The sequence below is a fragment of the Onychostruthus taczanowskii genome, unplaced genomic scaffold (assembly GCF_017590055.1).
Source record: "Onychostruthus taczanowskii isolate IOZ18803 unplaced genomic scaffold, ASM1759005v1 scaffold154, whole genome shotgun sequence".
Lineage (NCBI taxonomy): Eukaryota > Metazoa > Chordata > Aves > Passeriformes > Passeridae > Onychostruthus > Onychostruthus taczanowskii.
The window spans coordinates 1-56,222 of NW_024498730.1; the positions used below are offsets into that span (position 1 = coordinate 1).

Sequence of the window (56,222 nt, forward strand, 5' to 3'; positions counted from 1 at the left end):
TAACTGAGCAAGAATGCACCCCAACATATGTGTATCTCACTTTTGGAAATACTTCTGCTTATTAAAGTGAAAAAAAAAAATCTTTACTGCTGTAATAGTCTGTATGGTTCCACTTCCCAGATTCTTCTGAAAAGAAACCCTCCACACTGGCAGAAGATCAGCAGGCAACATACACATTGTTAGAGAACATCAAGCTAAGTATTCAACACAATGATGTTATGAAGCCAATCAACCTCCTCCTACAGAAAGTTAAACCAGATGTGAAACGACAGAGGTAAAGACATAATCTCTTCTTAGTTTCCCTCCACCAGAAGTTAAATAAGATCAGACTGTGTACATTTCATAGCGATAATTTCATAAAGACCTCTGGGGAAGATTCCATTTCATTTGTGTCCACCAAAAACCATGTGTACCTTTTTACACCTGTGTTTACAAACTGATGCACTCTATATTCAGATGCATAGTTCAACCAGATCAAATGGATGAATGTGATTCTTTAATAAAAATGGACATTTTACAATGAGCAAGAAAAATGCAGGTATTAATTACACAGATTTTGATGTTGCTCCAGATCTAGCCAATTGATAAATACAAGTGTCCTGTTGCAGTGTGTGGAATATTCTTGCAAGTTATATCTTCTGAAATTCTAGCAATCTGGAATACTGGCTATGAAAAGTGGTTGCAGTGTGAGTCACAAAGAGAGGGAGACTTGTAAATAGTTCTTGTATTTTGTAATCTGCACTGCAGTTCAAGGAAGGCTTTGTACAAGAGCACAGACTCTGAAGTAAACTACAGCAGATACAAGATGTATTTAAGTTTCTTATGCTAAGTCATCTTTGTTTCTGTGTTTTGTAGTTACTAAAAAGAAACAGAAACTGCTCTGCTTAGAGAAGCATCTTTGTTTTCCACAAGGGGAAAAAAATAATATCTGATTATTTAATGATGCCTATTTCTGAGATTGCCCATGACATTCTGAAACAAAAAACAAAAGTATGGATGATCTGAAGGAGCCCATACTCACACATTGCTTCATGGTCAGGCAGGAATGAATTAATAATAAATAAAAAAGTGGTGGTTATTTTAATATTTCTTGTTTATTAGGCATTTCTATGGCAGAGGAATTTTTCATAGAAAATGTAATTACTAGGATTTGGGAGTGGTGTGGCTTTCTGTCAAGTAAAAGTATTCAGGCATTAAAAAACCTTAAGCTAGTAGTCATGTATTTAGATTGGCCACTTTTTTCACAAGCAAGGTTAACAGAACTGTTGTTGAAACTACATAATGGAAGTCTTCAATATTGACTTTGAAAACAGGATAGTTGATGCTTTCATTAACTCACCCTTCAAAATATTCCCCTAGGAGTTTTTATAGGGAAATTCTTTTCCTGTCTCTGGTGTCTCTTGGAAGAGAAAACATTGACATTGGTAAGTAAAAAAATACTGTGAAATGCATAGTTCTTTTCGATATTTTTCATGAAAGCTAGTGTATAAAATCTGTTTCTAAGATTCAGTTGTGTTTTAGTGAAAATTACTGCACTGTCAGTCTTTAGATGTTGCTTTTATGTAAATATAATTCAGATGAAACCATTAATTTTGACTTTGTTTGAAACCAGTAATGAGTTACTTTAAACAAAGAGTATTTGAAGAGCTTGAAGTTTTAATTCTCCATGTCTGAAAGCTTGTTTCCAGTCTTGTCCATCTTTCTCTGACCCACATATCAGACCTGTGTTATCCAAACATCTGATTTCCCACCCTCTACTGATCTCTTCTATCCTGCCTTCTATTTGGTTCTACACAATTGAAGTGACTCCCTCATGGAATGTGATAGGGGAGCTACACTGGGAACAGGCAAATAAATGGAGCTGTGAAAGAAGCAATGGGCATCCACTGCTACACCATCTTATGGGGATCCTTTTCAGGTCCTCTGAGAAGATGCATTTTGAAGAAAAAAAAATCAGCATCTAGTTAATGAAGATGATTTTGTTACTATATAAAAATCACCAAAAGCATTTTATAGGAACAGTAGTATGCATTGTACAGTTTTTCTTAAATAACTTCAACTCTGCTTTTTCTGTTTCAGAGGTCTTTGATAGTGAGTACAGACTTGCACTTAAAACACTACCAAAGGAAGTTCTTGAAAAGATGCAGAGAATAGACGTTCCACCAAGCAGCAGGGTTGAGTGTTGCAGGAAGTGGTTTGGAGCACCTTTAATATAAAAACAAGGAAGACACACACCATACTTCGGAGAGACAAAAGCAGAGCTGAACAAACCCAAGAGCATGGTGACACACACTTTTGAGCCTCAAAAGGTGTTAATCGAGCAATTTGTCAAACCAGTTTCATTGAACTGCAACATGTATTCTTCTCACTCATGTCATGGGCACATTGTAAAATTTGTCAAAATGTTTTAAAATGATGAGTTTGTTTCAGTGGCTGATCTGCTTTTCCCCTATATATATATATTCTTTAATTTCCTCAAAATTTTCCTCCACAATATCAAATTATTCAAAAAGCTGATGATGAAACAGTAGTCTATAGCTGGTGACTTTCTTAAGGGCCACCAGTACTGGTGTATTTTAATGAAGTACTTTTCCAGTACTCAGGTTCTTCAATGCTTCTTTAAAATGATCTTTACCTAGAGGGGCGTCCTTTTATTAGTGTGTGGTATGGTTGTATGAATGTAAATATTTGTAACCTTGGATTGGAAGCTGCAATGCAGTTGCTTTCATCAGACAGTATATTAAATTGCTACCCTTCTCCTGACTCTTGTCCCCGTCAGTATTCTGAACTACCTTTGCTAACCTTTTCAAAATGTTTATCTACAGCTGTGAGAAAACAGAGACTTACACTCAACTTTCCTATATTCTCTATCTGATAAACTGTAACATTCTGTAAACGTACTGGCTGCTTTCTCCAAAGAAAGATAAGCTTCTACACAAAGCAGCTGAGAAATGGATGGCTTTCTAAAAATTATGTAGGAAGCTCAAATGGTATTAGAATACACACAAGAATTGTGTGTAATACACACAGATACTGCCTGAAAAAAAAAAAAATACGCTTTATACTATTTGCATGTGTGTTTAAGAGGTGTCCTTCTCTAATTCTTTTATCACCCTCTCCCTTGGTTTTATACTATGGGTTAATTATTTTGCACTGATAGTCCAGATTCAATATTTCAATTAAAATGTATTTATAAATGTGGTCTTCAAGGTGTATATTAGCAGAAATGAAGTGCTTATGTGTATGATCTGAAAAGATGTATCCATCTTTTGTATTGCTTCTAGTAGATAAGACACTTCCTCACCTCACATATTTAATTGACTACAGTAGTCATAGTCTTGGCAAGGAGAGCCTGGATACTGGTCAACAGTGTAAGTGTTTCTGTTACTTGAAGAATATTATAAGATTTATTCCAGGTTTTTGCTGAAAGTTAGTAATATGGCTTTTACAATGGAATAATTCATAGAGAAAAAATATATTTGTAGCATGTAAAAGGAGCATATAGCTTAAAGTATTAATTGCATCTGGATATGAATGTATTTACTTGATACTACTTTAAAAACTTTTCGTTCTTCAACATTATGAGGGATGAAGATCTGTCTGGAACTATTTTTTACATGAAACAATAAAACCATTTTTTTTTTCATGAGATGAAAACAAGGGAGTTGCACTACATATGACAAAATATATTTACATCATAGACTGATGCCTTGTATTTTGTCTAAAAGTGCTGATCCTAAGTTAATATGGGGATATTACCTGGACAGATTCTCTCCTGATAAAACTGTTGTGCTTTCTCAACAACTAAAAACAAGAAAGCACACAATTTTTTTTTTTTTTTTTTAATTCTTTATTCTTTGGGTTTATGCACGGTTGCTTGCTGATACCTGACCTACATCACAATTAAAGAATAGTCCTTGATTCTTCATCTTTTCCTCTCTTCTTTAGTTACATAATTACATGGTTCCATCCTTCTAAAATTGAAGTCTATCTAAAGATATCTAAAGCAAACAAATTAATATTTTTACAAATCAGCAGCAAATTTTTCTGTGTAACTATATGCATTATTTTTCAACAGACAGCTACGCAAAGACCATTATTTTTGAGTATTAAATGGACAAACCATGTGATTATGTGATGCAACTTGCAAGAAATCAAGTTTTAGTTACACTTAAATTCTCCCAACTCATTAAATGGCAAGGAAAATCTGTCTAGTGAGTGCTGGTTTAGATATGTGACATCCAGTTTTAAAGCATAGTAACTAATATTATTATGAACTAGTTTTCCTAAACACATCATCTTCATTTCCAAACAACTTTCTCATCTGTTGGTGAAAATATAGATTAATAAGGGAGTAGTGTTGTAAATACAGCAAAGCAGATTGTGTCACAACACCTAGTGTTAATTGTTAAACCTTTCCCAGCTATATACACTAAACAAACAAACAAACAAAAAAAAACCAACAGAAGTAAAGCCAGAGGAGAAAAGGACAGCTGCAGAATTGGACTTGCTTTGATTTTCTCTTGCATATTGGCATTTTTGTACACTACAAATTAACTGCTATTCCTGGTATAGGCACCTGGCTTTCAGGGTGGTAGAAGTCCTGCATGTAGCTACTTGAAATCTTGAATCTGCATATTTTAATTGATTCTTTACTACAGAATAAAAAAGGAAGACCTTCTCTTTTTTGTAGGGAGTTCTTAATGCTTAGGTTTTAGAGTAGCTAACTAATCAGTTGTTTTTTTTAATGTAATCCATAGCTCAGATGAAAAGGGAGATCTTTGAAAACAGTTTGTTTTCATCTCAGATTTTTCTGGGAGAAAAGTAAGTTTCACAAAATCTGGCCAAAAATAACCAGGGAAAAGTTTCGAAAGCTTGTTGTAAGTGCATTGCAAACATTTTTGTTCTTCTGAAAATTAGGCACTAAAGGCACCCTTCTGCAATTTAATTGACAGGATGAACTTCTTGGGCTACATGGGGATGACTTAGTAATGTACAAATGCTTCTAAATTGTTTGACATCCAGCTCCTATGAATCCAAATTTATCTGAGTCCATTATACATTATTGATCTGAGGAAAGTGTTGGGAAGGAGGGATGAGGATAAGCTAGATTTTGGTTCTGTTTTTTGTCAATATAAACAGAAGAAGTAGCATTTTGCTCACTTGCGAAACTCTTGCCTCCACATACTCTTTCTAGTACCTCAACAGCCAGTGTTCAGGAGTTTATTCTTCTGTGGATATTTTGTGATTCCCACGTACAACCTGAGGAAAACATTTGCAGATCAGCACTAACTTCAAAACATGTGATTTGTGCACAAAATGAGGATGTAGAGCAACCTGATAACAGAAGTGGATGCAAACAATGAATTTCAGGTACACCAAAGAACTTAGAAAGTTTATATTGAAAGAAAAATTATCAAAGAGAAACTTCCTTAAATTGTTTCCATAAGGATGTTGAACTGCAGCCAGTTGTGCTAAGATACTACCTTGCACCTTTCACCCAGCTATAAATCAGTCACATATACAGCTTGTGTGCTCACATGCGAAGAGCTGGGTTTTTTGTGGAATTGAAACAACAAATGAGGTCTTAAATGTTTAAAATCAGAATTCTTAAGTTAAAAAGCTTTTCCTTATTAATTATATTCTGGCACATCACCAAATCCTGACAACTTTGAAAACCTTTTAGGCCTAGGAGACTGGTGTGGTTGAAGTGTTGGCGCAGTCATTTGTTCCAGCTTTTACATGTTACCAGAAGCATCTGTATGTTACTTATAATCATAGCCTGTCTTCAAATTTCATGTAACTCAAGTTTAGACAATACAATTGTAATGGAAAGTATTTTATTTACTATATGTGTTTCAAACTAAATCAATTTTGCAAGTAACTTAGTCTTGTTCCTTGTGGAATTTCACATTGGTTAAGCTCAAGCTACATTGCACTTGTGAATAAGTAATATTCTATTTTAACTGTGAATTAATGGCTGTTTGTATTGCTGCAGCTAAAAGAATATACCTTTCATTGAGTTTACTGCTTTCCTTGAATAACTGCAAAATAGGGGATATTTTCAAAATGTATATTAAATTAGATAATAGAAGTTATATTTTTAAAACAAATTGTTAAAATGTAAGGAGCTGAAGAATCCACTCAGTAGTTTTTTCTTTCTAAAACTTTTAATTCAACAATTATTGCAATGCAGATAACTCCTATTTTATTTACAGTAAGCAGGTAATCTTATTCACATAATTGTATCATTTTCAACAAAAGGGTTCTTTTTTTCTTTCAACTAATAAAAATCTTAAAATGCAGTCTGTATATCCACTTTTCACTATGTATCTTTTTAAAAACAAACACCCTTTTGACTTGTAAGAGTTGAAACTGAATGGTTGGATTGGATTCTAGTTCTGTAGTCTCCTGTGCTGTATATTGTGATGCATACATGAGAGGATCGGATGGCGTTTTTATTTGTTCTTTCAGTCTGCATCAACCAATGGTGCAAATAAAAGGGATTGTTTGCTGTTGTTCAGAAGCACATTAAACTCCTATGAGGAGCTCAAAATAAACTATATAGTTACAAGGATGAAATGATGTAGTGTGAATAAATTATTAATCTATTAAGTGAGCTGGGAAGCTTAATGCAATAAAATTTGCACTGGTTTAGAGACTGTATTGAACTGTTGAAAAATGGCATCCATTTACTGTGCTTTGATTAACAATTGTTTCTCTGTAATATTTTCTGTACATTTGACAAAAATTTGAGTTTAAAAGGGCACTCTATATCCTGAATTCTGTATAGATATTCTAGACTAAGAAACAATTTTTAATGTTGTTCCAAAAATGAAATATATATGCATCCTGTGTAAAAATATGCCATTGTTTTTTCGCCACTGGAATTTAAATGATTGACAGAATTTAATCTTAAGTGTAAATTCAGCCTATAGTTCAGCAAAAGACTTTTGGCTGTCTTTTTGCATAATTATTTCACAGTACCTCAGTGGCTTTTGAATGATGGGAAAGAGCAGAGGCAGGGGGAGAGGGAAATAAAAAATGGGACTCACTTGTGGAGATGTGGCTTCTAGAGAGTATGGATGGCTCTGTGGCACCTTCAGCAAGCACTGGGCATCAGTAGAGGTAAGAAGAGGTGAAGAACAGGCTCAGTGTGACAGAATCTGTAAATCTCTTGTTTGTAGGAAGAGCATAGCCCCTGGCTTGGATAGCTGTTGCTCTCTGCAGCATCTTTGTGGCTTTACTTGGGGGAGCACTTCCCAGGAATTCTGGTTTCTCAGTGGCTTTGTAATGGGATCACAGAGTGATGCTTTCACCTGATGCGTCCTAGCGTGTCAAAACATTGGTGGACCTCATAACATACTTGTGGGTTACATGTAATTTCCAGGTTGTTTTTTTTTTTTTTTTTTTTTTGGGGGGGGGGGGGGGTTTTTTTTTTTTGTTTTTTTTTTTTTTGTTTGTTTGTTTGTTTGGTTTTTTTTTTGTTTGTTTGGTTTTTGTTTGTTTTTAGTTTGTTTTGTTCTGTTTTTTTATGGGGCAGGGATTGGAGTGAGGCTGAGATGAAATTTAAGTAGTAGAAATTGCCAGTGCCTCAGGCCTTCTTCATCTTCACAAGTGAGTATCTTTCAAACCTCCCTCATGTATGGCAGTCAGTTCATTAATGTGACAGTGATCAATAAGAGTACAAGACCCTAAAGACCTTTCTTGGCTAATGAGACTGATGTGCATATCACAGATTGATATCTTGTGGAGAAGATTTGTAATAAACCCATATTTCCAGACCTAGTTTTATATAGAGAGCTGTCAGGAACAGTTAGTCTTCTGGACTTGTGTATCTTGCAAGCATCACACTGACTTTCCTTGTTTTCCTCTGACTGCTGACTTTGTCACTGCTGACTTTTCAATAATGATGCTTGCTAAGAATATTACCCTGCCTTAGCATTTCCTACCCTTCATGTGGCCTGTTGAGGGACGAGACAGAAGAGAGGGAGAATGCTGAGCAGGAACAAATACTTCCATTTGACGAATCCCCAAAGAAGCATGAACACAGGGTTTGGGTTGGAAGCTGTAGAGAGGAGGGAACTGCTACTTCCTGTGTTAGAATCTGGCGGGAAATTTGAGGGAATGTGATAGCAAAATAGCAGAAGGTGCTTGCTTAAGGAAGCTCTGATGTTTCATGTGTTCAGAATCACCTTGAGTGGGAGTTCCTTGCTCATAGTAATAGTTACTTCCATTTATGTAAAGACAAACTTCTACTGTCTACAAAGAAAAGGAAGAGCCAACTAACTTGCTAGGCTGGAAAACTGATGGGGTCCACAAGTAATCTGAAAGGTCTTGCCTCTGTGTAGGAATAATTGCATGTGCCAGAGCAGCTGAGCAGGAAAGGCCTTGTGTTGCTGGTGGGCATCAACCTGCCCCTGAGACTGCCCTAAAAAATGCTCAGACTTGACCAGCCACTGCCCTGCTTCAGCAGGTGTTTGCACATTACTGTTTTCCAGAGTTGCCTGGAAGAGTCTCGGTGGTTCCATGGAGTTGGGTGGTAGACAGGAACTGCTGGGAAGACCAAGGGCTCACTTCACCTGGTTACGAGAGTAGTTCAGAGGGATGTTCCAGTATTTTGTTCAGGTTTCTTCAAGATGCTTTCCTTTGGCATTTTTTCCTCATTTGTTGTCTGTGTCACGCTGCCTAAATTCAGACCTCGCTGGTTAAAAGTGATGATGTATGTCAGTGTTATGTGTATTCTGTTTCCTTTGGTTGCAGAGATGAAATGGCAACCAGTCAGCTTCTGACCAGGGTGCGTTACTTGCCCTGAAGCTTAAGGTGTCTGAGTATGCAGCCAAGCTTCAGACTTGCAGAAAATCTGCCATTAAAGAGCAGAAATCCTGTCAAATCTGCTGAGACATGCAAGGAAAAGTTGCAGTTCCCAGACAGCACTTTGCATTTAGTATCACAGGTTTTAAACTGCTGTTAAGCTGGTAAGGGACTATTGCAGCTACTGGCCTTGTGGTTTTATTGCCGTTCCTATTGCACACGGGCAGAGCAAACATGGTGTTTCTTCATTAGCCTCTTTCAGATTGGCCACTTGAGTCATCCGTGACCTAAAGCCATGGTCAAAGTAGGTGACTGGGAAAACTCAGTCTGAGTTTATCAAAGGCAAATCATGCCAGGCTAAATTGGTAAGTGCTACAGAAAAATAGCATGTCAAGACAGAGCAGTATTGTTCAGCTGGACCTTGGCAAAGCATTTGACACCGTTTCCCACAGCTTCCTCCTGGACAAATGTCAAATATAGACTGGATGGCGGTGATCTGTGAAATGGGCAGGAATCACCTCATAGGTGATCAGTGTGTTTTACTGAGGCTGGCAGCCTGTCCCAAGTGGGGCCCCCCAGGGATCAGTACTGGGCTCCATGTTGTAACATCTCCATGAATGATCTGGATGGGACCAAAAGCACCCTCACCACGTTTGCTGCGTCACTAAACTGATGTTAGGTGAGGGGGACACGGGGACAAAGAGAACCACCTTTCACAGACCTGAATGGGCCAAACTAGATGATCTTTTAAAGTCCCCTCAAGCCAGGACAGTTATTTGAGTCTACAAGGCATGATATGCTGATTTGCACTTGAAAGCCTAAGACTGCAGAAGGAAGCAGCAGATGATGTACTAAGGCAGCTCCAGGAAACAAGAGAGGGAGAAGACTGCAGAAAGGATTTTTTTTGTTTAGTGATAAGGCCACGTATTTTCTGGCTCTGACAAGGCCCCACATCCTCAAAGCTTGATAAAAATAACCAGGACTCTACTGACTTTTTCACACAATCATACAACTGGGTATTAGTTGTACTATTTCAGAGAAAGAAGCAATCACAGCTTTATAGCAGAACAGGTCATACAGAATAGCCTATAACACTCTGCTTAGTAGCATCCTGTTGAGAACATTCTTGTTCTTTTCCAGGACACACCTCAGTGCTTGTACACACCGACCAGAGTACCTCTTAATTGTGTGCAAGAGATTTTACTAGGATTAAGAATCTAGACAGTGTTATTTCTCTTCTGCAGATTGTAAAATTCTTAGCATTGTGAACTTAGTGAATGTTACTCCCTTATCTACATTTTCTCCAATTAAATTTTGCAGCTGAGACACTAATGTGGAGTAAAAAGGGACCTTTTTATTCAGTGAAGCTCAGGTTTAACAGGCCCGATGGGTCTGCACTATTAAACTGCAGGCAATGAACGTGGTCTCCGTAAAAAAAGTACATTGTAAAATGGTACCTTTAAAATCTTGACCTAGCCAGCATTATTTAACTCATGTACAGCCACAATTAACAGCCCTCCCTTTTCTGATTAGTTGTCCTTCAAGACCAGTCTCAGTTAAGTTATGAATGATGGCTTAAAGCTTGGCAACTGCTTTAGCCACGTCTCTTGGTCCATGGCTCCACTGCACTTAAGTGCTTCATGGCAAATACTGTCCTAATACAAACCTTAAGTTCAAGGAACGCAGGTTTGATCCTGCCATGCCCCTTGTGTACGGGCAGCAGATCTTGTCTCCTTCAACTTTTTAAGTCCAGATTTTTCATCTGATACGCTAAAATATGCTTCTAGCCAGGAGAGGCCCTAACTCAGAGAGCCTTGCCACACAGACAGGAATAAAAACCTTCCCAACTTCTTATGTTGTAGTGAAGCTCTATTTACTAGAAAGAGAAGCACCTATCTCAACAAAATAGAAGTGGATCCAAATTACTATTTTAAGAACTAAGAGAATTTATTTAGCTGCAGACCATTTTAACATCCAACACATGTATTTTTGAGTCAAATTCCCATTATCCTCACCCAGTATATACTGAATGCATTAAGGCTACCGAAGTTTCTAATCCCCAAGTCAAATTTTCAAGTCAAACCTTACAAGTTAAAAGGTGCTTTCTCATGCTCAGTACCAATTTCAAGAGCAGAATGCTGCAATACCTACAGAATCGCCAGCATCTCACATGTGCAGTAACCCAAAAGGATCATCTGAGAGGAACACCAGGGCTCCTCAAAGGACTACCCACCGCCAAAGTTTTTGACTAAGAGCATCATCCAGACATTCCCAGAACTCTGGCAGGTTTGTGGCCACTTTCCTGGGGAAGCAGTGCCAGTGAGCATCTGAACTGCACTTAATTCTGCCAAGAATAAGCTGAAGGTTTAAAGTTTTACCCATGTTACACTCAGTACAAAAGTGACATGATCTTTTCCTAAGAGAACTGCATCAAGATCATGGTTTTTGGTTCTAGTTTGGTGTGCATGATGCAGTAGTCTGAACTCCTATTTAAGAAATTGCCAGTAACAACATGCACTACAAAGTCTCATACTGGAAGTTTGCCACCAAAGGCGTTTATTGGTTATCAAATGCAAGTCTTTTGAGTATCATGCACAACATCTTTACTTCTGACTTGATTCAGACTTGGATGTAGAAGCTCTCAAAGAAGAAAGCCGGCGCCTCTTGGCAATCTGCTCCTGGCGTTTCTCCTTGGCTTCCTGAAAGGCATGAAGAAATACGGAGATGTTACATATTCATTGAGCACTTTTAAAACATATACTAAGGAACAAACTAGGGGAAATGCAGCTCGAAGGAATGAATTCTGAAACTCAGAAAAAATTTTGTGCTATTTGTGAAATAGCACAGAATAATTTCCCTTCTACAGCTCAGAAGAATCCTGCCAGTATTCAAACCAGCACAGACCTGTGTCTTTGCACAGTATGCAAACACCCAAAACTATGTTACACTGCACACCAAAACGTTACTATGCACACCTGAAACTTTAGTTAAGAAAGTGATGTAGAGTTTTCAACACACCAAAGGTGCAGCTCTCTGTTTCTATCTGGAAGTAGTGAAATTCAGGAAGCACTGTGCCAAATAATTCAACTGTACTGCTTCCAGTACTGCTTCAGCAGTCACTGCAGTTTTAGGAGCAAGGGCAAACACATGCTAACAAACACCTTCTTGCCAACTTACCCTTCATCAATATCAGTGGCTAAATCTCAATTCTCCACACAATCACTCAAATGCTAGGGCATCTTGAACTTAAACCAGAATTCATTTGAACTAAAACAGCTATAGAAAAAAAGTATCTTTGCAGGCCTTAACTTATTTAGTTCCTTCAAAACAGGCTCTCAGTTTAGTGGGTTTGGTTAATTTCTATTCTCTATGACTGAAACATAAGAAACATTCAAAAATCCCGAAATGACCAGCTGTGCTCATACTTGGGCACTTATATTCAAAATGAGCAGGTACAGAGCAGTGGAAGGCATACAGCTAGTTTGCTGTATAGTCCAGTTTACCAAATCCCTTGATTCTGGAGCTATATTCCATACAGCTGAGCTAAAATGGCAAACGTACCTTCATCCTCTTGGCCAACAGCTTCGCATACTCTGCAGCTTCCTCCTTGTTCTTCTGAGTACGCTGCTTTTTCAGGGCAATACGCCTGCGCTTATGCTGCAGCACTCTAGGAGTCACCAGTCGCTGGATCTTGGGAGCCTTCGTTCTGGGCTTCTTGCCTAAAAATCATTACAGATCAGCAGAAGTGGCAGAGTACCTTCCCAAGAGACCACAGGCCTCATCCAGCCAACTTCAGAGTAAGTTTGACTTACTATTACAGTAACATTATTTAGCGTACTATGTATTACAACTATAGAGTTCAACACCTTCAGAGATTTTACAGGGAAAGTTATCAATTACCACCAGACACAGCATTAACAATAAACTGTCTTAATGCTTGTGATTTTTTGTTAGAAATGAAGAGCAAATTCCTAGCTTCTCAGCAGACCCGTCTCCTTGAACTCCCCCCCCAGACCTAGATTTTTTAATAATAAAGGAATCCATTATATACCTTCCAGAACAAGCCATTGTTTCCAGCATTAAAAAGACATCTATAATTTTACTTAGGTTTGACATTGTTTGACATATCCCAAAAAACACTGTCCACAATGGGCAAACAACACATGCATCTGTAAAATAAAAATTTGCTAAGCAATCCTGACACACTTTAACAGTCATACACCACAGTCTGATATCCACCAGGATCATATTCTTCAATTGAGAAAACCATTTCCTCGGGTGTGTTCCTTTCTCCCAAACTTTCACAGTACTAAAGTCTAATCACACTGTTCTAAAAATCCACTTTCCCCCCCCCAATCAAAAGCAAAAAACCCCAAAATTAAAATCTTACACTGCATTACAGAGGTAGTAAGGACAGCAGTGCCCTGCCAATAAACCTCATTTCAGACTGCCTGCCATAAGCAAGGGGGAAAAAATCCTAGCATTTTCTCTCTACACTGCCTTTCCCCCTACACCATGAAAGTTATAACAACATTCCACCTTATATTTAACTTTCTTTCATTAGCAACTACTTTTGGGTTATTACTAGAAATACTAGAAAAAATTACTCAAGATTCTATATCAAGATTCTATCAAACTTTCAAGAACAAACTGTGCCAAAACACGGCAGAGGGGTGAAGGAAATGAAGCAACCAAGAAACTATTTTTTTTCCACAAGTTACGGCTGACAAAGCTTAAATATATTGAGTGTCAACTTCCCAGATGCACTACTAACTGTGCTTTGTCCAGTGTAGTAGGCTGAACACCTGGGCAGTAATTACAGAAATCCCAAGAGCTGTACTATTGGGAGTTCTTACCCTCTTTGTTCAGAGGCTTCCTCACAACATACTGGCGAACGTCATCTTCCTTAGAGAGGTTGAACAGCTTGCGGATCCTGCTGGCCCTCTTGGGACCGAGACGACGGGGCACAGTTGTGTCAGTCAGCCCAGGAATGTCCTTTTCACCTTTGGGAATATAAGTTTAAACACGCCAATTACTACACTACTGAACACCAGGTTCAGCAGCAAAACCCTAATACGCAAGAATTCAAGGTAACGCTAGGTAATCTTTGGGGTTTGCCTGCCAATAGCACCAGTGCAGCCACCCTTGGCTGCTCTGACATGATCAGACTGCTGTAGCAACAAGAAGTGTTTCAGTAACCAGTTTTAGCATTACAAGAATGCAATGCTCAGAGGACTCCTAAGACGCAGCAGTCACACTGAAACCGGGACTGCCATTTCCATTTCACACAACCTACCAACCGCTATCAAGCGGGCTCCTTCCAGGTGCACATGTCTACCTATTTATTGGCTGTTTCACTCAGACTCTTACCCTTCTTCACTATGACCAAGTTCAGGACGCTCAAGTTTGCATCAACGATGCAGCCACGGACAGACTTGCGCTTTCTCTCGCCGGTTCTCCTGGGGCGATAGCAGGAATGGCCCTTGCTGAGCAGGAGGCGGACGCGTCCGTGGGTCAGGACACCCTGCTTCATGGGGAAGCCTTGCTTGTCATTGCCACCGCTTATCCGGACAACGTACCCCTGTGAAAACACAAACACTTCCGAGTCACTCACCTCTTTATTTCCTCCAGTAGGAGATACCACAGAAGACTGCACACAACAACGCAGCAGCATGTCCATGGCTCAGCTTAAGTCACTGTTACTGGCAGTGCAAACATCTTTAACCAACACCTTTGGAACAGTTCAGCAATTTTACTCAAGAAATGTAAAAAATACCTCTGTATACCAGAATTTACAGTTAGTGTGATTCACGTCCCTTTGAAGTTTTGTTGGAAAACTGGAAAGCTGCACAGAACACATGAGTGTCTGGAGTAGTGACATACAGGAAAAAAGCGTCTGATCACTTTCCTTGCCAAGACGGCAGCAGCAAAGATCACGCTCCTCAAATTCAGCTGCACTGTCCATATCAACACTAACTATTCCAAACCCATCCACCAGGCCCAGCATGTTTTTTCTCACATATTAGCAGCAGTTTAAACAAAGCCAATTTTGAACAGACCAGCAGTTTTATACCTCAAATTTAACTCATCCTGAATACCAAGAGACAGCACTCAAATGGAGAGCAATAAGCTACTGTGAAGGGGAACAAGAAACTGAACACAAGGCTTTAAAAACCAATCCCCCTCAAGTAAAGTACTGAAAGAAGCTAGCCTAACCAGTAAGTCCAATACATATACAGCAAGAGAATCTTCTAACTTGACCACCAAATGCACACCATACAAGCACTCCAGCTGACAAGTGCATAGTAGAGAAATTTTGCATGTTAAGCTCCTCAAATACAACTCTTACACATTCTTCTGCACTGCTTACCTTCCACTCCTCACCAAGGGAATCAGCCAGCACCTCCGTCGCCATTCGTTTTTCATAAAACGTCCTGAGCTTACGCTCATCGTCTACTTCAATGAGCTTTTGGCAGCCAGTAGCCGGAAAAGAGATGTTGAGCTAACAAAAAAAAAAAAAACACAAAAAAAACCCAAACCAAAACAAAAGAATCTGGTTGAAACTTTATCAGAAAATTTACCTGACAGTCTGAGCTTAGCATTTCAAAGCTGGGATTCCCCAGGTGCTTACACAAACGCTCACCAGAAAAACCTGTCACCGCCACATTTGGGAGAGCCAAGGCAAGAGGGTCCCATATTCGGCCGCACTGGTCTATACAACTGCTTCAGTTGCACAGAGAACTGACTTCATTACAGCTAACCGATCGATTAGAGAATACGAGCAGCACAAACACGACTCTCCTCTTCCTACAAACCCCTCACGCCGTATTACACAGACGCGCAGTAAGTCACTGCAAGGGACCAGCTGCTGTGGGGTCACTCGTGCTTCCCGGGGCCGCCGCAGAGCGCAGTGCTGCACGGCGCCTGCCGCCACGGCCTCGGGCACAGCGCACACCGCGCCTCCCTAGCGGACCCCGCAACCCACTGCACAGGCCTCTCGCCCGCAAAACCCCTTCCGAGCCAAGCGGCTGCTCCGGAAGCCCCGCGCTCCACAACCCCGCGGCAGCGGAGCCCCGGCCGAGGAAATGGGGCCCTCACGCAATCCACTCCCATCCGCCTCGCAGCTGCGCCCCAGCCCCGCCGCCAGGGACCATCGGCCACCAAGAGCGGCTCTACGGGCAGCGCCGCGACCATTTACGGCGGGAGAGCCCAAGCCCCGCTCCCCGAGCGCGGCCCCGGCCCGGCGCGGCTCACCTTCATCCTGCTCACGTCTCGACGCCGCGAGAAAAGGCCGCATTTCCGCCCGAACTTCTTACATACACCCAGAAACTCTCGCGAGAGCAGTACAACCCGCGCCCCACGTGACCGAAGCTGCCCAATGCCGAGGGAGGCTTTTACGACAAGGGCGTGGCCTCGCGGCGCGGGCATGCCCGGCGCTCCCCGCGCCAGGGTTCGGGCGGTCGGCCCTGCCCGGGCCCGTCAGCGACTCCTCGGGGCGCGCTCGCCAGGCAGAAGGTGCTCCTTTGGAACGGCCAGTGGGACAGCACGCAGGCGCTCCGGGGCTGGGAACGCTGGCGTCTGTAAAAAGAAGTGCCATCAATACGCGAGGCAGCGGCGCGTTGTTTGCGCGGTGTGAGCGCCTCCCGCCGAGATGGGCTTCCCGGTTCCCGGCCGGCGCTGTGCCCAGCACTTCCTGCGCGCGGGAGCTGGGCCGTGCGGGGAGCGCCCGCTCCTCTCCATCACACGGCTGGAACTGACACTGTGTCCTTTGCCCAGTTCTGGCCTCCGCAGCACGCAAGAGACAAGGAGCTACTGCCGAAGGCCACAAGGATGATCAGGGGTCTGGAGCGTCTCTCTCATGAGGAGAGACTCTGGGAGCTGGGACTGTTTGGTCTGGAGAAAACGGAGAGGGGATCTCATCAATACATAGAAAAATTTCAAATGTGGGTGCCAGACAAATTTCATTGGTGCTCGGTGACACAGCATAGAGTAATGTTCCTAAACTAGAACATGGGAAGTTTCACCTTAACCTGAAGAATTTCTTTACACTGAGGGTGGCAGAGCACTGGAACAGCTGCCTGGGGAGGCTGTGGGGTCTCCCTCTCTGGAGACACTCAAAACCCACCTGCACGTGTTCCTGTGTCACCTGCTTTAGGTGATCCTGCCTTGGCGGAGAGGTTGGACTGCATCATCTCCAGAGGCCCATTCCACACATAACAATTGTGTGATTCTGTGTGAGCTATCTGAGCGTACAATGGAGGCGGGCATGCTGCCCACGCCTGTGGAGCAGCTGGCTGCTCAAAGCCGCCGCGGAGCGGGGAACCGGCGCTCGCACCGCGCGGCGCTTTCGGGGCAGGCTCAGGACCCCCAAGCGGTTCGGGGCCCCGCTGCCCCTGCCCCTGCCCGGGGAGGCCGGCCCGGGGCCGCCCCGCCCCGCCCCTTGCGCGGGCCGCGGAGGAGCGGCGCGGTGCGGCGCCTCCGGGCAGGGCCGGAGCGGCGGCTGGGCGGGCGCGATGGGCGCGCTGCTGTGGTGGGACCCGCTGCGGGCCGGCAGCTCGGAGGTGGACTGGTGTGAGGACAACTACACCATCGTGCCCGCCATCGCCGAGTTCTACAACACGGTGGGTGGCAGTGGCGGTGGCGGTGCTCGGCGGAGCGGGAGCGGCGGCCGCCTCGGCGCCGGGGGCTGCGGGTGGGCGAGCGTGCGGCGGCGGGCAGGTCCCGCTGCAGCCCGGGTGCTCCTGCTGCCTGCCGTCTCCTGGGGAGTTTTCGTGGGATTGTAGCCTGCCCTTCTATGGCTGTCGACTTTGTTTTTCTTCTCCGGTTGCTGGCATGCCTAAAATTAAGGGATTTTTCCTAGTTTTTCAGGTATAAAATGGGGAAATCTACTAGTCGTGCTACTGCCGGTAAGTAGTGTGTGGCAGGCCCTGTTCTTGTCTTTGTCGAGACTTGTGGTGGCCAAGCACCAAAATTTTGGTGCTAGATTGCCCTGATCTAGTACCCATTTGCACAAACAGGTGTCAGCGCATGCACGGCAGTGATGGGTCAAGATTAAAAAGAACCTTGGTGTTTGGAGGCAAAACTGGGTTTTTCCCAGACGTGTTTGGCTCCAAGAAGGCAAAGGTTCCATGGAGAGTTTGCCTTTAGGTTGCAGGATGAAGTCAGGAGTGTATTTTTGGAAGAGGTGGAGATACCTGTTTAAGAAAGCAACTGAAGTATGGAAGAGAAATAATGTAATTGTTGCTTCTTTCCAGTTAGTCATGGTTTACCTCTGAGTCCTCTTGCACCTTTCCAATACCTCTCAGCTGCTGGAGAGAACTTAGGAAAACAGCCACAGCAGCAGAAACAGACCGCCCTTTACCATGTACCTGGGAAAGGGAGCAGTGTTCCTGACATCCTGTTGATGTAAAGAATGACAGTGACAGATCCACTAGAATAAGATAATCCATTGGGCTTTTGGGTAGTTTTCCCTTCCATGAAAATCACCTGTCCAGGAGCAAACCTGCAAATGCTGTCTGTTTTCTGTTCTACAGGAGGTAGTGTGTGCACAAATGAGGAGCTCGAGCTTCTGCTTTGTCTCTTTTATACTTCAAAGTGGGCAGTTTTTTTTGTTTTTTCCCAAATTTCCTCCTTGTCTGAACTGTTTCCCCTTTCAAGCCATGTTTCTTTGACTGCTAGCACGTAGTGGAAGAAGTAGGTGTCTGGCTTCCGTGACTGGAGTGTGTATCATGGGAGGTTCTGCACATGCAGAGCAAGTAATTCCATGGTGCGCTGCAAGCATTAAGCACATTGCTAAGTTGTTTTCTTCTTGTACTTAGCTGCCAAAGTCCTAAAGATGGTGGCTGGTCCATGCCACTGAATAACTTTGAGGGTGTGTGAGGGAAACCGTCGGCTTTTTTTGTGTGTCTGATGTCACTGTGCAAGAACCAAAAACAAAGGGAGGAAAAGGTCAGGATAAACAAGTTATTGAAGACAGAAAATGTGTTTTGGAGCCAGCTATGCAGGGGGATGGGTATCCTTCTACTGTATGCACTGGTTCAGTCTGGGGTAGAGTGAAATTTCCTTATAGGCACTGGTATGGGGGAATGTTTTGTGCTGGAAACAGTTTTGGTAACTCAGGCATGTTTTCATTACTTCTGAGCAGGGCTTACTCAGGCCTTTTCTGCTCCTCACCTCACCCAGCTAGCAAGTGGGCTGGGGGTGCAGAAAGCTTTTGAAGGGGACACTGATTCCATCTGACTCAGGCCATATGGCATCATGATCAGCATGAAGAGCTGGAAGAAGGAGAAGGAAGTAGTTGGGACCTTTAGGGTGGTGACATTTGTCTTCCCAAGTCACTGTTATGTGTGGCAGGACCCTGCTTCGCTGGGGATGGGGAACACTTGCCTATCCATGAGGAGTGCTGAAGGAATTCCTTATTTCACTTTGCTTATGTGGAGAGCTTATATGTTCCCTATTAGATTATTCTTATCTCAAGCCCCACAAGTTTTCTCATGTTTACCCTTCTGATTTTCTCCACCATCCTGCTCTGAAGGTAGTGAGCAAGCAGCTGGGCAGTGCGTAGCTGCTGTGTGGGATTAAATCACAACACTGAGCTGATTAGCAGTGGTATGGAAGCTTGCTAAAATGCTAGAAGCTGCACTTCTGTCCAGATGAATAACTGAGGCTTCAGACAGGTAGACAGAAACAGAAGAAAGTTTCTCCAAAGCCTGCTGTGTTGTGGCAGCTGTGTACAAATCAGTAAGCTGTGCACTGAAGGGGAGGAGAAAAAGAGGCAGTGTTAAGGGTAGTCATGTTTAGGCTCTCTTCAGTAATACCAAGTCATTGTTAGGGTTTGATTTCTCTGTTAGCAACTTCTGAAAATTAAAACAGCGAGTTGCAGTGGATTGATGGGATTGTGGAACTGTGCCCTCAAAAAAACAGATGCTTACAGGACAGTTAGGAAGTTTTGGCCCGAGTCTAAAAAGTACCTTAGGCAGCATCTAAATTATATTCCTTCTAGTGAGGGTTTGTTCTGACTAATTCAAGCTCCTTCGAAGTTTCAGGAAGCACTCTTCAGCAGACCTGAACCTGGCATCTGGGTCATTAAGCTTTAGATTTAAACCTTGCTAATCCACATTTTAAATTACCATGGCTGAGGTCAGAGTTGTGGTTGAGGTCTCACGCAATATTCATGTAAGCACAAAACTGGAACAGCTTATCTGCTGCTTATGTATTTTTAAAAAATTAATTATTTATTCTAGTGGAACTTAAACAGAAAACAAAAAACGTTCAATAGAATTAAATTTGTAGGAGAAAACTGTTCAGAGGTTTTGTACAAATTGATCAAACTAATTTTTTAAAACATACACAGGCTAGACTTAACATGATTTTTGTCTAGCTGAAGTGGTTCAGGTCTTACACTTTTTCAGTAAAGAGGCCACAAAACACTCTATAGCTCAGATTGAAGGAATAGTTATAAAAACAGGGTTGTTGGTTTTTTTTTTTTCCTTTTGAAATGAATAAAATAATGTGTTCTGATGCAGTGTAACCCTACTCCACACCATAACAAATGCCTCCAAATGATAAAAACAATTTTCTCTGTGAAGAGGTGTTTACAAAATAAAAGATATTTTTGTGTTTTAAGTACCTGAAAACAGGTTTTCTGTTGGCTGGGAAAGTCTGTGTCTAGCAATTCAATATGTTGCATTTAGTTGTGCTTGTAATTTCCATTTACGAAGGGATTTGCCAGGGTTTTATTCTTCTTCTTTTGCTCTGTAGTGCCATGGAAATAAAAGTTGCAAAAAGTTATGAGGTAGTCTTAAGAGTGTGAGAGAATACTTGTACTCTCCCTACCGCATGTGTATGTGAGTGTCATGTTTAGGTACCAGGATATGGAGGATACACACCCTCTGACGTTATTGGCAGCTACTTTAGCCTAGTTTTGCTTTTTGCTCAGAAGGACATGATGCAGTAGGTTTTTCTGTGGGGGTTGAATTCTGCAGCTGCTCTCTGGGAAATGTAATCAATAGCAATGAATACATGAGTTTTGGTAGAACTGCAGGAAACATCTGTGTCAAGACAGTGGCCAGATGTGAGTGAAGTTGTATGATCATGATCTAAGCAAGCCCATTCTCTCTGTCCTATAGTCCTGAATTTCTATAATTAATTAGTTGAAAATTAAAACTAAAGGTCCAGAGTTGTATGAAGCCAAAAGAATGGATTGTTACTGAAAGGCTGCTTGCCTGTTTTCCATAGCCTTTTACAGATGCGGAAGGAAATCTTCTGGACTACTTATGTACATTTTTTGCACTTATTGTAATTATCAAAGCATTTGAATTGTACATTACCAAATCATGGAGGCCAGTTATTTATTAATATTAAAAATGCTCATGCAGCAAAATTTCTGAAGCCATACTTTAATATTTTTTAGTACTACAATTACTTCAGCTTCTGAGATGTTAGGAAATCCTCCTGATGACCACTGCAAAGAGTACAGGTCATGCTCAGGCTCCAGTTTGCAAGGGGTTTCTTGCGTTTGCAGGCAGGATATTAGAATGAGTGGGAGTTCATTCCCAGAGGAACGCTACCATAGTGCCAAACTGTTCCCTTGTTAGTTAATACTTGCATAAATCTACATTGCTACAGCTGTGGTAAGTACATCTAGTGTGTCCTTTATCATCTTGTTCCTAGGTGGAAAAAGGACTTTCTAGCCAAATTTTGATAGGCTGTGATTGCCTGTTCTGATTTTCTTCATTGGTCAGTTTCAGCTGTAGAGATGGAAACGTTTGCTTCAAACCACTTGGTTTATAACCACCTATTTTCACCCCTTGACACCTCCCTTTAGCCTAACTGCGTCTAAAAGCCTAAAATGCACAGAGCACTCCCAGGCCCCCAGAGGACTCGTTCATATTCCGTCTTCCCTGCTGTCACTATATATGCTTCCTATCTGCTTTGGAGTGAGGGAAGTCTTCCTGTTCTGTGTATGTACCAGCACATCAGGCACTGGGATCCTGGTCCATGACTGTATTCCCAACTTTGCTGACCGTCTCTGCTGCATGGAGACTGGGTGGGATTTTTTGTGAATGAAAGTTGCTCAGGTGAACCTGTTTTGTTGAATGTGTAGGTTGCTTTACATGAGTTAAAACAACTTGATCTGCCTCTTAAAAATCTGTTCTCAGACTGTGTTAAGAGGTTGACAACAGTAGCTTAATGAAAAAATTCCTGTTATTCTTGAACTATTTTCATTATTGTCAGCACAAGTTTGTAAGCTGTAAGAAGGCCATGTCCCAAAGGAATGTTCTTGATACAGAGTTATTTTCTACATCAGCTTCAGAGCAGTTTTGTTGGGGGTGATTTTTCTCTTGTGCTTGGGCTCAGAAGGCAAACATGAGAAAGCTGAGGCTGGACTGTGTCCTGTCCTTTGGCCCATTGTGAAGAAGCAGTAGTCTTTTCATAACTGCCCAATTTCTGTGCCATGGTTGGCCCTCAGCACTAGCAAGGGAAGAACCAAGTGATTGCTTCTACAATGACAGTTCCTGCTAATTGATAGTAAACATGCTTTACATTGTTTGTAAGCAAGAAAAAAACAGAAAACATGTCTTCATTCAAATCAAGCATATTAAATTTTAAAAAATTAGACCACCTAGCAGTGGTGGTCCTAAGTGGAAGCCTTTCCACCTTCCTATAGCTAGTTTTCAATCATGTGCTGTAGTGGAGAACCCAGGGAAAAAATTGAACTGTAAAAGGACTTTAAGCTCCAGGCTCTCTTTACCCTGTAAAAAAAGGGTTCTAACTCTTAACCTAGCATTGTATTTCAGACCTTCCAGACAATAATATTGCGCAATAAATTGACTTCCACAAAGCTTGTCTAGCGCTGCCTTGTGTCAGTACTTCTAGTGCTTTTTCTATGCTAGGCTGGATAGCCATTGAGAGGACAGGTCTGGTCCTCAATAGCTTGATCTTGCACACTTTCTGAAATACCACGGTCCTGAATGTAGATTCTCAATAAAACTCCTTTGGGAATTGACTTGATTTGTGACTTGAATAGTCACATTTTACATTGCTGAAAGTTTTTATGCTGTTAGTAATTTAATGAGGAACAAAACAAATCGATGCTTTTGCAAAAACAGCTCAGCAAAGGCAGAAACAGGGGGGTCATAATTTGTTGAACTGGGGCTTCACTGAATGACAAAGTGTTACTATAGAAAGCCTATGGATATTTAAGATTTGTTTATTTTCTATCTTTGTGAGACTGTTTGGTTTTTTTTTCCTAGATAAGCAACATCTTGTTTTTTGTTTTACCACCCATATGTATGTGCTTGTTCCGTCAATACGCAATCTGCTTCAACAGTGGAATATATTTAATATGGATTCTGCTAGTCGTGGTTGGTAAGTTGATTACTCTGTATTTGCCAACTCATGTGTGAACTGAGAGAGGACATCAGTTTTTCCTGCTTGTACTTGACTGTTTTTTAAAACAAAGCAATCCTGACATCTATGGAAGAATTTGCTTCTATTTACTTAAAGCTAAAGCAGCCATAATTTCTGGAGGGAAAATGCCTTTTGCAAACTGAAGTTGGTGGGAAATTTGACCATAGTTCTGTTCCCTTCCAATACTTCCTTGCGTACTGTTGTTTGGTTTTTTTCCTTGTGTTTGGGTTTACTTTACAGGAGTGGTGACCCTCATTGTTTAAAAAAGAGCTGAAGTGCCAGTGTAACTTGGGAGAGGAATTGGGTTTGTACTGAGAAGGCCCAGAGATGTAGGTGTGAGATTCTGAAGTTTGTTCTTTCTTGTAGGCCCTTCAAGGGAATAATCACAGTCCTCTGGGGTAGTGTGACACTTTCCACCTGTAAATCTGTATCATGGAGTAGTCATCAGATGCTGTTTTTTCTCTTACCTACTCTTGTGCAATTGAGAAAATTCCAAAGCAGCATTTGGCATTTATTTCTTAATTGGTTTTGCTTTATACTTTTCCACCTGGTGTTTCTTCAGGCACATCTTTTTTAGTAGGAGCTGATATTTTTAGCTACTGCTTTTGTAATCTACTTTTGCAATGTACTTTTCTTCATGATTAGCAAGAGTATGATGGCTTGGATTGCCTCTTAGTAAAGTTGGTGTTTTTTATAACCTTTTGTAGACCATTTCCTGTAGCTACCATTTCCTGTGAAGTTCTGAGCATGAGCAGAGTGTTTCAGTCTGTTACGGTACTGCAGTTGTTCATAATACTGTCTCTTGATTAATTCATCCAGGAATTGGATCTGTTTATTTTCACGCTACCCTCAGTTTCTTGGGCCAGATGCTGGATGAGCTGGCTATTCTCTGGGTTCTGATGTGTGCTCTTGCCATGTGGTTCCCTAGGAGATACCTGCCCAGATTTTTTCGAAATGACAGGTAAACATACAGTGATACATGTACACTTTCATGTTTTTTGCAGCTTCCTGTGCTAACACCTAAACCTGCACATAATGGTGCCAAGTTATCAACCTTACCACTATCACTGCTATTTTTTCTCACTTCATTGACTTCCAGTTGCTTGTATCTCATTTAGCCCATTTTGTTCAAAATTCTTGAGTCAGCAGTTGCTGGTAGTGGGATTTGTGTCCTGTAGCTTCAGGTGTTTAGATGAGATGACTTGCTTTCGGAATTGTCTGTTCTTGTTGATTCTAGGGAGACTTTTATGATGAGTAGTTTATATAACTTACAGCCAATGTAGGAGAAGCCATCTTTCATTCTTCCTTTTGTATATCCTGAAGGGTATATAAAAGTGAACCTATGGAAGTCAGCTGAATGTTCATCTGAATCTTTAAGACAGTGGTAAAGGATGGTGTTTAGGTATTCAAAAGCTAAGTGTTTCTTTAGAAACGTATTGTTGTAAAGGCATTTTTTTTCTTTTTCTTTCAGGTTTAAAAAAAAATGCATTATAGCCAGTTTAAAACATTTGGTTGTGGTTTGCCCCCACCCCCCCGCACCATAAAAACATTGTGTTTTTCTTTCATGCAGTAAAGAAGTTGAGATAATGGAGAGGCTTGAATTGCAGCATCAGTGTTGTTCTCTCTGAAGATTGCTAAGACTTTTGCCTTTTGCCCTCTTACACTGTTACTCTCTACAGGAGTTTTTTGAGTTTGTTTGTTTGATTGTTGGGGGTTTTGGTTGGTTGGTTGGTTGGTTTATTCTTGACAATATGCCAGATTAGGAGTTGCTAATGCATGGGGAGAAGTTTGGTGCCTAGACTGACCATACCTCAAAATAGCTAGCACATGGTAGAGTTTACCTGTAATTACTGTATACAGCCTCTGTGCATGGCCCACTTCTCTTTAATGTCATCATAAATGACTTGGACTTTGACACAAGACTGGAAGGAATACTAAGTTTTATGACCACACTAAATTGGGAGGAGCTGTTAAATCCCTTGAGGGCAGAGAGCCATCCACAAATGAGCAATCACCAACCAGGTGAAGTTCAACAAGGGAGAGTGCTGGATTCTGAGATGAGGCAACCATAGATGTATGGACAGAGTGGGAATGAGATGCTGTAAGCAGGGCCATGGAAAGGGACTTGGGGGTCCTGGTTGATGGTAAGTTGAACATGGATCAGCAGTGCCCTGGCAGCCAGGAGGGCCAGCCAGGCAAGGGAGGGGATTGTCCTGCTGTGCTCTGAGCTGGGGCAGCCTCACCTCGAGTGCTGGGGGCAGTTTTGGGCACTGCAATATAAGAAAGACATTAAACTATTAGAGATCATCCAAAGGAGGGCAGTGAGGATGGTGAAGTACCTTGAGGGGAAGCCAGTATGAGAAGTGGCTGAGGTCACTTGGTTCATTCAGTTTGGTGAAGACAAGATCGAGGGGAGACTTCATTGTAATCTTTGACATCCTAATGAAGAGAAAAGGAGGGGCAGGAGCTAGTCTCTTCTCTGTGGAGACCAGTGACAGGACCTGAGGGAATGGCCTGAAGCTGAGTCAGGGGAGGTTTAGGTGGGATATCAGGAAAAGGTTTTTCACCCCAGAAGGTGGGGCACTGGGACTGCTCCCTAGGGAAGTAGTCACAGCACCCACCTGACAGTTCAGGAAGTGTTTGGACAGTGCTCTCAGGCACGTGGTGTGACTTTTGGGGATGGTGTTGTGCAGGACTAGGAACTGGAGGTGTTATCCTGCTGGATGCCTTCCAACTCAGCATGTTCTATAATTCTGTGTGGTTTAATGGCTTTGTTGCATTGGTGTAAATTTAGTACTTCTGCATATTACGGTATAGTGTTATTACAGAACATCATCACTTAACAAGCTTTACTGGTGTCTTTGTTTATGGTGTGACTCTTAGATGTTCAGTTGAAGTGAAGAATTCAGAGTCCTAAATTTATGTGTAATTTATGTAAACTCTGTAGATGAGCTCCCAGATGCCTAGAGGTTACATTTTGTCAATTAGTGTCTTCTAATGTTGCAGGGTAGGTTCACAGTGTGGACCAGGATGCTAACCTATTGGTTTGTAAAGGAATAACAACACTTTTGGGGTGCAATGCTGTTTCTGTTTAACTTTGTGTTAAAACTGTAAATACCAAGATGAAAGATCCTATCCGTATCCTTCCAATTCTCGGAGAATGTGTGGAAACAGTTACTTTTTAGGGAAGGTCTTGATTCCTGTCTGAAGTATGCAGACACTTTGGGCAGCAAACCTGTGCTAGTTTGAAAGCAAATCAGCAGAAGGAATTAACTCCACACAAACACGTTGCAAAGGATTCCAAATAAGAATTACAATTTAATAGAAAAATTTTGCAATAAAGGCAATAGTACAGAAACACAAATATGACCCTGTTGTTCAGGGTGGTGGCAGCTGTTCCATTGGAGTGAGGGATGTGATCTTGTCGAAGTGGTGATTCTGTAGAAAGATGTGGCTCTTCTTTGGAGGTCCAGTGGTGATTATTGAGAGCTCTTATCCTCTGGGAATCCAGTGGTGGTATTGTGGTGTCCCCAGATTATATACAGGTAGGAATGTTAGGTACCTCCCCCCCGAAGTGGACAGACATCTCACAATGGGATGATGTAATTCTGTGACTCATTCTGGGAGTCTTTGATGGCCCGTGAGCCGAGATGGCCCTGCTTTAGGCTGAGTGTGCATTGGGCAGCTGTTGGAAACAACTGACCATTAGCAGCTCATCAGAAGGTGCTATAGGTGGTGACAGAATGCATACCTTGCATTGTGACCCAAGACAAAGTCTTAACCTAAAACAGGTTTGGTTAATACTATCAAGTTTTTTCCTTTGCCTGACTAATGCTCTAGTATTATGTCTGTTGTATGCTCACAGCTGTACTGTTCACTTTCATCATCCTCATCACACTTCGAATTTTCAATGCTGAAAATGTTATTATATATCATGACCAACTTGTGATGTATTTTTTCATTAAGATATTCATGTCAGATCAGAACTTCCTACTTAAGTAACTTGTTGCTTTCCAGTAGAATGAAAAGCTTTAAAGCAAAAGGCAAATGAAATGAGCCTAATGCTTGTGGCCATGGAATGGTACCATACAAATATATTGAGACCCTACTTCAAACATAGAAGGCCATCCTTGGACAACAATTTTAAAAAGCTATGGGCCAGTAGTTAAAAGGAAGTGTGGTGATCCTCTTCCTCAGCCATAGAGTGTATGTGGGTTGTTTGAAGTGCAGACTGGAGTTTAAACAGCAGTTAACATATATTTAATTTAAAAGTAGTCAGGCTGTCTACATAGGGTGCAATAGTAATTTCATATTTGCTAAGAATATACCAAATCTTGGTCTTATAAAAAAAGTCTGGGAATTTCTCACCTACTGTTGAATTTGATTAAGGAAATGTTCCAATTTAGCATGTAAGTTTCAGTGTCTTTGAAGGCTCTAAAGAGATAAAGGGAAGTTAAGCATACCGTAACATAACTGTAGAAGTTGAGGCATTAACAATAAGAAAATATCCTAGAAATCCATGTTAAGAGCTTGAAGAATTATGAGACAGAAAATTTTTGATAAAGTACAGTGCTGTGTCTAGAGGTAGACCTCGATTTTGTTACATTATTAAAATAATGTTGAAATTTCTGGGTTTAGTGATTAAAAGTTTTGAATTAAAAGAAGTTTTTCTGCCCATATAAACTCTACTCAGGAGCCGATTTAAAGCTGCTGTGGGTGTCCTGTCTGGAGTTACCACCTGCCTGGCCTTCATTAAGCCTGCCATTAACAACATCTCACTAATGACGCTGGGAGTTCCCTGCACAGCTTTACTCATTGCTGAGTTGAAGAGGTAAGTACAATTCTCCAGAATGCAGGCAGCATTGCCTTCCCAGATCCTTAGGACACTGAGAGATGATACACTATATCTGGCTTCACTGCATGTAACAGCAGATCAGAAATGCTTTTACCACAAGCAAGAGCAAATCTAGTGTAAATTTTCTCGCCAGTTCAGACATTTTTTGACAAGGATTTCTTTTCCCTAGGACTTCATAGTAGGTCAGATATTTTCTTGCAACATACGTCTTGCTGCAACCTGATTTAACTCAAATTTGTTTATTTATTGTGAAATTAGAGCCTGGCTTTCACTTTAAGGACAGCATTTTTACTGTATAGTGTGCATTAGGGTGAGGTGGTGACAAGGTTGCAGTCTGGATGCTAGTAGGAGCAAGGCCCTAATATGTCGAAGATGTTCCAACTCCCGAAGTTGTACTGTGAGTCTTGCATGACTTTGTCATTTGATATGAATAATGTGATGGAGTCAGAGTGACAAAGAGAAGGTTAATCAGTACATTTTGGAGGATAGGTGTCAGTCAAGGCCATAGAAATCATAAAACCAGAATGTAAATAGAGAAGAACCTGAGACTGATTTCCACATTTTAGAGAGTTGTTCTGTTACAGTGATACCAGCAGCTGTCCAGAGTATTTTTTTTCCCATCTCTTCACCCACTGCGAAAAGGACCAGAGGAGTACTAGCATTTGAACTTGTCTTTTTTCACCTCTTCTCCAGTGTCTGAGAAAGTTTTTACAACTTACACTTGCTCTTATATGTTGCATATGTCCATCAAAATGAGTTAGAGCAAAATGTCTTCATTCTAATTGCGTCTGTTAGAATAGAGACTTTTCTGTTTGCTATCTTACCCTGATCTGCCACTGCTATACAATGGAAGCCTCTCCAAAAAATGTGTTGTAAAGGTGTTCATGAGCCTTTTCTTGTTAGGCATCCTTCTGTGTATTTCAGTGGTCAAAGACACTTGGAAACAGCACAAAAGTTAGTTGCAGACAAGGTCAGTAGTTGAACAATATGGGTGGTGTCTCATTTTGATGATGGCATGAAGGAACTACTGACAGGGCAAAGGGACATCTGGTTGTGGCACGGGATAATCTGTGAATTCTCTGTCAGTTCCGTATCAGTTTTCCAGGCATGAGCTCCTGAGAAACTTGAAAGGACAAGTTAGCGTCTCCTAAGTTTGAGTACTGTTGTTTCACATCTAGGAATTGGTATGCCTATAGGTATTTGGTTTTTAAACTCTTCCTGCAGGGTCATTGTCCTGGTTTGGGACAGATTTGGGAAGAAATCTAGCATCACAAAGTTCCCCAGGACAGTCATATATTACTAAAATGTCTGGAATTTCCTGGTTGTGTTTTTTTTAGGAAGAAATTTAAGGACCTTCTTTTCCAATTGGTAGGGATGATTTAATACCACTGATATTTGTGGATTATTTGTAAGTGCAAAAGGCAAATAAAAAGCTTTTATTTTAAGCTATGCTGATCATTTTGAAATTTAAAGGGTTACATTCTTGTAAACTGAGAGGTAAGGAGTCATCTCATCCCCCTTTGCAGGAGGAAGATTAATCTAACCATTATTTAAAAGGTTTGCTATTTTTCCTTTCTGTGCTGCCCTAGTCAGGAGGGGACTTCACATAAGTCTGGCAGGCTGCAGTGGAAATATTTCTGTGAAATAGATATTTGGGGAAGAAAAGCTGCTTCTGTTCCATGCTGAAGTTTTTGATATTTTAGACCAAACTCCTTGTTGTTATTCCTATTCTAGGCTGTGTCAATTTTTTACAGAATTCTGGGGAATCAAAACCACTGTGTTTCCAAAATGAAAATTTTCTGCTTTATATTTGTCTTTGATGAGGAGATAATATTGTCACAAAAGAGCATTAAGTTCTTAGATGTGGACCTGGTAAGGTAAAGTGTTTGGCTGGGGAGTATTGTGGGTAGGAGGTGATGAAAAGAGCAAAAGATAGTCAAGTGTCCTTGAAAGACAAAGAAATTGTTAAACTTTATTCTCATTTCTGTCACAACAAATTCCTTCCTGTGTTTCTTAAAACTGTACTAGAAGATGGTATCAGTGGAAAGGTGGATGTGTATCCTTTGATTTGCCTAGTCCAAGCCATTGAGATTATAATGTCATCAAATTAGTAGCTATTTAGGGAGATAATGTCCTCCATGTGCAGATAGATGCTAGAATATTGTTGCTCAGCTGACTTCTGAGCCTTGAGTGGTGAAGGTTTACCATAGTTTCTGGTCTGACCATTATTATTTGATTCTTCTACTAGAAATCTGACTGGGGGGAGTCTTGCTTTAATATTGCAGGTTCCTTTATTCCCTTGACTAAAAGGTTAAGCTAGTTAAAAGTTTAAATTATTCCTTAGGATGGAAAGGGAGATATCTGTGTAAAATTCAGTCAATCAACATTGCACTGGTTTGAAGAAAAGCTGCGATGGTTTTTTGGCAGTTTCAAGGTATCAGAAGACAGTGCTGCTGGAAGTGTGTATTTAAGTGTCCTTTAAATGGCAAATAATTGGATCTCACAAGTGTTTGCAGAAATGCTGACATTTGAATAACTGTGTTTTGTTAAACAGAGAACATTGTGCATTGTGTAGATGAAAGGGGAAATGGAAGTGCAAGATTAGTGGGATTCATTATCTTCCAGAATAGCATAGGATAGGATCAGGGCAGCATGAATGTGTCTTTTAGACCCTCAGCTAACAAGTCCTATTTTAGTTCTTATCAGTGTCCATGTCTGTTGAGAAATAAAAGGAAGGCTACGTGTCCAGGTGGTATTTGCATTACATCTTTTTATTGTAGTAAAAGCTGTGGCTTTGCAGTCTCCTGCTTCCTCAGCAATCATGTTGTCACCCCATCTGAAGCACAGTTACTGCAGAACTGAAGACTCCATGATGGGTAATCTCAGACGACCCAGGAGTATTACAGAGATCAGCAGGCTGTGCTCTTCTCCTTGTGGTCTTTCTCCCTTAAAGTAGTCCTTTGCAGAGCACTACAATATTGCTTTAAATTTATAAAAGTAATCTGCAGTATGTGATGGTGATACTGAGCAAACCGGTCCTTGCAGTTTGTACCTTTGCTGTGGCTGATCTTGTACTGGGTTGGTAAGCCTCCAGTTTTTCTTTGCAGCCTTGAATTCTTTGAACCATGCAGGTTAATTGGCTTTTCCTCTTGGAATTCAGATACTCAGAAGACCTTAAGTTTGAGGCCAAACCTCTTATCTTAAATGGGATGCAGTTGCATGTGTTTATCTCCTTCAGATATGTCCAGGAAACCCTCATATTCTCAATACACACACCCTTTCCTTTGTCAGAACACACAAGTACTCCACCTCAGTAGTCTAGTTTTATCTGTCAGATAAACAAAATTGATTAATGTGCCTGTCTGCTTAGGTACAGTGGTATAGAAATGCTTTAGCATTAACAGAAGTCTTTATACAGTAACAAATAGGAGGAAATCTGAGATTTGCTGCATGGCTGGTTGTTAATGAACAGCATATGTAACTAATCACTAGTTACACTCCTTCCTTGGTATAGGAATAGTTTGATGTTTGCCTCCCATTGATACACTGGTATTTAAGACAATACCTAAAACACAGCTACTGATAAAAAAGTTTGTTTTGTTACCTCAACTCTGCCTTGCATCAGAGCCAGACTGGAAGTGAAGATAATCTGTTAAGTACATTTATGGTGAAGTCATTTTAATGGTGCATGTCTGGCATTGTTTTATAAATATTTATTTATGTTTTTCTCCTTAGGTGTGAAAACCTGCGTGTGTACAAACTGGGTCTCTTTTCAGGTCTTTGGTGGATGCTAGCTCTTTTCTGCTGGATCAGTGACAAAGTGTTTTGTGAGATCTGGTCCTCATTTAACTTTCCCTATTTGCACTGTGTATGGTAAGTGTTGTGTGTAAAGTCCAGAGTTTGATTCAAATGTGATCCATTCTCACCACCTTCTGTGCTGCTTGGTGGCTCTTTCTGGTTAGTTATAGACAGAATGTAGAGTAAGATTTTGTAAGCCCAGACCAAGTCTTGTGCTATTCAGGGTGGCAGACTTAGGCCTGATCGTATTCTTAAGCCACTAGTTTCATTAACTGCAACTGAATTCCTTGCCATACTGGTTACTAAAAACCATAGCTGTGACTATGAAAACTTAAACTGCCATTGATAATAATGGTAATCCTCATGGTGAATTAGTGATTAATTAATGGTGGTGAAGTGCAGAAGCAGTAAAGGGCTTTGATGCCTTTTCTGTTTTACCACCCAGCAAATAATGGTTACTTAATTGAGGTGCACATTTCTGCACAAATGTGAGAGGTGCAGAGAAGCCAAAAAACTGGAGCCTGTTTAGACCAGGAATAAACTACAGTTTTGTGGTTTTCCTTTCCAAATATTCTTTGTCTCCATGCAAAGGACAGACAACAATGCTATGGGGGGCTTGTGAGAGGATGCTGAAGGACAAACTGATTTTAAAGTATGATGATACAATTGATTGCTTTACTTAATTTATGTTACTGATTATTTTTTCTTTCCTTTTTTTTTTTTTTTGCTGTCTTGGTGTGTGGGTGGCTATTCTTAGGCACATTTTGATTTGCCTAGCAGCATATCTAGGATGTGTCTGCTTTGCTTACTTTGATGCTGCCTCTGAGATCCCTGAGCAGGGCCCTGTGATAAAGTTCTGGCCCAGTGAAAGATGGGCATTCATTGGAGTTCCCTACGTCACCCTCCTCTGCGCAGATAAAAAAACATCTGTGAAGATTACATGAACTTGGAAGCCATGGAATGGGGATGGATTTTCAACTTATATTCCAGCACAGACAATATTTATATAATGATATGTAATGATAAATTACTAGTGTATGACTAGTGTTGTATTTTCTTCCTAGGATAGGCAGCACTTCAAGTGTCATAGGAAGAGGTGGGAAGCAGGAACATGGGGGCACTTGAACACTAAAGTAACAAAATAGCTTCTTTGTTTTTTGCACTGTGTTTTTGATGTAGCATTTTTCTTGATAAAAGCTCTTTTCAAATACCAGGGTCCAGGAATGATCTTTTTGTAGTAGGTCACCTTTGGTGCTTGATCCACTTCTTTTGTAACTTTCTTTGCAAAAGAAGGCAATCCAAGATGCCTACATGCCTTCTTAGCTCTGATTTTATGCACTTACACATGGCCACAAGAGTGTGCTCGAAACCCATGTTATTCCCAGCCTGCTGTGGCACCCAGGCTGTGCATCGCTTTGGATCACAGAATACATGGTTGCTTCCCCAAGTACAACAGGAGATGAGTGTTTGCAGCTGGATTACTCTGTAAGTGCAATTAGGCAGTGTAAATGCAGAGGGAGCTGACAGAAGTCCCTAAGACTATGTAGTAGTTTGAGGATTTTATTGTGTTTCCACTGTGCTATGAATACTTGTATGCTGCATATTTCCTTCTTGCAGAAATGCCACAGAATCCATCTCTACCTCTTGAGACATGTTTGGTCTTGAATTTGGCATTGAAGTGCTCACAGAAGTGTGAACATTACCTTCAGTACGATCTCAGGTCAGCATTGATTGACAGTGTGATTAAACTATAAAAACTCAGAGATGCCTAGCTGCACATCTGATTTGAGACTGACTTCTCACCAGTGCATTGCAAGTGATGTCAAAAATAGTCCACAGCTCTGCTGGTATACTTAGGAAAAAAGTAGATAACTGCTTAAAAACAAAGCTGAAGACCTAGATTTCAGTGAGCAGTGAGATGTAATTTTGAATCTTGGATTCTTGCAAAAGATTCTGATTTTCCTTGTTTTTTCAGTCCATTTTGTAAAGATAAGGGATGTCTAGTCCATTTAGCTTTAAAGTTATTAGTGTTGAGGTTCAGGAATGGCTATAGTTCTTGCAAGCAATTAATACAAAACCTGTTAAAAAATCGTGCAAAGTTAGGATGTTTTTCAAGTATGAGCAATTGTAGCTGCTAAGAGCTGCAGTTCTGGAGAAAAAAGGGTCTATTCACATTCCTCAAAACTCTAATATCAGAACTCTTAAGCGGGTTAAGGCTTTGAATGTACACTTTTATTAATAAGTGTTATTTCCTTTTTTAGTACTAGACCATGAAATATGATTTTCTCTTTTGTTTACATGTCTTATGTTGTACTTGTTTTTTATCAATGCAGAAATGTACTCTATACTGTATCTGTCATCTTTATGAAAGTTGCTTTTAGCAAGAATTTTGGGCTGAATTAATTTTCAAGCATTTTGAAACCTTCAAAACTTTTGTATTAAAATTTATGCTTAGAAAGCAAGAAGTAAGGTGTATGCTGATACTCTCAAAGCAAATTGTTAGTGGGAGATATGACTTTTTCATCAGACCTTCAAAATAGGTGAGTAGACTACTGTCAGATGACTGCCAAATCATTAAAGCAGCATAAAACCTTTCCAATGGAACAGTATATATTTATACCACTTGCTAGTACATTTGAAATGTCTTTTTTTTGACACACACAGTGATACAATTTTTGTATGAAACCTGTTTATAAAAATGTATGTAATGATGTTTGTTACTCTTTGAAACACAGCTGTTTTTTTCCTTTTCCTTCGTCTCCCCTGATTATGAAATGCTCAGCTTCAAACACTTCTCAGGTATTAAAAGTTCTATTACTAGATCCTTATACAGATAGGATGCTGGCTGGAACCCAGCTAAGTTTTCTGATGCCTAACATGGCCTTACTTTGAGTAAGACTTTTTGATAATGTTTGCTAAATTATTATGTTATGGTAAGTAAGTTATTTTCAATATTGCTTGGGAACCTAATAACTGCAGACTATTCAAAAAGGTTGGAGCCTTTCTACTTAATATTTTGCTTGAAAGCAACCTCTGACTCAAAGGGCTCTAGTTAAACTGCTGTCAGTTGCTATCTTCTGCTCTGCAGCATCTGCTCACAAAGAAGTAATTTTGTAATTTAAAAAAATCTCAGTAGGACATTCAGCTATTGAAGAAGTAAATAAATGCGGATAACAGGCCGAGAATCATCTCCTGTATTTTTATTATCTAGTCTTTTTACCCTTTATGGGAAATTTTGTGAACAAAGGTTCACAACATAATAATGTGTTGCTCAAAGCTTCACTGTAGAACTGATTGGAATATTTCTCTGTAGCAGCAGCTCATTACTTTTAGATTTAGCTATTGCACTTTACATTAAATTTGTATTAGCATATATAACTGAAACTATATAACTACACTTACTTAAAAAAAATAAAAACCATGCAATTTTTACAAGATTCGGTTTTACAGATTGCACCTACACAATAATATTAGTACTCAAAGAAGTATGTGATTGACATACAGAAGGATAGAATATGCACAAGGATCATACAGATTGATAGAGTATGCACAAGGAGCTGTATTACATTGCAGTACAAAGTTATTTATATGCACCTGCAGGTTTTAAAGGCCCAGAATGTTTTCTTTCCCTGCCGGCAGGAAGTGTGAGTTAGTTCCTGGTGTTTAGCTTCAGTTAGTATTTTAGTGTGTTCAGTGGGATGCAATACTGTGTTGAGTGTACTGTAAATATTGACATGTGATATGCATCATCCCTTTAAAGTTAAATTTAAGTTTTTTTATGAAAGGATGGTTAGTTTTCAGTGGTAGTAAACACCAATTCTCAATCAGTAACAACTCAAGAAGTACTATGTAAGGAGTGGTGTAGGTTTGGGGTTTTCTTCTGTCTCTATTTAAGTCTGTATACTAAATGTTTGTGGAAAAATTGTAATACTTTGCAGCATTAAACTGTATTTGGAGCAAATATTGTTTGCTTTTTCATGCATCGTGTTTGTGGAGAATAATGCAGCTGCCAGTATAATGCACTGAACTATAAGAATAATTGTTTCCTTAAACAATTATCAGCAATTCTGACTCAGAGAAAGAGGGAGACTGCATTAGATAGAAGATCATTAATTAGTGAGATAGTGATTACTTTGCGTATCAAACTGTTTTTTAAAATACTTGAAAACTGCAATCCTGTGAATCAACAAAGACAAGTAGCAAGAAATGGTTAAAAATGAGTGGCCTGTATTTCCACAAATAGATGAAATTAGGTCAGAGTGTGTACATCTGGGAGAACAAAGTGGGGATCTTCAGTGTATGTTACCTACGATTGCCCTTCGAACTTAAGGGAGTGAGATTGTGGCTACATAGTGGCCTTGCACCCGCCCTTCCCCTCCTGCTTCCCTTTTACCATGGTTCCTCTCACTTCATATGAAAGACCATTTTTGAGACATTCATGAATACTCATAAGCAATTATAATCAAGCTAGAAATAACTGTTGTGTGAAAGCATAGCTGTAATTCAAGAATGCTACTCACTCAGAATTAATGTCTGTAGCTGCTAAAAATTCTAAAACAGCTGGTGGGTTGGTTCATTGTGTCACTCAGTCTGCTCCTATATGGAATTTATGGACGTGGTTTCCCATGGAGACGAGAGGAGCATCATCATACTACTGCACTTCCCTTATAGCTTCAGAGTTCCATGCCTATTTTGTCCAAATCTGCCAAAGGCAAGAGCCTTGGAGGTAATTTTCTACAAACTGTGCAAAAGGTGGTCAGTTAAAAAAGCCAGGCCTCTGAGAAAAGCTGTTGTTAAAATAATAAATAACTTACCCATGAAGGAAATCAAAGCAGTGCTCAGGTTCTGGTTTCGGTTTTCCTGTGGTTTGTAGCAGCTACAGCAGCTGGAGCTTCTTACACATGGAAGGAATTTCACATGCTTCTGTTCCAGAGATAGAGGAATTACTTTCTTGTGTAACACACAGAGATCAACATTTTTCTCCAAACTTAAAAGGCAGAAACTCCCCCGAGAGGCTGGCTGGCAATGTCTTGTATTGCTATGCTCCAGGCTGTCAGTTAAACACAGTGCAAGCTGAGAAAGACTGCAGTTTGAAGGAGTGAAGGAGGACTTTCATGTCACAAACTCAGGAACCACAAAAACCTGTTTGTAAACTTCCAGCATGTAGTGAGGAGGTGAGTAGGTGTTGGTTAAAAACAAGTTGTGTCTATCTAATTTAGTTTTCCTTTACAACAGGGTATTTTCTGTCCATGTGGCTATAGAAGAAGCTGTACTGTTAGATTTTGACACATAAGCATTTTAGCATGGTTTGACAGGACATTATTATATTTGCTAGAAAACCTGTTTTTGATAGAAGTTCTGTCTGTGGATTTGAGTAAAATTGTTTGAATAGCTGTTCCTGAGCTGTCCTAGGTGATCCATTCTAAAATAAGAAAAAGGTGTAAAGTGGACTTCAGCAGAGTCCCTCTTGGGTCACCTTTTGTTTAATTGCTCAGCAGTGCGCACATGAAAGTTACTGATAAAGTCTGGGAAGATTTGTGAATACCTTGAGAAAGAAGTCTAAAATTCCAAGGTGGTTTGCTGAATTGTGAAAAAAACCAAGAACAAAAAACAAGAACAATGTATTGAATCTGTACAGTAATTATTGACAATGCTGAATGCAGAATAACTAGGAAAGGAGAATTCTTAGTACAACAACTGAAGGATTATTGTTTATCAGGAGCCAAATATAATACAATAAGACATCACCTCATTAAAAAGAAAAAACCCAAAATCATTCTGAAAAAATCCCATAAGACAGGAAGAAATCCTCTCCTTCAGAGAATACCAGTGAGGAGCAATTGGAGAAGCTGTAGGCATTTGTATAGGACATGGACACTGCTGATCCTGCCTTTGAATAGGGATATGGAGTAGTTGATTGTAGCAGCTTGGGGGTTTAGATGGTGGATGCTGCTACCTATTTCCCAATAAGCATCTCCTTGAAAAAAGGAGATGCTTATTGGGAAATAGGTAGCAGCATCCACCATTGGATGCTGCTACCAAGTGGAAAAGCCACTTGAGTAGGCATTCAGACAAAGAAGTCAAGTCCACACACCACACTCACCACAGCTAGCTCAGTGAAGAGAGGCAGAATGCCTTTTGTATGATAAATTCCAGTGAAGGATTATTCAAGCACGACAAAGGGAAATCAGCCACAGAAGACTGGGCCTTGTGGTCTGCGCAAGGTTAAGTAGAGGTCAGTAGCCAATGCTCTGAGGGCATGGGGGCAGCACAAGGGGCAGGGCAAAGGGCATTGGCCTAGAGGGAAGACAGGGCTGGCCACTAGGGATACCACAACCAAAAAGGAAACGGAGAAAGGAGAAACTACAAGAATTTGGGACATACGGTGAAGGCAAACTGCAGTGGATCAGTGTTGCAAGGCTCCATGGGGAAGCCTTTTCTTTCAGCCAAGGTGGGAACTCTATGGTATATTCTTCCAGTGCAAGGCCCTGGGGATTTCCCTGAGGGGTTCAAAGCATTCCCTGGTTGGTAACAGTCTGGAGACTCTGAGACTTATATTTTTTTTCATCTTGCTGCTGTCACCATGGGCTGGGCAGAACGGATTGTGTGCAGAGGTAAAGATGAGTACTTGGCCTGATTGCACTGGCAGAGAAATACCACCTGTACATAACAGCATAATTGTGGGCATTACTGGAAAGTAATTGCCATTGAAATTTGTGTAGGTCCTTAGGTTAGGAAGAGCCCAGGAGCACAAAGGTCAAGCCATGATCGTGCTTATGTGAAATGTGCTGTGACACTGACAGTTTACAAAGCACAGTCTGTTTGGAGAGCACAGAATACACAAAATCACACAGAATATTCTGACTAGAAAGGGACTCGCAAGTATCATTGAGTCCAACTCTTAGGCAAATGGCCTGTGTGGGGACCGGACCCTTGACCACAGTGTTATCAGCACTATGCTCTAACCAACTGATCTAATTTTTAAAAATGGAAAGGCCCAAATGGCACTGGATGTGTTGACATCAGATGGGACTCACTTTCCTCAGCAAAGGAGGAGAGTGCTTCGGAACTAGTGGGGCTCACTGGCAGAGCTTTAAACTAGACATGATGGGAGAGTGGGACAGTATCAGCCTTTAAAATACCTTTTTTCCCCCCAGCCCATCCCTCTTTCCTACCAACAGTGCAGGGAGACAGGGCATGGTAGTTTTGGGCAGTTTGTCACTCAAGAACCTTTTCTGTTCACTCATGGAGACAAGTAATTTCTCTGCTATGGTGTGGGGTTCCTCCCACAGGCAAACAGTCTTCACAAAAGACTGTTGTGGCATGGGTCACTTGTCCACGGGGTGCAGTCCTTAAAGAATAGGCTGCTCTAGTTTGGAAGGAAAGGCCCTCTATCTCTCTCTCTCTTTGGTTCTCCCACTAGACCACAGCTTTCTCTAGCATCCCCCTGCTCCAGCATGAGCACTTTTCTCATGGGCTACGAGTGGATCTCTGCATTCCCCATGGGCTTTGTGCATTACAAGGGGACAGTTTGTTTTACCATGGTCCTCACAATGGCTTGCAGAAGAATCTTGGCCCTCATACTTGAAGCATCTCCTTCTCTCTTTTCCACTGACCTTGGTGTCACCATGTTGTTTTCCCTCACATGTCCTCACTTCCTCCTCTGACTAGAAGAAAAACTGCTGCTTATAGGCACCATTGTCAACAAGTTCCACCAATTCAAAGATTCTTGCAAGATTCTGCAGCGCCAAGAAGCTAATTTTGTCTAGGTTCTGCGTCGGGGAATCATTTGTCATGTTTCTGCTACCAGCCAGGTGAGCCCACCACCATTGCACAGGCAGTGGTGGCTGCCGCAGTGCTGGTGCTATTGAACACCTCTCTTCATGTGGGGTGCTGGGAAGGGAAGCTGCCACCACTGCCACCCCTGCCCTTTCACCTGCAGCATGGCTGGCTAGGGCAGCCAGGCAGGCAAGGAGAAGCCACGGGCTGCACCGAGATGGTGGTGGCTGCCGCAGTGCATTGCCATGCACCACACCGGGGATGGCTCCCGGTGGTGCCACTTTGCCACCCCTGGAAAAGAACTCCACCTGCACTGTTTAGGTTTTCTTAAATACGTCACCACAGTGTTACCAACATCACAGAGGTGTTATCAACCTTTCTATTGGGCCAGCAGCATGTCTATCTTCAGAGCTATCAGAGATTGGCTCTGTCAGACATGGTGGAAGATTCTAGCAGCTCCTCACTGTGTCCTCACTTTTCCCAAAAACCAGGCTGTGCCAAACCAACAGTTAACTCTGTAAAACTTGTTTTTCCTGTAGCTCATGTGAAACATTCTTAGAATTAGAAAGTGATCTGTTTAATAAATACTAAAGAAGGAAAATATCAGCAACCTACAAAAACAAGAACAAAATTCTAAGGGAGTTGTTTTGATTCATATTCTTATATAACCTTGGTATCAATGAGGACTGTGGAGAGTTCAGAGAATATAAAAGCCATGGAAGTTTTCTCTGGATGACTTTCATGGGACTGGATGAAAGGTGAAACATATTTTGATCAAGAAAGAACAGTGCAGTATGGTCACAGAATGAACAAGTATTGAAAGACACATCTTCAGCAACCATACAGGTACAAAATAAAAGCAAAAGCACTTGGATTAAAAAAAAATATATATTTTATGAAAAAAGATAAAAGTTACTCGAAAACACTACATACACTCAATATTTATGTAATTTGCTGTGGGACTTCATTCTGTTTGTAATGTGTCATTTGTGACCACATTGCGTCAGGTACTCTTTCTCCTTGAAAAAGGAAGTTACAAGCCCTTGCAGAATGCTAGTTTACAGTGATGAGTGACATGATCTCAAAAAAACATGTTTTCTGAGAGAAAGAAAAAGAGTGCATATTTGAACAATGAACTAGAGGGCAAAATCTGCACACAGCTGGGTATTGTTTGTAAAGAAGTGATACCTGTTATTGACATTAATGACTACTTGGACAAATTATTTAACAGCTGGGATGCAAAACAAGTGCCTTACTAGACATTTGTGGGGAAAAGAGGGCTGTGTGATGGAGGTGACTGTCTGTTCAGGGAAGATGTTCTGCTGACAAGAGGTAACTGCTAAGTTGTCCATGAGAGATGTGGGAAGGAAACTGTGAATGATGGGCTTACTGGTAGGCAGGAGGGGAAAAGTCACAAGCAGACAGCTGCCTAGGGAGAGACTATGAAGGGAAAAACCTAAAACAAAATGTGGGTGTTGTAAGAGGACTGCAGAGGAGGGAAGATGACCTAGTTTTTTGTAGAAACCCATACAGCACTGCAATGTGATTCTCCACATGAACACATTTTGGAGCGATGCACTCCTTATAAGTCTGCCTACAGAACGGTGGTCTGCTTCTCTGCTGGTGGTGCACCAAGCAAGGATTGCAGTGGCCTAGGCAAACAGACAACTCAGTGTTTCCATATTGTGCTGTCATAGCTGCACATAATATCTTCACAGTGAAGTGGTGCGGTCTGTCTCACTGACCACAGTATCTGGACCACATTTGTTAATTGCTAAGCTGCTTTCCTCAAAGGAGGGAAGTTGATCAATACAGCAAAACCCACATGTAAAATCTGCTGACATGAAATGATGGCAAAATAGGGTTAGAAATTGTCTCAGGAAGTCACATAAATCAACAGCATCTCAAAAGCAGGCTCAGCCCTTCAAAAATGCTTCAGGAAGGTTTTTGCCTAGCCTGTTGTTCAAAAATTCTAGTGCTGTAGTAGCTACATTTTCCCTTTGTTCCAGTCACACAATCAGAAGGGACCAGTGGACAAAGTGCAAGATTTGTGCAGTATGAGGAAGAAGGATATTGCAGGGGAAGACTTCCTGCTGGTCCTGCACTCACATGTCTGGCTGAGTCAGGGCTTTGAAAGTGCAGAAGTTCCCAGGGTAACATGCTAGCTAGTTTGTCACCTTTGTGAACCGAAGTGAAAGGGATGGATCAGGCTAAGGGTGAGAAGATGCTAACTTAGGCTTGCCTTCTGAATTTAGCTGTAAAAAAAACCCTAAAACCAACCAACCAAAAGATACAAACCACAAAGAAAAAACAAAAAAGAAAACAACAACAACAAAAAAACCCCAAAAACTACCCAACCCCCCCAAAAAAACAACAAAAAAAGCCACAGCAGAAGTCAGTCAATATGTTAGTGGTGCCTATTACATCTTACTGTAGAAATAGAGAGGTGTAATCACAACAAGACTTTTACTAAGCCACTTCTGTAATCTGAATAAACCCTGATCCTGAAAAATAGAGTACATAATTTGGACTATCTTTGTAGTACTGTTTATGGTATTTGAAATAAATAAAGAGGTGGTGATGTGAAGAAAAGTTTAATTTGAAAGTTGGACTGAAGCAATCTGGTTCCAGAGCCCACATTAATTTTATAAATGGAATGGTTTACATTGGTTACTGTAAACTCTTGGCAGTTATTAGGACCACTGGAAGAATGAAATGTTAAACCTGTGAGCAGGATTCTCTATCTCTCGATGCCATGACTTGTGGTTTTCCTTGTAGTCATGAAGCTGCAGTGTTACAAACAGCTGCTGAATTGATTTTTTCTCTGTGTTAAGGTGCTGTCTTACCTTTGAAAGGAAATCCTTCCTCTGGCAGTGCATAATCAGTTTCCAATACCTTTAAAAAGACCTCAATAGGACTACCCTGGCATATTCAAGTATGTGTTTGTGTGAATCCTATTAAATGCTACTGTAACCATATCCCATACCTGTAGAGACTTGCTGATATGCTGCTCTCCAACTCTGCTTGCAGGTGATTAGGTAAATTCCCATTCAAGTCAGTGACACTGTCCTGTATCTTAGACATCTGAGGACCAGGTTATGAAGTCAAGCCAATCGGACTCTATGTAGGTTATTGTGAGTCTTTCCCCAAGATCATCAAGTTTGTCAAAATAGTGTCAAAAACGACATTACTTTAAGCTTAGACAAGCAAGACTTTTTTCTGGTATTACCTTACATATTCATGCAATGTTTCCATTCCTTGTTTTAAGAGCTATATCTTTGAGGCTAAAGTCAGCAGTTCGTGTTGCTTCTGTGGAGCCAGACATCACAATCCATATGCAGAACTGAGGCCTAGCATCAAGAAGTTGGGGTGACCCGTCCTTCACCCATTCAGGAGAATGAATGAAGAAGCCAGAGCTTCTCTTGCTTGGGTCTCCTGGTCTCTGAACTGTAGCATGGCATCAATTCATGGTTAACACATGTTTCTTTTCGCACTGTACCCTTCTCAAATTAAGGTGGCTTTATAAAGGGTCTTCTCTTGAAGACAAAAATCCTTGCACTGGGTGTCTGTCACAGGAAGTCTGTTCAGTTGAGATTATGAGGAGCAAACTGGGTAAGTGGCTCATGTCTTCTCCACAGGCACAAGGGAGGGGGAGAGGGTTAATGGCACTGCAACACCTCATAGAGCATGACATGGGGCATCCACCAAAGGCAAGGTTGCATCTGCTATCTCTCTAACAAACACTTGTTTCTTACTTCATGCTCTGTCTTAAAATGTGTCACTCCCTGAACTGTGATGGAGAACAGTATGTCTTACCACTGAGGGAAAGGAATAAATCACCTGGGGAGGGAAGAAGCCTAGTGTGCCAGAAAAGAGCTGTGATGTGCATTGCCAATACCAGTTTTAGCTAGACTGCAGAAAGGGAGAAACACTATAAGGAATAAAATGCATAGGAAAGGAAAATAACTCACTGTATCATAAGTGATGTTGGTGAACAATTTCATGGTGTTTTGCAATCGCAGACCATGTGGCACAGCAACCTTGTTCTTTGACCTTATTGCTTGGTACTTTTTCTTCAAATCTTCCCTTGCTAGTTACCTATTTTGCTAGTTAACCTGATGTGTGCTCTCACAATTCAGTGTCTTTGTAGTTCTCCTCTTTTCCTCTCTCTCTTATTTACCACAGCAAATAAAACTGCTGTATCCTGGCTTTCAAACTCATACCTCTCCTAGACTGAGTTCTCAAATCTTTAGTTCCCTGTCTGTGCAACCACTGCCAGTGATTGCAGTACTGAGAACTAATACAGACAGCAGAGCTGTTAGATACCTTCCAACCTCCTGATACTAGTGGCAGTTTGTGTCTGCAGTGTTCAGCAGCATAGAAATATCTAAATACATAATATACATGGGACCTGAGCATACAAAATAAATTTTAATGTAAGTCATAATATAAAGACCTTTCCACAAGCGGTGCTCTTCCTGAAGTGAAAGGTGTTGCAAAGGGGGAGATCAGCTGCTCTCTAAAGACTATGTTACCTTAATACTGCACATTGCTGTAAATTATATGAAAGGCCAGTCCTCCACTTAGTTGTGATGAATGCCTGACCTCAAATATAACTTTTAACTATGAATATCAGAATTTAATTGTAAAATATGAGAGTTTGTTTGTTTTTACAAGTGCTAAATTGTTTTTGATTCAATATTTTTGTACTTGTGTCACGAGGTGAAATCTTTTCCTGAAACAGTGGCAGGGGGGCAGGGTGTGGCACTTGAATCTGCTTTCTAAAGGGACCCCTTTGGAAGTTTCTTCCCAAATCTGCCCTAAACCAAGACAACTTGGAAAACTGAGAATAAATATATGAATAAGTCAGTCCTCAGACTGCATGTAGCATGCTGTTTTATAGCTGATAATTATCTGCAATATGAATAGTAATAAAGATAACTTAAAAATTCATGTTTTATCTTCATCAGCAATTTAGTGTGTTAGGTTTTGCCATAAGGGTCTATGACTGTTTCTAATAAAGCCGAGCATTTAGATAAGCAAATAATTCTTACTATTTTAGTTAACCATATTTTATTTACATATTTACAGTAGAGAAGAGTATAACCTGCTGTTATTGCTACTTCCTTTTGGGAAGGTTAGATGTGGTGTTAATAATACAAGTCACTCTGTGATCTTGCTGATTACTGCAGCAATCAAACCTATGGTATAGGCAGGACATTGGCAAATATAACATAGTGAAAGATGGACAGGGAAAATCACAGAAGTCTTTTCCCCTGGTGGCATTTGTGGCAGATAGATAGAAGTATTACATCACAGAAAAGACCCTGTGTACAGTATTAGTGTTGTTGTTTCTTGAACCTAAACAGCATTTAGGAAGTAATTGCAACCCTGGGAATTTCAGCCCATTTAGTATCTCAGCTGGAATCAGAAATGGAAAGGGCAGAACTGCAGTATGAGCTGTCATTTTTTAATATCATTTAACTGGAATATGTGGGTGATAGCATCTTGATAGTGTGAAGAAAATGCACAGAAAAAAATGCCTTGACTGTGGAACAGCTTTGAAATCACTGACACATTTGCAGCTGAATGACAGTTTAGGTGCTTGCTCCAGGGGACCTCATGTCAGGCTCTCTCTGTGAGAAATCAGCTCTTTGCTCCTCCATTCATAATGAAATATATGATTGACCCTTAAACTGTTCCTTGCAATAACCACACTGTCAGAAAAAAGTGAATATTCTAACAGAAAAAAAAATGTTGAAATATTCTGCAGTGGTCTCATTTTTTTCTCTGTTCCTATTGCTCCTCTCTTCTCTGACCCCAAATGTTCATTTTAGGAAAAGGACAGCTCATACAATAGAAAACTGTAAATGTAAAGCATATACTGTACATGTAAAGCACAGGTAAATGTAAGCATATATGGCATTATTTGTGACTGTATAAATGTGCAGGTGAAAAATTGTACAGTCCTGAACCTTGCTTTTATAAGGCCAAAGCTTTAAGAAAAATGGGCAAGACAGTCGGTACACACCATGGTACCTGAGTGCCAAATTCATGCTAGCTGTTAGAGAAGTCTTGTTGATAGCATGCCAGATAGGTTCTCTGTGAGGCAGATTGTTCATTCCTTGTGTGCTGCGTTTTAGTGGAGGACACCACAGAAGCAGCTTCTGAGAGAGAAAGCTCCTCAAAGCTTCTACTGTGTCCGCAGAGCCAATCTCTGAAGGCTCTGACAATGGACATGTTGCCGGCCCAATTAAAGAAGTTGGTAACGTCTCTGTGATGACATATTTAAAAAGAATAAAAACATGCACAGTCCTTCTTCTCCTTCAGAGGGATGGGAAGACGCCACGGCCAGGGCCCTCCTGGTACCACGAGCAGCCGCATGGTTGCTGGACCCACATGGCCAGGGCGTCGCAGGTGGGACCACGCACCTGGGGCCGTGTGGCCAGCGCCATGGCTCGTGGTGTAATTTGTCTGCTTAGCCACTTTTAACCAGCTGTGCTGCGAGCAGGAGGGCAGAAGCAGTGGCAGCAGCTTTTCCTTTTCAGTGTCCCACATGGAGAGGGGCACTGCTGCGGTGTCTGGCACTGCCCGTCTGATGCTGTTGGGGACCACTTGGCCAACAGCAAGGGGCATGGTGAGCAATTCCATGATATGCAGCCCAGAGGAGATCAGCCTTTCAACACTGGAAAACCTTATAAGAATTTTTCAACTGATGGAACTTGAGAACAAACAAACTTGCAGACAACAATTTTCTCCCAAGTCAGAGAAAATAAAAAGTGGAAACACGTGAGGAGAACAACATAGTGACACTAAGGTCAGTGAGGGGAAGGAAGGAGAGGAGGTGCCCCAAGGATCGGAAGTGAGATTCTTCTGCAAACTGTGGTGAGGACTATGATACAACAAATGGTTCCCCTGTAATTCATGAAGTGCGGGCGGGATGCAGAATTCGCCCACAGCCCATGAGTAAAGGTGCTTATGCTGGAGGCAGTTGATGCTGAAAAGCTATAATCTAGTGGGAAACTCAAACTGAGAGAGAAGATAGAGGACCCTTGCTTCCAAACTAGAGCAGCTTGAAAGACTACCCCATGAACTGCTGACCCATGCAGAACTGTTGTGGGAAGACTGCCCATGGCAGGGACTCATGTTGCAGCAGGTCAGGACTGCTACTTGTGAAAATTAAAACCACTGTGGAGAAGCTCACAGAGAACTGTCTTGCATGGGAAGGATCCCCCAGCACATCAGGAAAAAAACCCCTCCTTTCCCTAAGTGAACTGAAGAAAGATTTGTAGAAATAGCAAACTGACTAAAAACCCATGCTTTGTCTCTCCATGCTGTTGGTGAACAAGAGGGAGGGACTGGGGAAAAAAGGTGGTTTAACGGTTAAATTTAGTTGTCATTATCCTATTTTAATTTTATTAATAAGTTTAATCTATACAATTTAAATTTGAGCCTATTTTGCCCTTAGAGTGTTTCTTCCTGATTTTTATCTCAACTCATGAGCCCTTCGGGTTTTCTTTCCCCCTCCTCTGCTCAACTATAGCAGAGGAGAATGGGTGAATAATTTTTTCATTGGTGCCTGGCTTGTGGCCAGTGTCAAATCACCTTGCTTCAAGAATGAAGGCTTTAAAAACAAATACATGGGTGAGAATTATGATGCAAATTCATCAGGCCATTGCTAATTGGATACTAAGAGGAAGACAGATTGCAAGGATTCTCCTGCTTTCAGTCAACATTGGAGAAAGGTCTCTGGAAATGTCTTCTCAGCGTAATTCTCTGCCACTAGAGATCCATGATGAAATCACAAGAAGTGACAGATTACCACACATTTCTGTTGAAGTTCATCACTAGAGAAAGAAAATTTATATCTTTTGTCTCCCAGAACATGCTTAGTTGAATTTTAATCAGAAGATTAGGAGTTAATCCAATAGGTAACCTTTGGAGAAGGAAAACTTTACAAAACTGTTACCCTCCATCAGTATTAAGTCTGCAGTTCAAATATAAAGGTTGGCTGTCTTTCTGTATGTTTCTTTCCATATGTCCTTAATAAGAGGAAACAGATGTCAAATGTCCTTCTTGATATAGTCCCGATAGCCTTTTTAATAAAGACAGTGGAAAACATTCTAAAATGTAAGGCATTTCTCAGTCTATTTAATGTCTGAGGTTGCTTAGCATCCAGATGAAAAATCCTACCATGTTAAGCAAATTTAACTCTCTGATAAATGTAAGCCTTCAATGTTGTTTAAAATCTCCCCCAACATATTCAGGATACACCTCAGAGATATATGTGTACATATACACACAGAGGAATGAATTGAATGTTAGAATCATCATAGAGTCGTAGAATGGTTTAGATTAGAAACAGCCTTAAAGATCCTCTAGTTAGAACCCTCCGCCTTCCACAAGATCTGGTTGCTCAGAGCCCCATCCAACCTGGTCTTGAACACTTTCAGGGGTGGGCCATCTACAACTTCTCTGGATAGCCCATTCCAGTGCCTCACAACCCTCACAGTAAGGAATTTCTTCCTAATATCTCATCTAAACCTACACTCCTTCAGTTTAAGATCATTTCCCCTTGTCCTATCTCCTATCACTACACATCCTTGTGAACAGTTTCTCTTCAGCCTTCTTGTATGCCCCTTTATGTAGGAGAAGGCCACAATTAGGTCACCCTGCCGCCTTCTCTTTTCCAGGCTGAACAGCCCCAACTCTCTCAGGCTGTCCTCATAGGAGAGGTGCTCTAGTCCCACAATTATCTTCATATCCTTCCTCTGGGCTTGCTACTGTAGGGCCATGCCCTTTTTATATGTGTGTCCAGCACTCCAGATGGTGTTATCACTGAGCATAGCAGAGGGGCAGAATCCTCTCCCTCGCCCTGCTGGACACACTGCTTTGGATGCAGCCCAGGATGCAGACGTGTCTCTGGGCTGCAAGTACTGCAGCATAAAGCAGTGTAGTGTACAGTATTGCCAGGTCATACTGAGCTTCTCATCCACCACCAACCCCAAGTCCTTCTCCACCCTGCCTGTGTTTGTACTTGGTATCGCACTGACCCAGGTGCGGAACCTTGCATTTTTCTTCATTGAACTTCATGAGGTTCACACAGGCCCACTTCTCAGGCCTGTCAGGCTCCCTATGGATGGCATCTCTTCCATCCAGCATGTTGACTGCACCACACAGCAGCCTTGCTGGGAGTGCTCTCAAAACCACTGTCCATGGCATTGATAAAGATGTTAAATAGAGCTGCTACGAATACATGACATCTGAGGAACACCACTCATCCCTGGTCTCCATTTGGACATCAAACCATTGACTGCAACTCCAGAAAATTCCTTATCCACTAGGTAGTCAATGTCTTTCCAACTGAGACAAGGATGTCATGCATGACTATTTACCCTTTAAAACAGGAGGTATTTTTTCCCCTTTTCCCCCTTTTCCATTCAGGGGGAGCTTCACCAGACTGCCATGACTTCTCAAATATGATGGATAGTGGCTTAGCCACTTCCTCAGCCAGTTCTGTCAAGACCTGTAGATGTATCTCATCAGGTCCCCTGGACTTGTGGACCTTCATTTTCCTTAAATGGTCTCATACCCGGTCTTCTAGAGCAGGCAGCTCTTCACTCTCCCAGTCTCTGATGCTGGTGAAGATGGAGACAAAAAAGCTGTTGAGTACCTTGGCCCTCTCCATGTCCTGGGTAACCAAGTCTCCTTCTGATAAACGTCAAGGTGTTGAAGTTCCCCATGAGGATCAGGGTTTGTGAATGTGAGGCTGCTTCTTTCTGTCTTAGAGGGCCTCGTTGGCTCAGTCTTCCTGCTCAGGTGGCCTGTAGCAGACTTCTGCTATAAAGTCACCTGTCCCTGCCTTCCCTTTATTGCTGACCCATAAGCTCTAAGCTCTTTATCCAGCTCCTGGTGCAGCTCCATGCACTCCAGATGGTCACTGACATAGAGGGCAAGACTGCCTCACTGCCTCCCCTGCCCGTCCTTCCTAAAGAGTCTGTTCCTTCCATTCCAACACTCCAGTCATAGGAGTCATCTCACCATTTTTGTGTGATGCCAATAAAGCCATAGCCTTGCAGGTGTGCACATCTTTCTTGTTCTTCCTGTTTATTCCCCATGTTGTCTGCATTAGCATAGAGACATTTAAATTGGGCTCCCAGTGGGGCTGACTTTCTGTCTGGAGTGGCTGGAATTCCTTAAAGCTGCCCTTCAGATGCTCTCCTGCTGACCACTGTATTGTCTCAAGGCTCTGGGCATGTTTGAGGGCTCAGGCATCTACTTACCCCATTGCAATGGAGCATGATACACAGGTTGGGTTTTTCTTGTAAAAAAAATTAATATAGTTCTTGCACTCAGGAGACTGACTGTATATGCAGCACTGCTAAACTGTTAGCCCTGCTGGGGAGCAATCACTTGGGATAATAATCAGTCCTCCACCCCCTCCTCCCCCTCCACCCCTATGGCTGGCACTGCCACTGAAATGGTGCCTACCTCAGCCCCAACCTGGGGTCTCTGGGTAGGAGCTTGTAGCAGGCGATCTGTGTCTTCAGAACCATACCCTCCAACACTCCAAGGTTTTGCTAACCCCAACCCTTGCATGATTGCTGCTACAGAAAAGGCTTTAGTTACCGTAAAAGCCAGCCAGCTAGCCAGGCAGGAAAAGCAAACACAGGGAGCTCCACAAGCTGAAGAAATTGAACTTAGAACAGTTCTCTGCCTTACAAATTGAAAGCCTTCATGTTGTTAAGGTATTTATAATGTCTTTGTCTCTCTCTCCCATGAATTCTCTATGCTTAAAAGTGCAGAAGGTCATTGACCTTTTTTTAAACAGGCACTTGATAGCAACTATTTGCTCTGCACTGAGGTAGCTGCTTCCATGTAGCTCATGGAAACTGGATTGCCTTTGGGATCTTCACCTTTCTGTCAAATCTGAGTGAAACTAGCCAATGAGTAAAATACAAGAATATGTCGTCACTGGAAGAGGGAGGCATCCTCTCATATTTTCTAAGGAAATCAGATCAGACTTTTAAAGGAAAGAGAGATAACTGGGATACTGGGAAATATGTTTCTGTTGATCCCCTTTTGTTTTGACTGCAACAGACTTCATACCTTCTGGATATTTCTTCATTATGCTTGGAAGACTGAGGTAAATGTCTAAAATCAGTAATTACCATTCCACAGGATGCATTTTGTCTTTTTTTCCCTACAGTAACACAATGAATTTGAACTTCTGTACTGTCTCCCTACCCTTTTGTTCATGAGGAAGTACTGCACAATAATACCTATCTGAGTGTAGTTTCAATCTTTTGTTGGCACTAATGGATTTATCTTGCTTTTAGTTCTCCTTATGCAATCTCTGAAAGCAACAGTCCAGCAAGTAAGACACGAAGTCACTCTTTTAGACTCACTCTTCATGCATCTACTTCATCTCTCACTGTGAAGAAAAAATGGGGATTTTTGCTATGTCTGAGGCAAGGCCAGTCCTGTAGACACTGTTCAGACTGTGAAATAAGCCAGCTTGGTTAACTCAGGCTGCACTACAAAATTAAGGGAATGGAGACTCCAGTAGGAATAATGCAGACCAGTTTAAAGGGACAAAGAACTGTAGACCTGACAGAAACAAGACAAGGGACCTTGTCATGAAGAAAACTCTTTCCCTTTTGTATTCTCTCCCTGACCTATTTACAACTACAAGATGATCATCACTCAGGCAGCACAGCTGTACTGTCTGTGGCTTTGATCTGAGGGCTTTAGAGTGCTCTGTCATTGAAGTCTCCTACCTGAACTTTCCCCAGTTGTCCTCCTGACAAAGGCACTGTAGGTAAAATGAATAGATTGTTCTTTGCAGCTGCTCAAGGAGCATTTCCCCCTCCTTTCTGTTAATCCTATGATTCCCAGTATTGCCCTTGACCCAAATAACATCCTAGAGGAGAACTCACAGCAATTCTTCAGCTTCAAGGACTGAGCACTGATTATGCACAGCAGAAATACCTTCCTTCAGACAGTCATTGTCAATTACAAAAATGTACTATGTGTTGCTTTGGGTGTGTGTCTCAGGAAGGAGAGCTCATCATTCCTCGTGGGTTCTCAGTCATGCTGCTGTGGACAGCAATCTGAAATGCATGTTAGAGCTTGTGGTATCAGATTAAAGAAAAGTCAGTAGCAGAAATGCTATGTCAGTCAAGTTGTCACCAAAACTGGGAAAAACAGAAACTCTCCAACAACATGTTTTCAGTGTTAGAGAGTCAAGGCATTACTTTATTCTGGCCAGGTTGTGCAACTGAAATCATTCCATGCTTCTTTACCAGACTTTTCAAATACCTATACCGACAAAACCTAAAGAAATTCTCATACATTTGTCTTAAATTACACAGTACTTAGTATTCAATCTCCTTTGGTTATCATTCCCTTCACCTTCAATGCTACTTTGGTCCTCATTTTTTGGTTCTCTTATCAATCTTTTCCCAGATCAGGTGTCTCATTAGGGGGTGATGTTTGGGGGTAATGTTTGTTAATGTTCATTTCTATTTTGTGCATCTTCTGGCTACTCCCAATCCACAGATCTTAAGCTCATCAGGCCTCTCCCTGAGAACAGAGTATTTTGTAGAGAAACTTCAGTTCCCCTGCCTCTGAGCAAAGGAGAACAAATCCTTTACTAAAGTTACATTAAAGAATATGGAAATTTGTATAATTTCCAACAAAGTCACCTACATCAAACCTGTTTTGGCAGAGGAAGCTCTGCTGTTTGCCATATGTTGCCCTGAAAAATGAAATATATAGTGATTTCCAGCAACATTTTTTTTTTAATGGTCAAAAAATGCTATCAGCCTAATAAAAACGTAATTGTTCTGCTAGATTTTGATTCTGTGCTATCACTTCCTAGTTGTGGGGATGTAAGGGCAGAAAGATGTCAACAGGGCCTGTCAAATGCAAGGGATCCAAGTGTTTCTGTCCCATAGGTTTCTGTATCTCTTCTTGTCATAGTCCACAGAGAGCAGATACCTTATGCCAGGATAGGGTCTTGTTTAAAGCAAATGTTCACAAACATAAAGATGAGAATCTCTGGAAGATGACTTTCAATGGAGCAAAACAAGAGATTAACCATTTCATAAACTAGAGGAAGATGAGGAGCTGTAACCTCAGGAACTCGCTGTGCCACTGTCCACATGTCAAAAAATAGGCAGGCAAGAGTTGTTACACCAGGAAAACATTTATTACAGCAATCTGATGAAGGTAATGCAAAGGAAGTGTGTGGAAAATCACACTGTGAAAAGCCAGTCCATAAAGGAGGCAGAGGAGTCCTGCAACTTCATTTGTATAAAGGGAGAGCACCCATCCACTGGGGCATAGTCCTGTGGGATTTCCTTCTCTTGAGCTTTCAGAGATGCAGCTTCCTTTTATCCTCAGCTCTCAGCCACATGTTGCCCCCTTCCTTTTCACATTGGCTGAGGTACTAGGAAGGTACAGCCTTCCCAAACCACCTACCACATATTCCTCCCTTGAACATGTAATTTTCCTCCAATGTTTAAAAATTCAGGCCATCTGGGTTCTGCAATAGACTTTGTGTGGACCCATTTGTCTATTAGCCTAAAGTTCAGGAGTTAAACTAACTAGGTTCTGTAACAAACTTGTGCAGCTTGAAGGTCATAGAGATATTAAGATCCATTTCAAAGACATTAACACCCATTTCTCCTGAAGACCCTCACCCATGGAATTGTTTGTAAAGAGATTAGCACCAATCCTTCCTATCAGAAGCAGGGCATCAACTGAATGCCTGAAAATTGCAGCATGAGCTATTTTCCAGCAGTGCCTGTGAAGCAAGTTGTCAGACATCCTGTAAGTCCAACATCTTCTGGTTCATGAGAGACAGGGACAGGGGAGGGGGTGGATTAAAGGGACATTGTTACATGAGGACAAGTCTTACTCGAAGTGAAGGACATTAAGTGCAATAAAGGCCAGATATATTTTTAATTTTTTTTTTTTTGTAATTCTGGTGGAAACAAACATACATTTGCACTATTTCCAATATTCTAAATAGCTGGATGCCTGGAATGGTTTTGTTTGCAATTTTATATTAAAAAAATTTACCTTATTCTACAGCAGATACTGTTGGAAATTATGCAACTTAAGAAAAAAATTACTGTATCTTTAGTAAAGGGTTTGTTCTCCTTTGCCCAGAGGCAGGGGAACTGAAGTTTCTCTACAAAATACTCTTGTTCTCAGGGAGAGGCCTGATGAGCTTAAGATCTGTGGATTGGGAGTAGCCAGAAGATGCACAAAATAGAAATGATCATTACCCCCAAACATCACTCTCTGGGGAGGTCAGAGACACCTGATCTGGGAAAAGATTGATAAGAGAACCAAAGAATGAGGACCAAGTCAGCATTGGAGGTGAAGGGATCAATATCCAAGAGGAGATGGAATACTAAGAACTGTGTAATTTATGACAAATGTATGAGAATTTCTTTAGGTTTTGTTGGTATAGGTACTTGAAAAGTCTGGTAAAGAAGCATGGAATGATTTCAGTTGCACATCCAGGCCAGAATAAAGTAATGCCTTGACTCTCTAACACTGAAAACATGTTGTTGGAGAGTTTCAGTTTTGGTGACAATATCTCCACATTAGCATGCAAAGCCGAACTACCAAGCAAGGAATTCATGCCCAGTTATTGTCTCCCAATTCCACAGAAAGGCCAGTTTAAATACACTCCCTTGATTTCACCTAGTTTGGGTTAGACTGCTTTTTCTGGTGCCAGAGAAAGATGTTATCTTCTCTGACTAACTCTGCCTCCAATAAATGAGCAATGGAGGAAGAAGTATGGTTTAGGGTAGAAAAATTACTTCTCCTATATGAATTTGACTTTCCTGTTTTTTATTTCTTTCAAATTAACTGGATATTAACTGCGATTAAAACCAGACAGCACTGCAGGAGAAAGAGAGAGGTTCATTGAACCTTCTTCCATTGCAGAGTTTCTAGCTCTGTGTAGCTTGACAAGCTTCTCAAAGACATCATATTTTTATTCTGCTGCTGACTCATTGGTCAGAACACAGATAAAAATCAGCAAGGCCTTCAGATGCAACCATTCTGGACAAGTGGTTCCCTGCAGTCTGCTGGCAGGTTGCATGTTGCACAGTGGGTTTGTGTGGCTCGGAATGTTAAGCAGACATGTGCTTTCACCCAGAGCCCTCCTGGAGGTGCAGAGACCTTCACCATCCCTTCCCCAGGAAATTATGGGATTTACTCCATTACTTGGCATGGCACCAGAACACACAGGGAACAGAAGGAAATCTGTTGAATCTCAGTCTCGAAGGAAAATACAATCCACAGCTCTTCAGAGGCGTATGGTGGGACTGAGGACATTCATCCCATGTGAGTATTAAGTGGGAGGACATTCCCTACATGGGTCCCTCCGACAAAAGGCAAAGTTCCATCCAAGCCCGGCTGCTCTTTATTGTACCTTGGGCTGGTGCAGGAGCCAAGAGAAACCTAGAGATTTGTTTAGGTACCAGCCCTGTATTGACAAATGCAATAACTATTTACTGCACTCTTTATGATCTCTATCACTGCCCTTACTCTTTAACATTCAGCATTGAAATCAGCCCAGAGGAGGATGCTTTTGTTGCAATGAAGGCCAGCAGGGGTTTTGACTGGAGAACAGCTGCTGTAATGCTAAATATATATTTGGAACAAGGACATGATGAGATGTACTGCCCTGCTTAATGTCCTTGCCTGGCTGTGCCTTGCTCTCTTCCTGCATTAAGAGTTTTATTATATCTCCTTGTCAGCAGAGATAATTGCCTGCAAATGCCCGCAAGCACACCTGCTACCAGACACTTTGCTATTAAGGTAATTCCAAGAAAATAAAAGCTTCAGCAACCATGCCAGCACAAGTTATTAATCCAGATAAACCACCTTCCATGCACTGAGGACATGACCTGTTCAGTCCTCCTACCTCCCCTGACATTCAAAAAGATTAATGTTCCTCTGGGAGATCACTGTGCTCACCTCTTCCTGATTTTGTGGCAGACCTGGTGACTAAGGGATTTTATTTATTTTTTCCCTTTTCCAGAAGTGTCCACTCACAAGGCATGCATGTTGGAGTCTGTTACTTTAGCAGCTCTAGACAAGTTTGTACTAGTGCCAAAGTACCTTCAAGCCAGTAAGTTTCTTTCTGTAGGGCAGGAACGGTAAAGCTCACGTGGGCAGGTGAGGCAGTGGGTGCAGGTACATGGCATCACCTTCCTGTTTGGCACCCAGACTCTGCACAAACCCACTGTGAAACAACTGAGGATGCCCTGCTTCTGCCAGTTGCTTTCTGGTCCTTCCACAGTGCCTGGTGATCTGGTGGTGCCTGCAAAGCTGACCTTGCCACTCTGTGTTTAGCTGCCAAGTGATACTACAGACAGCTAGAAGTGGTGTCAGCTGTGGTGCCAGCTGGGACAAACTGGCCTTGCCTGGCCTGAGACCTTCTCACTCTGGGCATCACCTGCCTCCACTTGCTGGGGGACCATTTGTGACAGGAATTCTTTTGGATGCTGAGCAGTGTGAGGAGCAGAGAGGATAG

The 56,222-nt window shown here is 41.4% G+C and overlaps 2 protein-coding genes and 1 long non-coding RNA gene across 3 annotated transcripts; 2 read left to right on the forward strand and 1 right to left on the reverse strand.

The window, feature by feature from the left end:
• Positions 1 to 80: 80 nt before the first annotated feature.
• On the forward strand, positions 81 to 6,857 carry LOC121333047. The gene is made up of 3 exons (XR_005952235.1): positions 81 to 274; positions 1,360 to 1,424; positions 2,080 to 6,857. It is a non-coding gene; the product is annotated as an uncharacterized LOC121333047 (long non-coding RNA).
• Positions 6,858 to 11,347: 4,490 nt separating this feature from the next.
• RPS6 (ribosomal protein S6) lies at positions 11,348 to 16,257 on the reverse strand. The gene is made up of 6 exons (XM_041399084.1): positions 16,069 to 16,257; positions 15,185 to 15,316; positions 14,185 to 14,395; positions 13,671 to 13,817; positions 12,376 to 12,533; positions 11,348 to 11,513 (listed from the first exon to the last, which is right to left on the reverse strand). Exons 1-6 carry the CDS (start codon positions 16,240 to 16,242, stop codon positions 11,418 to 11,420), a joined length of 918 nt encoding a protein of 305 aa, XP_041255018.1. The 5' UTR covers positions 16,243 to 16,257; the 3' UTR covers positions 11,348 to 11,417.
• A 1,026-nt stretch (positions 16,258 to 17,283) lies between these two features.
• ACER2 (alkaline ceramidase 2) lies at positions 17,284 to 35,831 on the forward strand. The gene is made up of 6 exons (XM_041399085.1): positions 17,284 to 17,435; positions 23,070 to 23,184; positions 24,046 to 24,187; positions 27,920 to 28,057; positions 31,817 to 31,954; positions 32,637 to 35,831. The coding sequence occupies exons 1-6, from the start codon at positions 17,328 to 17,330 to the stop codon at positions 32,821 to 32,823; spliced, it is 828 nt and encodes a 275-aa protein (XP_041255019.1). The 5' UTR covers positions 17,284 to 17,327; the 3' UTR covers positions 32,824 to 35,831.
• Positions 35,832 to 56,222: the final 20,391 nt, after the last annotated feature.

What these genes read in the sequence shown, in the direction of transcription:
- RPS6 (XM_041399084.1), bottom strand. Translation starts at nt 16,242, where the DNA reads ATGCCCGCGCCGCGAGGCCACGCCCTTGTCGTAAAAGCCTCCCTCGGC. An exon ending in GAGACGTGAGCAGGATGAAG is followed by an intron (nt 15,317 to 16,068) that starts GTGAGCCGCGCC and finishes TTTTTTTGTTAG; the next exon opens with CTCAACATCTCTTTTCCGGC. An exon ending in CCCTTGGTGAGGAGTGGAAG is followed by an intron (nt 14,396 to 15,184) that starts GTAAGCAGTGCA and finishes GTGTTTTCACAG; the next exon opens with GGGTACGTTGTCCGGATAAG.
- ACER2 (XM_041399085.1), top strand. Translation starts at nt 17,328, where the DNA reads ATGGGCGCGCTGCTGTGGTGGGACCCGCTGCGGGCCGGCAGCTCGGAG. An exon ending in GATTCTGCTAGTCGTGGTTG is followed by an intron (nt 23,185 to 24,045) that starts GTAAGTTGATTA and finishes TAATTCATCCAG; the next exon opens with GAATTGGATCTGTTTATTTT. An exon ending in CCCTATTTGCACTGTGTATG is followed by an intron (nt 31,955 to 32,636) that starts GTAAGTGTTGTG and finishes GGCTATTCTTAG; the next exon opens with GCACATTTTGATTTGCCTAG.